A 60,948-nucleotide genomic window follows, 5' to 3' on the forward strand; every position below is an offset into this window, starting at 1 on the left:
AATGATTCTAAACGAACCAAATGGTCAATTGTACTTCGGTTTTTACGGAAACCGCATTGGATGTTACTAATCAGATTATTGGTTTCTAAAAACCAAACTAATCGATTATTTACCATGCGCTCCATGGTTTTACAAACACAGCTAGTTAATGAAATTGGTCGATAATTTGATGGGTCTGTATGGTCCCTGCCAGGTTTTGGTATGGGTACAACTATAGCATTTCTCCATGAAGGAGGAAAATGTCCTGTTGTCCAAATATCATCAAAAATATTCAGTAGTGTTGTGAGACAAGATTCAGGCAAATGTTTTAAGAGCTGATAATGAATATCATCAGCACCAGATGCAGTATCATGAGCTTGTGCTAAAGCAGTGTGTAGTTCATGTAGTGAAAAAACTTCATTATAGTCTTCGCCATTTTCAGAGTTAAAATTAACGTTTTTCTTTTCTTGTTGTTGTTTATATTTCTGAAACTTTGGATTATAATTTGACGAAGAAGAATGTTTAGCTAAAGTTTCGCCCAATTTATTTGCAATATCTGATTTTTCAGTCAATAAATTATTGTCATCTTTTAGATGACGAATACTAGGTTTGGAACCTTTGCCTTTGATTTTTTGGATCATATTCCATACCTTTGACATAGGCGTGCGAGAATTGATTTTAGAAACATAGTTCTTCCAAGACTGACGTTTATTGTGTTTAAATGTTCGTCGAGCCTTGGCAGAATTGATTTTCAAATTGTTTAAATTTTGTACAGTAGGATGGCGTCGAAAATATTTCTCTGCCTTCTTCCTACGCTTCCTAGCTTGTTTGCAGTCGTCAGTAAACCATGGTTTCCGAATATGTGGGTTCACAGAGGACTTAGGAATAGTTTCATCAGCTATGCTCTTCAGTTTGTCAGAGAACGATTGAATTAGATCAGGTACATCCATGAAAAGGTTTGGCTTCAATTTGTCAGTACATATGGTCTGAAATAATGGCCAATTGGCCTTGGAAAAATTCCATCGTGTGGACGATGGAACCTCAGTGGGATGTACAGTTGTAATTACAGTGGGAAAATGATCACTTCCACAAAGGTCATCATGGACTGACCATTCAAATTCATTATATATGTTAGAATCTGTGATTGACAGATCTAATGCAGAATAGGTACCAGTTGCAGGATGTAAATATGTGTTAGAGCCGTCATTGAATATGCATAGATTATTATTAGAAATAAAATCTTCAAGGATTTTCCCTTTATTGTTAGTATTGGAACTTCCCCATAGAGGGTTATGTCCATTAAGATCACCCATGATGATACAAGGCTGAGGGAGCTGGTCAAATACGATTCGATTCGAGTCAAGATTCGAGGATGGAGAAATATACAATGAACAAAGTGTGAAGGTTATGTGTAAGGTAAGACGGACAGCAACAGCCTGAAGATTACAGTTAATAGAAACAGGGCTGTGGATAATGCCCTGCCTCACCAAAATTGAAGCACCCCCAGTGGCTTTATCACCTGGTGGGGAAAAAGAATGATATGAATTGTACTGACGCATTTCAAATTTATCAGTATTCTTAAGATATGTTTCCTGCAAACTAAATGCTGATGGTTTATAATCTTGTGCTAATAATTGAACTTCATTAAAATTATTCCTAAGTCCTCTGCAATTCCACTGAATTAATTTAGGTGAATTAGTCATGGAGGTTCTATGGGGGATCTCTCACGTCCACGTGAGGAGGATGGACTCCTATTTCTGAGTTCTGAAGATGGAGTCACTTCCATCTCCAGAGGGTCAAAGGAGTTATGAACCTCTACAGTAGAGGGGATTTGAGCTATTTGTCGTCGATTTAGACGCTTTTTTTGTTTGTTTGACAATTCAACATATTTATCTTCATCAACAGCTGGTTGGATAACTTCTGGTTGTGACAGACTCACTGTCTGAGATGAAGATGTTGTGACATTGGACTGACTGTTAGAAGTATGAGGTGGTACAACAGTTTGAACGGGTTTGTCTGACTTAGTCCAAGTCAGATCAGTTTGACAGGATACAAAAACAGTGTTTGATTTTTTTGAGACAGTAGCTGAGTAGGTGATAGTAGGAGAGTGTTTAGACGGAGTCTGGTTGAGAACACGCTTTTTTGCTTCAAAGAATGAAATATTGTTTTCGTATTTCAACCTGAGAATTTTTGATTGTAATTGCCACTCAGGGCATGACTTCGAAGATGATAGATGTGCACCATCGCAATTTGCGCATTTAGGATCGTTACTGCAGTCGGAGCTTTGGTGATCCTCACTACAACGATGACAACGTGGAGCATGATTGCAAGATTTGGAACCGTGTCCAAATTTTGACAGGCATAACACCGGAGTGGATTGGGGACATACACCTCCACTCCGATATTAAAATAACCAGCTTTTATTGATTTGGGCACAGTACAGGAAGCAAAAGTAAACAAGTACGTATTGCTTGGTTCTATTCTACCATCGTTTTTCTTGAAAGTGAAGCGCTTGACAGAAGTTACATTTTGATCTGTAAGTTCACCAACTATCCCCTCCTCAGACATGTCAGTTAGACATCTGGCTCTATCTCTAACAATGCCTCTACTGGAGTTGAGTGTTTTGTGTGCCAAGACAGCAACACTAACGTTTGCAAACTGTTTTTGTTGTAATAAATTGAGTGATTGCTGTCTCCGCTCACACTCCACAAGGAGCGAGCCGCCTCGGAGACGTGAAACGTTCTTAACTTCTCCACAAATAGATTGTATTGTTTTTGACACTAGGAACGGATTGAGCTTGAGAGGACCTCCATCGGATGATTCAATGACGATAAACCTTGCCCAAGTTTCTTGTTGCCTTAAAACTGAAACTTCTTCATTAGATGTAAGAAGATCAGCCTCTAGCCGCCTCTTTTTGTCATTTCTACTGGAACCAGAGTGTGTTTGAGCCATGATGTAAGTAATAGGATTCAGCACCCCCGCTCCCCACCCACCATGGAGTGTCTACAAGGACGGTGCTACAGTGGAAGCCATGCTGCAACACCAGGGCTACAGGGGTGGTATACTCCAGCAATTACAACACGAATAGCTACATTTGTCTACCAAAAGAAATGTCCAGCTGGTTCGGCCCATGACAGAACATTGGAGACATGTAGAATTCGGAGGTTGACATCACCAGATTGGCCCATGAGCCACCGCCTTCTGGCATAGGACTCTAGGCAATATTAAGATTTGCATTGATAGATGTTCAAATTTCAACATCAAAAATGGTTTGATAGGATATATCAAAAGTGACACGTATCCATGCGCAGGGCATGGCGTGACCAGCCGATTGATAGAATCGGGCCAATTCTACCACCCGTCTAGGTGAAGTAAGGGTCGAAGTGGTGTGTTGGGCAAAAGGAACACCGGTTCCTGGCTCCATTGCCCTCAACCACCAGAATCCCGTCCTCCGCCGACACAGGGGCGCAACCCACGGCAAACAGTTTGCCCAATTCGGTCGCCTCTTACGACCAGCAATGGGGTGCTGTGGAAATATTCTACCCCGTTTCCACATGGGGGAAGAGCTATTAGCGCTACCCAGCACTCACCACGAGGAGGTTGCTCTTCACGAGTGCCAGTTCAAAGAAGAATTATTATGAATCATAGTACATTCGGCACAATTGATATCGCCTTATGTTGTCAAAGTCCTGTCTCGACAGATGATAGTTTGCACTTTAATATTTGTTAATGTAATATGTGTGAAGAAAATATGTCCATAATAGCAGTAAGGTAGCTCAGTGTCTCAATCAAGTTTTAGCACGTCGCGCCGCAGTGATTTAGCCGTAACATTGGTTGAAGCGTATAACACCATACCCATGCATTAAGTGCACACAGAGAACTCAAACTATGGGGTACATAATAACAAAGTCATTTATTCATAACAGAATAAAAAATACATATAATATATCCATTGTAATCAAAAAGGTGTGTTGGGTATACTTGCTTCAAGTAGCCACGACACGAACAAATATTAACACACTCGGGGTACTGTGACACTCAATCAACCGAGTCACCGAGTCCGACCACCCAGTTCAAGTAAGTCGTCTCTTACGACAAGCATATGCTACTTGAGGCAACGTCTACTTCGGACTCCACATAGCGTGATAGCAACATTTAAGGCCACTAATACATTTTTATTTGTTAATTAACGCCACACTCAGCAATATTCCGGTTATTGACCAGGGGTCTGTAAATAGTCGAGTCTTCACCAGACAATCCAGTAATTGACATCGTTAGCGTCGATCACGCAAATGGGATACGATGACATGCATCCCGTTAGTCGCCTTACCTACATGCATGGGGTTGCTGAAGACCAGTAGAAATCCTCACGTTCTTAGGGTCGTGAGTACATAATTAAGAAAGTGTTAGCTATAAACATAGGGAAATGCAAAAATGCCACAATTATTCAAGTAAATAGTTTACCCATTCACGTTGACCTATCGAGTGGGACTTGTGTCCATTACGCATACGTATATATGGAAGTTCTTGCAGACGACACTAAACTGAACTTTATATACATCCAGATCGCTGATGGTGGTATTAGACTAGATGTACAAACATATATCTACAACATTGGAAATATGTGTTATCGTGTACACATTTGTCCCAATTCGTTGAAAATTCCTTATCTTATTTTTAATACAAATTATCAAAACTACAGCTTATATTATAATAAAAATATTCCCAACTTAATCTTATATACCTGTATATCCAAATTCTTGTACATTTAAAATTAGCTACCTTTATTATTCTACTTCTATTTCATTTTAATTATTTTACTTTCCATATGTTTTATATAATCTTAATATTACTTGATACACGTTATCCAGGCTTTTTCATTTTACATCCTACTTACACAAACAATAAGCCGTCCAAATTCATACCAATAGGCACAAAATCAACATGCCCATTGTCCAAACGTAATCCCCTGCTATTTTAATTCTATACCCGTCAACGTCTGCTAGTGAGCGAAGCTCAATCACTGTCAGTGTCTACCTACCCGTCACCTCTAATTATCCCCCTTAGGCAAAGGATTACCGCAAGGGGGGAATTCTGTCAAACAACTGTCAAACCATTTATTGCCATGTACGTAGAAAGTCAGCGCTCTCTGAGGCGCTGTCTGACGGGAGATCAGACCAACCGTGAACCAGGGGCATGCGACGTAACTACACCTAAAGGTGGTAGAACCAGGGTATTGTCTCAGGGATCGGAGGACACCTTCTCCCAGTCCGTCCGGAAGAGAGAGAGTCGGCCGCCCACGGGAACTTCAGGCAACAGGCAATGAACGCAAACAGTCGGCAGCCCTAGGACTGTCAACTGTGGGGTCACCTGGGCAGGAGCTATTGGGAACCCGATGGGTTCCCGGCCCCGCCAAAAGGCTGCTGGCCCCGGCCCTTGCCCCGGCCCTTGCCCTTCTTGCCCCTCCCACGGACATCCACAGTCGGCGCATGCCCTTGACTGCGCTCATCAACTGGGAGGCGCAGCTACGGATAGCATCCCTCGCCAGATGACTGTGGACCTCGGTGAGTTGGCCAGCCAACTCCGAAGAGTCGGACTGCCCCTCCCCCACCAGCTCCCGCTGCACAGCAGACAGGTAAGCCGAGCGGACGGCGATACGGAGCTGTTGGCAAGCATTACGGTATTGCTCCTCAAAGCAAACGTAAGCCGCCTTCAGCTCCACCCCGCACATAGGGAAGGGTGGCAAACGTGGCTAAGTTGGGGGTCGAAGACCCCCCCCCCCCGGTGTCACGGAAGTCCAGACGCACTCGTCCACGACCGGCACCTCGAAGTCACGGTCCTACGCTAACGCAAAAGCGTCCCCCGGAAGGCGGAACTCAGACGGATCCGAGACGGGCATAGGGGCAGCCACCTGAGGCAGTACTTGGACAACTTTATCCCTGACATGCCTCAGCGAGGATGCGAGGGAAAAACTCGCCGGAGCCTCCGAGTCATCCCATCCCTCCTCCATCCATTCCTCATCCCTCGACTCTGAGCAGAAGGTAGCCTCCGACTCCTCGGCGAGAGAGGAAGTAGATGGAACAGGAAGGGGGCGCCCGAAGGCCTGGGCCCTCGCATCCCCCGACTGTCCCCGGTCCGACACTGGGCCCCGGTCCCGAGGTGCTTGGGGTTCAAGAGAACCCACCTAGCTCACGGGCACGGGTCCACTGGACGAAACCTCGAGCTCGATAAAAGCCTCCGCGAACGGGCCATCGCCCGCCAACCCTCCGCCGGGAGCGACCGCGAACCGGAGCCGAAGCCCGGACGCGAGTCGTCCCTGAGGCCAAGTGGCCTGCCACGGTCGACGCCGGACATTCCACGCCGACCGCAGCTTCTCTCGGAGATGGGACTTGACATCCTCGAACATCGATGCCATCTGCGACCGCAGAAGCGCCGAAACATCAGCGACGCCATCTGCGACCGCAGAAGCGCTGAAACATCAGCAAGGTAAATAGGTGCAGGGGAGGGGGGAACCTCAGGGACCCGAGAGCCCTCACCCCCGGACTGCGATACTGGCGCAGCCGAGGTGTCAGGGACCGGGGCGGAAGACCTTACCTTTTGACAGTGGGGGAGGGTGGGGTGTCAGATTTTGCCGAACGTATGTCTGCCCCCGCCTCCAATAATCCCGTAAAATGTATTAAGTCAGCCTGCCTACGCTTTCTGGCCCTGGGTAGTGAAGGCGCCACACATGGCACACGACTGGTCATTGTGGCCCTCCCCCGCTAAGCAGCGAATACACTTAGGGTGGGAGTCCTGCGGAGGTATCGCCGCGTCGCACCCCAAACAACCTTTGAAAGTCTGCAACAGACCGACAACACTAAACGGATAGGGGATGGGGGGGGGGGGGGGGGGGGGGGGGGGAATATGTATCAATGCGAATTGCGAAAATGCAGAAAGATACATGCATAATTACAACACAACATATGCGTAACGAAAATGCGACACGCGATATTGATAGCCAAGGCCGTGTATACATTTGTAACATATAAAGGGAGCGTAGTAACGCCCCCCCCCCCCCCGAGCGGGAAAAAAACACACGTAACTTGCAACCTGGCCACTTTATTAAAGTTACAGCTGGGTTGAAAAGGAAACGTTGTAGTGAAATAATGTTAAGATAAAAAATAAAGCTATGTCGGTTGTACCCGAACATGGAACTTCACCAAAACAGAATAAGCTACGAGTTTTTATATGTTGTACCTCGGCCGCCATACGTGAAACGAGCACGTGGCGGCCGAGGTACAACATATAAAACCATAAAATGCGAGGAATTACGCCTTTGCAAGAAAGAAAGAGAAAAATACCATACATACAATTTGAGCCATGTCTTCAATATTCCACGATAATTAGGACGAAGTTAAATTCTCAGCAGTGTTAGAAGTACGTCTGTACACAGTACAGTCTGATGACATAAGGAAAAGTGATTTGGGTGAGAGTCACTCCCCTTGGCGTGTGTCGCCTGTAGAGGGTGAGGATACGTTGGGGTGGTCATATATCATACAAAAACGCTGTTTTTTTGTGTGGTAACATTTTTTATTAAGGAAAATGGTTACAACTATGTCACGTAGATTTTCTTGAGCAAGGAAAATGCCCCAAGGTGGATTTAATCTGAAAGAGAATCTAAAATTGTTCTTCAAATTAAGTAAGCAACCCTAAAGAGCCCCACCTAGGTTGCCTCACCTTTTCGGACATACCCTTTTCGACCAAACACCAAATGGCCTGGCGGGCCCGTGCGCGAAATACGCATATGTCGGAAAGTCCACGTTAAATTCCTAAGTAAGCAAGCAAGCAAGCAAGCATGTTCTGATGAGGATGTGAATGATGATGATTCTATCTGTCAATATCTATCTTCTAAACTACTCCATGGTAGGTCAGTGCTGAGCTGACCCAGCTGTCCGCTTTCAGCAACCCAGCAGGAGATGGTGCAAATGACGAGACACCTGTCACTCGTCTCGTCCCTGGTACGATGGACGCTGCTGTCTTGGCTGTTTTACAAAATGTCTCGTCGTCTACTTTTTAGCGGCCCTCATTTCGTGACTCTCCCACTCCCTCCTTCTCACATTGAAGACCCGGTTGCCATCCTCGTCGACCGAACACTCTTCTGAAGACATGAGCTGCGCTTTTTTCGTAACTCGAACGTACTTGGTCTTTGTGTGAGGAGGCAGTTCCGATTTTTCAATTCCGGTTACACTGTTTCTGCTTTTCTGAAAGCAAAACCGTTCACTTTATAACACCCACCTTTCTTAAACACGAAATAAAACGAAGACAAAATAAAATGCGCCTATTACTTCAGTAGAATATTTTGTCTTGGGCATGTTTTGTTTTGAGTCACTAAAAATCGAAATTATGTCATTTGGGAAGAAATATATATATATATCTAAATGAATATTAGGAAATTGCATGGGTGGCGTCTGGAGTGGGCCACAATCCCAATATAGTACGAGAATCTGTACTTTACTAAGAAAGTGTTGTCCCAAATATGACACTTGTTACATTTGACCACTTTCTGAAGTGGTATTTGTGTGTACATGTGTTGTTTATTTTCGGTTGTTTTGCTTGTACATTCCAGGAAGTGGGCGGTGTTCCAATATTTATAATGTATTTTTTACAAAATAGTGATACAATCTGGTAGTAAATAGGGATTATAATGTTTTCGAAAACTCTGAACGGAGAGACTGAGTATTCATGATGTTTATTTTACAGAATTTCTAATATAGAGAACTCACAGTTGTCCAATTCCCTGAAATCCGTAAAATATCTTGACGGAATGAGGATAAACAAAGGCCTTTCTCACCGGAAAGCATGGTACTCACTCCATACCCCAAGGGAGCTAAAATTACTCACCACTAATGAGAAGAAACAATAAAGCGCTATTAAAATATCTTATTACCATTTCTAACTGATTACCGTTACAGGGTTCATACTCGACTTTTATATTTAATTTAGTACCTGATTTGCACACTGTTCTTTATTTGCTGCAATTTCGTGGTTTGGCAAATTTTCGTTCAGGTATGTGTCAGCTGTGTAAAAACGAAATATTTTGGCATAATTAAAAGAGACTTCTTGAAAGCATATCGCACGAGGTTCTCTACTTTCCGTGTACATCTTATGACTTAAATGACGTCTGATATTGACAAGTTACAATTATTGGTTCATTGCAATATTTAGCTCTTTTTCACTTACCCAGCCTTGTAACAAGTGGATAATGTATCAATTGTTTTACGCTAAGTTCTATTTAAGAAGTTTTCTGTGGGCTCCCTGAAGCACAAACATCAAATTTTGCTACCGTTTCAGTGTGACGTAAAACAACATTTCTTGCTTGCTTTCTTATCTCACTCACTCACTATAATATCAACCCTTCACTAGTCTAGTATCATCCCCATCCTCTTTTTTTGTAATAGCTATACTCTTATGTACTCAAAGCGCTGTTTCTTAGATAAGGGCATATCCAATCTGTCATGAATCTGAAACAAAATAACGTATTCTAAAAGTTACATACATTACAATTGGACAAAATAGTAACTACATACTTGTATGAACAATTGGTTCAAATTCCATTTGCAGCGGTGTTAGATGTGTGAGGAAATATACCACATATAGACCTATACATGCACATATGTAGGAGAATTGTTCACAACTATGCGAGATGTTTATGTGCGCTTCTCAAAACTGTTAAAGTGGCAAGCATTAATTATTATGAGTAAAATTTCGATATAGCGATATGTAATATCAACTCATATCCTGATAAATTTATATGTATTTGTACAGGCAGTCGCGAAAACAGACAAGGTTGGACATATCGGTACATTCGAGAAAACAGGGTTCGACTATACAGGTTGAAAACGCAAAAGTAGTATGTGTACACAAAATGCTTTCACCGAGGTGACGGTTTTTAAAGGATTACATGACTTCGATCTGCATGACCTAGGCATTTTCTCTCCCCTTCAGGCACTCGTGAAGAGCAACCTCCTCGTGGTGAGTGCTGGGTAACGCTAATCGCTCTTCCCCCGTGTGGAACCGGGGCAGAATAATTCCACAGCCTCCCATTGCTGGTCGTATGAGGCGACTAAAATGGGCAACCTGTTTGCCGTGGGTTGCGTCCCTGTGTCGGCGGAGGACGGGAGTCTGGTAGTTGAGGGCACTGGTTCCTGGAACTGTGTTCCTTTGCCCAACACAGTACTTCGACCCTTACTTCGCCTAGACGGGTGGTAAGATGGGCCCGGTCTTATCAATCGGCTGGTCATGCCAGGCCCTGTGCATAATATTGTGTTTGCACTAATGTGATTTCTATTAATGTATTATTTGGTCTTGGTCATGTCTTACATGTTTGACTTCCCAAATTATTATGTAAACGTTTGCCTAGAGTCTTATGCCAGAAGGCGGTGGCTCATGGGCCAATCTGGTGATACGGACCGCTGAATTCTGTGATTTTTTAGGAAAATGCCATGGGCCGAACCAGCCTGACATTCTTCCTTTCATTAACGACAGCTATTTATGTCTTTATTTCTGGAGTATAACACCCCTGTAGCCCTGGTGTTGCAGCATGGCTTCCACTGTGGCACCGTCCTTGTTGACACTCCATGGTGGGTGGGGAGCAGGGTTGTCGAAACTTCTCTCTCTCATTATGGATACCCCACAACACACTGGTTCTCGTAGCAAAAACAAGAGAAGACATGTTGACGTGGATACTATTTCATCTTCTGATGATGAATCTTCTCCAGCCAATATTGACTCGTGGCCAAGATTTCTAGTTGTAGAAGGCATTGATGGTGTGCCTCTCAAGATCAATCCTTTTGTAGTTTCAAAGGCAGTTCAAGGAATTTGTGGTGACGTTAAAAACGTCACTCGTCTCCGGTCTGGTTCTGTCTTGATAGAATGTTCCAAGAGACAACAATCCATTAATTTGTTAAATGCTCATCATTTTGCCAATACTGCTATTGCAGTATCTATTTATAAATCTTTAAATTCCTGCAGGGGCATTGTCCGCGACCGAGCGAAATGCCTGTCTGACATGTCAGAAGAGGAGATTGCTCAGGAACTCCAATCTCAAGGTGTAACAGCTGTTAAACACTTTACAAGAAAAGATCATGACAGTGTTGTAAACACTAACACCTATTTATTTACCTTTGCTCTTTCTAAACTCCCAACCTCAATCAAAGCTGGTTATTTTAACATCGGTGTGGATGTGTATATACCACATCCTCTGCGATGTTTCAAGTGCCAACAGTTTGGCCATGGCGCCAAGTCCTGTCGTGGCTCTGCAGTGTGCTCCCGTTGCAGTAAGAATCATGAAAGCTCTGATTGCACAGGTGCCATCAGATGTGCGAACTGCAACGGTGAGCACATGTCTTCCTCCAAACAATGTCCAGTCTTTGAAAGAGAAACCAAAATTATAAAAATCAAATACACAAACAATATTTCCTTTTCTGATGCCAAAAAATTGGTAAAGGAACAACCTCTAAACAGTTCACAGTCAAAATCTTACTCTGCCATAGTCTCTTCTCCTATGCAAACTGTTGATCATGCTTGTCAGACAGCTATTTCCTGGGTCTCAGATAAACAGACAATGTTATATTCCACAACCAAGGAATTAACTTCGTCGTCTGAAACACAGACTGATATCCAATTGACCTCTCCCTCTCTGGAGCCTGAGCCTAAACCACAGCCAAAGCCTGAGACTGAACCACAGCCTGAGTCTGAGACTGAGATTGAACCTCATCTGTTAACCAGGAAAGAGAGAAAACAAATGCGTAAAAAGGAATTAAGGACCCTAAACATCTGAAGGCGCCTTCAACAATCCCTGTCGAGGTTCATAACACCTTTGAACCTCTCGATATGGAAGTGTCTCCATCGTTGTCTTTACAGCGTAAGGGACCTTCACCCCATTCACGTTCTCCGATTGAGCCGCCATGAGTTGCTCTCAAAATTTACTACAATGGAATTGCAGAGGACTTTGTAAGAATTTTAATGAGATACAAGAACTAGTTCAAGATTTTAAGCCGTCAGCTATATGTCTCCAAGAGACATATCTTAAACATACGGATACATTTGATCTGAGGCAGTATAATTGTCATCATTCTTTTTCTCCTCCGGGTGACAAAGCCACTGGAGGCTCTACTATTTTAGTCAGGCGGGACATCATCCATAGTGCCGTTCCATTAAATATTACTCTTCAAGCTGTTGCTATCCGCCTTACCTTGCACATTGCATTCACTTTGTATATTCCACCTTCGTCTGCACTTCGACTGTCTGATCTTCAGCATTTGTATGATCAACTCCCTAAGCCGTGTATCATCATGGGCGATTTAAATGGGCACAACCCTCTATGGGGGAGTACAACTACAAACAATAAGGGGAAAGTTATTGATAATAACTTATGTTTATTTAATGACGATTCCAGCACCTATTTACATCCTGCCACAGGAACTTACTCTGCACTCGATCTGTCCCTCACTGATTCAAATATTTACAATGAGTTCGATTGGTCTGTGCATGATGACCTTTGTGGAAGTGATCACTTTCCTACTGTCCTAAAAACAATGAAACCGAATGATGACCCACCTTCGTCAAGGTGGAATTTTACAAAGGCCAATTGGTCCTTGTATGCAACATTATGTGTTGAAAAATTGAAACCGGACCACTTCACAAATGTACCAGATCCCATCCAGTTGTTTTCGAGTCAACTCCATGATATTGCTGACCAAACAATTCCTAAGTCCTCTGCAAATCCTCACATTCGTAAACCATGGTTTACTAATGAATGCAAACAAGCAAGAAAGTGTAGGAAGAAAGCGGAAAAATATTTCCGTAAACATCCTACAGTACATAACTTGAATACTGTTAAAATAACTAGTGCCAAGGCACGACGTGCTTATAAACATAATAAGCGTCAATCTTGGAGGAATTATGTCTCCAGAATTAATTCACGCACACCCATGTCCAAGGTGTGGAACATGGTTCAAAAAATAAAAGGTAAAGGTTCTAAATCGTCTGTACACCATCTTAAAGACGGTGACAAATTAATAACTGATAAATCTGCCATTGTAAATAAACTTGGCGAGACTCTTGCCAAAAATTCTTCATCATCAAATTATGTTCCCGAGTTTCAGAGATATCAAAAACAACAGGAAAAGAAAAAGGTTAATTTCGATTCAAATAATGGTGAAGACTACAATGAAGTATTTTCATTGCATGAGCTACATACTGCTCTTGAGCAAGCTCATGATACTGCTGCAGGGGATGATAATATCCATTTTCAGTTACTCAAGCATTTGCCCGAATCATGTCTTGAGACGCTTTTAGATATATTTGGCCACATATGGACATCAGGGAATTTTCCTCCTTCATGGCATAATGCTATTGTGGTACCGATACCAAAACCTGGCCGGGATCATACTGATCCCTCAAATTACCGCCCTATATCGTTAACCAGTTGTGTTTGCAAAACCATGGAACGAATAGTAAATAATAGATTAGTATGGTATTTGGAAACCAACAATCTTCTGAGCAATATTCAATGTGGTTTCCGAAAAAAACGAAGTACTATCGACCATTTGGTACGATTAGAATCCTTTGTTAAAAATGCTATTGTAAATAAGCAACACGTAGTATCAGTTTTCTTTGATCTTGAGAAAGCCTACGATACTACTTGGAAGCATGGCATTCTAAAGGATTTACATGATTTTGGTTTGAGAGGCAGGTTGCCTCTTTTTATATCACAATTTTTAACAGACAGACAATTTCAAGTCCGAGTGGGTTCCACCCTGTCTGACCATTATAATCAGGATCAGGGTGTCCCACAAGGCAGTATTTTGTCTGTCACCTTGTTTAGTATTAAAATTAATAGTCTGTCCAAGGTTTTAAGTAATTCAGTGGATGGTTCACTGTTCGTGGATGATTTTAATGCATCTTGTTGTGGTAAAAATATACATACCATAGAGAGGCAGTTACAAATTTGTCTCAATAAAATTCATAAGTGGTCTCTCGAAAACGGGTTCACATTTTCTATGTCTAAAACTAACTGTATACACTTCTGCAGAAAATATAAACCGCATAAAGACCCTGAATTATTTTTGAATGGCACCCCTATCACAGTTGTAAAGGAGGCCAAATTCTTGGGACTCATCTTTGATAGCCATTTAACTTTCTTACCACACATTAAATCACTTAAAGCTAAATGCCTGAAGGCGCTGGATTTATTGAAAGTTGTATCAAATTCCAAGTGGGGAGGGGATCAGACTACCCTCCTACACTTATACAGGTCACTGATCCGTTCAAAACTTGATTACGGCTCCATCGTCTATAGTGGAGCCTGTAAAAGTAATTTAAAAAAACTTGATACTATCCATCACCAAGGACTGAGGCTTTGCCTTGGAGCCTTTCGCACTTCTCCTATTCCAAGTCTGTCTGTTGAAGCGGATGAGCCTTCTCTTAAACAACGCCGTCTGAAACTATCTTTACAGTACATCACTAAATTATATTCTAATCAGTCAAATCCAGCTTTCAATTGCGTATTTAATCCTCTTTACGAAGATATCTACATTAAGAAAACATCTCTTGTTCCACCACTTGGAATAAGAATTAAATCAGTCGTTTCTGCTGCGAACATTAACTTTCAGGATATAGCTCCCACAAAACTTTTTTCATCGCCTCCTTGGCAGATGGTAAGACCAACTGTAGACCTCACATTAACTAGACTTAAGAAATCTGATACAAATCCCCTTATTTATAAACAAGAATACAATCAATTACGAAACACTTATGACACATATAAATCTATATTTACGGATGGATCCAAGGATGGTGGCGCAGTTGCTAGTGCCACCATCATTGGATCCAGAACAGTATCTTCACGATTAACCGATAATAGTTCCATATTCACAGCAGAAGCACACGCCATTTTAACGGCACTAAAATATATCAAGAACAAATCCAAATATAAAGAATTCATAATTTTTTCAGACTCACTTTCGTGCCTTCAGGCTATTAAAAATCTGTCATGTAAACATCCATTTTTAATTGAAATTCTTGAATTATTTAATGATCTTGCGACTGGCCAATATGACATCGTCTTGTGTTGGTTACCAAGCCATGTTGGGATTGTTGGTAACACATTGGCTGATGCTGCTGCAAAAGCAGCACTCGACAAATCTGTGACACCACTTCTTTTACCATACAGTGATTTTAAACCTATAATTAGATCTTACATCTGTGATCTGATGCAAAAGAAGTGGGACACCCAAGTAGGTATCAATAAATTACACGAAATTAAACCCCATGTTGGTTACACCTACTTGGGCTGTCAGTCCAGATTTGAAGAGGTCATTATGCGGCGATGTCGTATTGGCCACTCGAGATATACACATGAGTATTTATTAAAGGGTGAGGATCCTCCGTTTTGTATCCCTTGTGATGAAAGAATCACGGTCAAGCATGTCCTGCTTGACTGTATTGATTTTTCCATCACAAGGGATGAATATTTCAGTGTAAAAACAGTGAAGGACCTTTTTAGTCAAGTTAACTCTCATTTAATACTATGTTTTTTAAAAGAAATAGAACTTATACATAAATTTTGATGTAATTGTTGTATTGTTTTAAAAATTGGTAGTGCAAAATTCATAACTATGATTGTTAGTGGCTGTACCCTCGAGGGGGGTTGAAGTAGCGTAAAATTATTGTCCCCGTAAGAGGGTATGTAAGTCCCACTTCATTCGAAGTATTTTTCTGCATGCCAGGTTTTTAATCGCAGAATATTCGTCATTTTAGTTTGGCTTAACTGGTACACTGTCGCCAGTGACTGAAGGGATGATATAAATCCTGCCGGGGTCCATGCAGGAAGCAAAGGTACTGTAAGTCCCCATGGACCCTAGCATGGTGATCTACCTTTAGTTGCTGGCGATCTCTAGCCCATTTTTATATTGTGTTCTCTGACACTTATGTCTTTTATATATTCTCAACTAGTTTTAAATATATTCTGTGATATTCTAGTTATTGTACTGTCCTTCGTTGACAGCTTTTTATAGTGTATACATTTCTGTATTATTAATGTACTTCTCGTCACGATATGGCTGAAATATTGCCGATGTGACGTTAAATATTAACTCACTCACTCACTCTCCCCTTCAATATGGTGACAAATCCTTCAACTTATTACTGGCAGACTGATATCCACGTACATCACACTCACTCAGTCACGAAATGCTTTCTGGCATGGTAGAAAATGAATCTTCCACCACTTTGAGGAAATGGTCGTTCCTGAAAAATATATGAATTGAGTGACAGCAATTTTTGTGATGTTTCGGTCACCCGTACAACCATTAGAGCAGAACTATGTATTACAACTTTGGTTTAGCCAAATGTCACTGTAGTAGGAAGATACCATTTATCTGTAAGCAAATTTAACATGTAACTGAGTATTTGAGTGTTGAGATGGTATTTCCAAACAATGGCAAATTAATGGGCGTTGACAACATTCGTGAAGTCACAATAGAGATATATTTACAACAAGTCGTTGGAAATACGGCACAGGTCTCTTGAACTCTTCAGCTACATCCTCTGCACCAGTCGTTGGAAATACATCACAGGTCTCTTGAACTCTTCAGGTACATCCTCTGCACCAGTCGTTGGAAATACATCACATGTCTCTTGAACTCTTCAGGTACATCCTCTGCACCAGTCGTTGGAAATACAGCACATGTCTCTTGAACTCTTCAGGTACATCCTCTGCACCTTCGTTGGAAATACATCACAGGTCTCTTGAAATCTTCAGGTACATCCACTGCATCAGTCGTTGGGAATACGGCACAGGTCTCTTGATCTCTTCAGGTACATCCTCTGCATCAGTCGTTGCAAATACAGCACAGGTCTCTTGAACTCTTCAGGTACATCCTCTGCATCAGTCGTTGGAAATACAGCACAGGTCTCTTGAACTCTTCAGGTACATCCGCTGCATCAGTCGTTGGATGTCGGTACAGCCAGGGGTCATCTTCTTCAATTATCTTTTTCCAACAAAAAGAACAAAACTTTACTAGGTATACCGTTTATCAAGTGTACACAGACACATATTTAGTTACAAATGCAATGGAATAAAAACGTCATCAAAATTATGTTTTTATATTGTTATTGGTGACACATTTACGCCAGTGTTGAGATTGGACCCTTAACGCATAAACCTGATCAGTCCATTCATGTAAGAGAAGACTAACGGGATCGGGTGGTCAGGCTCTCTGACTTGGTTGATGCATGTCATCGATCCCAATTGCGTGAATTGATGCTCATGATGTCAATCACTGGATTGTCTGGTCCAGACTCGATTATCTACAGACCTCCGACATATACCTGGAATATTGCTGAGTGCGGCGTTAAAAAACAAACAAACATATACATCCAACAATTAATCACTACATATATATATATGAATTGAAACTCGCTAGTTTATTTGTTATGCCAGTATATATTTACTGTAACTATAGATTAATAATATATACGAATGTTCTTACCACATTTTGGAATTCTGATTGTTCCACAGTCCTCAGCTCCTCGAGATCATCAGCAAGTATGTTCACATGTTGGTCACCCTACTCCTTCATGTCTACTGTCTTAGTTCTTATATGAGGTTGGTCTTCAAACAAATACTCACGCATGGCTCTTTCTGTCACTTTCGCCTTATCGACAGATTTTGTGCTGCAATAATATGTAGTAAATTAATAATATAATAACTCTAGCATTCCCTCTTTCACAACAGTAAATGCAATTATATAGAAATTTATTATTCACAAATTTCTTATGATTATTAAAATGTTTATGGGGTTTTTCATTTATTATTGTCAAAAGTACCATACCTTTTAAGCTGCATCTCAGGGTTCGGTTTCTAGATGAAAAACAAAGAATTCTATGGTCATTCACAAACCAATGTATAACAAAAGTATACTATTTATCAAACCAAGATACGAACTTATGACACTTTCGTAATTTGCATTTGTTTGCATAAACTGTAGTAAAGTATATACGGTCACCATACATACCCGTATACACATGACCTTTATCGTATATCTTCCCCTTTCTGGTAACCAGATACTGGTCAAGTTCTCCTCCATTTGCACACATTACACAATGTGTTTCGATTGGTGACAAGATCTCTACATGTCCTAATTGGGCATTTTCCGGAACTTTAAAATCTGGTGGTATTTTCTTCCTGGATGTTAGATAATTTGCCATTTAACGTGCACCTTGTCCAGATAGTTGATATGTCTTGCAGAAGCTGCCTCCGGAATCTTGTAAGGTTCGGGTTTCAAAGGTGACCGATGCTGTTGGTTCCTCGCTAGGATGATGTCCAACATACCCCTTTATTCTCACTACAAATATAATCGTTTCCCATGGAGCTAATGTGCAGTAACTCTGGGTGTTCCTGTGCCAAATACTATTTGACAAGAGTCTTGTGTAGGCAAGCTGTGGTGGTTTTGCAGCAAACAATGCAGCTGTCCTTTGTCCTTATTGAATGTCACTACAGCCCGACCGAGTTTAGCCCGGTATTTCTTCGTTCCATCATACACAGAGAAATAAACGCTGTTAACAGAGTGCTTCTGCTCCCGTTAAACGACAACATGTATTTGCCTTTGTTCTCCAGTGTCTACAAGCTTCAGGGCAACCTGCATGTTAGCAGCATGTATTACCTTCGGTTGACAAAGATTTTCATGTTCTGACTGGAGGTGTACTTCTTTCGGGTATTCACTTGCAAACATAACTGATTGCAAATGGGGGCACTGATAAATACCTACATTACCCTTGCTGCAACACCCAAAGCTAAATTGCAATTTACATGTTCACATTGCATTTGCTGTGTGACAGCGTTCATTTGTACGTGAAGTGGGTAATCTAGACCGATGCTAGACTTGCTGATCAGGTAGAGACCAGGGTGTTTATCAGCGCATATTCCACGTTGGCCTGACTTGTTTTTCACTTCATCACGTGCACTGTGTGTCTCTGCATGTATTTTAATGTTTTTCTTAGAGATGATTACATTGCAGACAAAACATGTCTCTTTTGGAACTTGCTCTCTCTTCACTTTTTGGACGTTAGGGGACTCTGCATTTGTCCTTTTCTCAGAACAGAAGGGCAAACCGTGGTCGTGTATCGAACAAAAGTGAACTTTCTCAGGAAGAGTTTCCCACACGGACAGTGGAAATGGCACCTCTCTTGTCTGGGAGTACAATCCAAAGAGCAACTTAACACCCATGCATCTGCAAGGACACAAATTCGGACTATTATGTCAGATAGCTTGCGTTGTGCTTTTGAGGTTGTTTACTGGACACCGTTTTACACGTATACGTAATGTCACGTACCACTCATTATTGGTTTAAAAACAAACACCAATTTATACATACTCCCAACTTTGACGGCATTTTGTGTGTGCTTGTTTCTGTGTCCTTCCTTGATATTGTACCGTCGTGACGTTGATTCAGGACACAGTTTGCACTGGAATATTTTATCAACTTGAACCAATAAACTCTTACACGTGGCGAGCTCTTTTCTGTGCTATATGTCTTCATTCTGTAGACAAAGGTAGAAAGTGTGAAATCAACAAGTGGTCAAAAGAAGACCTATTATTTTATTGCTTAAGACTCCAGGACACGGAGTGATGTAAATCCACTTACATTTATGAGTACTAAAAGAAACATAACGCGTCAATCTCCATTAAGGTGAGTGAGTGAGTTAAGTTATAAGTCACATCGGCAATATTTCAGCCATATCGTGACTATCAAAGGTTAAAGAGTATAAATACTTTGAAACGTATAAAAACCTGCCAACGAATGGCAGTAAAATAACTAGACTAATGACAAGAGAAATATTTAAAACTAGTATGTAATCATTAAAAGAATAGCACTATACACAACATTACATTATATAAACGGGCTATAGATCGCCAGCAACTGACGGTAGATTACCATACTGGGGTCCATGGGGACTTACAGTACTTTAGCTTTCTGCATGGGTCCCAGCCGGATTTACATCTCCCCTTCAGGTGTTGGAGATAGGCATTTAGACTGACTTAATTTGTCAATCAAAGAAGAACACATATTATACGATTAAAACTATAGTAGGAAGAATATACCTTGAATGATTTGGACGTACGATACCCTATCAGGGGAACAATATTTTTACACTACTTTAACCCCCTTCGAGGATCAGGCCAAGAACAATCAGTTTATTAATTTTTTTACTAATGTTAAAAAGTCATTTATTTTATACAAACAAATTAACAACGTTTACTGCACAGCTCTATTTCCTTTAAAAAGTGGATCTTACACTAAAAGGCACTCGTGAAGAGCAACCTCCTCGTGGTGAGTGCTGGGTAGCGCTAATAGCTCTTCCCCCGTGTGGAACCGGGGTAGAATATTTCCACAGCACCCCATTGCTGGTCGTAGAAGGCGACCAAATTGGGCAACCTGTTTGCCGTGGGTTGCGCCCCTGTGTCGGCGGAGGACGGGATTCTGGTGGTTGAGGGCACTGGAGCCAGGAACCGGTGTTCCTTTTGCCCAACACACCACTTCGACCCTTACTTCGCCTAGACGGGTGGTAGAATGGGCCCGGTTCTATCAATCGGCTGGTCATGCCAAGCCCTGTGCATAGAATTATTTCTGCACATCCTGGATTTTCAAGAATGTTATATTTTGGACTTGGAATAAACTACGTATTGATATCCTAACTTGCCTAGAGTCCTATGGCGGAAGGCGGTGGCTCATGGGCCAATCTGGTGATAGAGACCTCTGAATTCTGTGTTTCTTGGGAACAGTGTTATGGGCAGAACCAGCCTGACACTTCTTCTTTTGGATCTCATAGCTATTCAAGTCGATATTTACTAGAGTATAACACCGCTGTATCCCTGGTGTTGCAGGCTGGCTTCCACTGCGACACCGTCTTCATTGACACTCGGTGGCGGGTGGGGAGCTGTGGTGCTGAACCATATTATCTCACCATGTCTCGCACAAACACTTCTGGTTCTAGCAAAACAAACAAACGTCGACATGTAGAGTCAACTTCGTCAGATGATGAAGTTTCGCCTGAAGTTAAGGATGCTTGGCCTCGGTTTATAGTCATATCTTCTTCTGATGGACTTCCATTGAAATTAAATCCGTTCGCTATCTCTAAGAGCATTCAAAGTGCCTGCGGAGAAGTGAAAAATGTAACACGCCTTCGGACTGGTTCCATCTTGGTGGAATGTGCAAGGAAACAGCAATCTGTCAATCTGCTGGGCTTACAGCAGTTTGTTAATACTCAGGTTGTCGTTTCTGAGCACAAGACACTGAACTCTAGCTGAGGCATTGTCAGGGACCTAGCTCACTGTCTTTCCGACATGAGCGAGGAAGAGATTGCTGCTGAACTGAAAAGCCAAGGAGTCACGAATGTTAAACGCTTCACAAGGAAAACACAAGAAGGCAACATTGTAAGTACTCAAACTTACCTTTTCAGCTTCTCCCTACCAAGAATCCCTAACTCTATAAAAGCTGGATACTTTCACATTGGAGTGGAGGTTTATGTACCTCATCCACTTCGATGTTTCAAATGTCAAAAGTTTGGTCATGGTGCCAAATTCTGTCGAGGCAAGGCAGTCGTGTGCTGCCGTTGTAGTGGAGCTCATGACACATCAGACTGCTCTAGTGACATGAAGTGCTCCAACTGTGGCGGTGAGCATATGGCTTCCTCCAAATCCTGTCCAACTTTTGAATTTGAGTCCAAAATTTTGAAAATAAAACATACAAACAATGTCACCTACCTTGAAGCAAAGAAATTAGTACAATCTGCAGCTCCAGCTCCTGTAAAAACATACTCAGCAGCAATTTCCTCCCCAACTCCAGTTGCTAAACCTTCGACAAAATCTATTTCTTGTCAAACTGACATCTCGTGGATCAAGGATGACCAGGTTATCCTTGATACTTTAAATCACAGGTCCAATAGTGATCCACTGATTGCCACAGCTTCATCTCAGACGGAACCAGAATTAGTACCCGACAGCCAACCAGTGGGCAAAGCCCACTTAACTAACAGCGAAAAAAAGAAACTTCGAAAAACCAGGGCCCTCCAACACATGGAGATGCCTTCTATTACAACATCTGTTGAGGTTCATAACCCCTATGCACCTCTGGAGATGGATGTCACTCCCACACAGCCAGTCCATGGGAGTGGACACTCCTCCCGCTCACGATCCCCGGTTGAGCCGCCATGAGCTGCTCAAGTCGTATCCTTCAATGGAATTGCAGAGGACTACGGCATAACTATAATGATATCCAATTACTACAACAAGATTTTCAACCATCAGCTTTATGTCTTCAGGAAACATACTTGAAAACTACAGATCAAATTGACATAAGAGGCTATACTTCTTACCATTTCTTTTCTCCCCCAGGGGCTAAGGCCACTGGAGGTTCTTCATCATTAGTAAAGCAGGGTGTTCTTCACAGCCCAGTTCTCCTTAATACCGCTCTTCAGGCTGTTGCAGTTCGTGTGACTCTGCACATCGTACTCACTTTGTGCTCGCTCTATATTCCTCCGTCATATTCTCTTCAGCAAACTGATCTCCAAGCCCTTTATGACCAACTACCAAAGCCCTGCATCATAATGGGTGATTTAAATGGGCATAATCCCTTATGGGGCAGTGCACATACCAACACGAGAGGAAAGTTGCTGGAAGATTTTATGTTCAATAATGATTTATGTATTTTCAACGATAATTCAAAAAAAAATTTCATCCTGGTACTGGGACATACTCGTCCATTGATTTGTCAATTTCAGATTCAGATTTGCTTGATGAGTTTGAGTGGTCAGTCCACAACGACCTCTGTGGAAGTGACCATTTCCCTACCATTCTTAAGTCTGTGACCCCATCTGACGTTCCTCCATCATCAAGATGGAATTTCAATAAGGCTAACTGGCCTTTGTATGAAAATCTTTGTGCAAACCGACTTACACCTGAACTGTTTCTTGATGTTCCTGATCCAGTCAAATGTTTCTCTGATGCACTCCATAATATAGCTGATGAATGTATTCCAAAGTCCTCTGCAAATCCACACATCCGTAAACCATGGTTCAATGATACTTGCAAACAAGCTAGGAAGGCACAGAAAAAGGCTGAGAATTATTTCCGTCGTCATCCTGTGGTTCATAATTTAAATAAATTCAAAATCATTAATGCCAAGGCACGACGTACATTTAAACAAAATAAACGCATGTCTTGGCAAGCTTACGTTTCGAAACTAAATTCACGTACGCCGCTATCGAAGGTATGGAACATGATAAAAAAAATTAAAGGTAAGGGATCCAAATCTGGTATCTTCCATCTTCAAAATGGGAATGAATTGTTAACTGATAAGTCCGATATTGCTAATAAACTTGGTGAAACTTTAGCTAAACATTCTTCCTCGTCTAACTATGTTCCTCAATTCCAGAAGTACAAAAAACAGCAGTAAAAGAAAACTATTAATTTTAATTCAGATAATGGGGAAGATTATAATGAAGTATTTTCTCTTCATGAGCTCCATACTGCCCTTGGGCAGGCTCACGATACTGCTTCAGGAGCTGATAATATACATTATCAACTCCTGAAACATTTACCAGAACCTTGTTTAGTAACCTTGTTAAATATATTTGATGACATTTGGACCTCTGGTACATTTCCTTCATCATGGCGTGATGCCATCGTTGTTCCCATACCAAAACCTGGACGTGATCATACCGATCCCTCAAACTACCGACCCATTTCACTGACCAGCTGCGTTTGCAAAACCATGGAACGCATGGTCAACAATAGATTGACATGGTACTTGGAATCCAATAATTTAATCACAAATATTCAATGTGGTTTTCGTAAAAACCGGAGTACTGTTGACCATTTAGTTAGATTAGAGTCATTTGTTAAAAATGCAATTATAAACAATCAACATGCAGTGTCTATCTTTTTCGATCTAGAAAAAGCTTACGACACTACATGGAAACATGGTATTTTAAAGGACTTGCACGATTTTGGATTGAGAGGCCGTTTGCCTCAATTTATATCCAAATTTTTAACTGACAGACAATTTCAAGTCCGCGTGGGCTCAACCCTGTCTGATCATTATAATCAGGATCAGGGTGTCCCACAAGGCAGTATCTTGTCTGTTACACAAGGCAGTATCTTGTCTGTTACACTTTTTAGTATTAAGATAAATAGCCTGTCTAAGGTCTTAAATGATTCCATAGATGGGTCGCTTTTTGTGGATGATTTTAACATGTCTTGTCGTGGTAAAAATATGCATTCAATTGAAAGACAATTACAGTTATGTCTTAATAAAATTCAAACATGGTCACTTGAAAATGGCTTTAAATTTTCTAAAGCCAAGACAAATTGTATACATTTTTGTCGCAAATATAAATCACATCAAGACCCTGTACTGTATTTGGATGGCACGCCTATCAAAATTGTAAAGGAAGCCAAATTCCTAGGACTTATTTTTGATAGCCATTTGACATTTAAACCCCATATCAAATACCTTAAAGCTAAATGCCTGAAGGCACTCGATTTGTTAAAAGTCGTTTCCAATTCAAAGTGGGGAGGTGATCAGAAGACCCTCCTCCAACTATATAGATCTCTCATTCGTTCAAAACTGGATTATGGCTCCATCGTTTATGGGGGTGCATGCAAAAGCAATCTTCAAATTCTGGATTCTATACATCACCAAGGACTACGGCTCTGCCTTGGATCCTTCAGAACTTCTCCCATTAACAGTTTATATGTAGAGGCTGATGAACCATCACTAAAACTCAGACGTCTAAAATTATCTTTACAGTACATTACCAAATTATCTTCAAATCTGTCAAACCCTGCATATGATTGCGTTTTTCATCCCCTATATGAGGACCTCTACCAAAATAAATCTTCTCTTATTCCCCCTCTTGGAATAAGATTGAAAACTGCAATTTCTGATGCGAATTTACACCTTGAAAATATTTCTCCTTACCACCTTTTGTCTTCACCTCCCTGGCAACTGATAAAGCCAGTGGTAGACATAACACTAACAAAACTAAAGAAATCAGAAACTAATCCACTAATTTATCAACAAGAATACCATCAACTGAGAACTAACTATGATACATACAAATCTATATTTACAGATGGATCCAAGGATGGTGACGCGGTTGCTAGCGCTACTATCATTGGATCCAGAACACTCTCGTTCAGGTTGCCACATGACAGTTCAATTTTCACGGCAGAATCACACGCCATCTTAACAGCTCTTAAATACATTCAAAATCAATCTAAGCATAAGAAGTTCATAATATTTTCAAACTCTCTTTCATGTCTTCAGGCTATTCACAATATGTCCAGTACACATCCACTTTTACTCAAAATTGTCGAATTATACAATGATCTAGCTACTGGCCAATACGACATCGCTTTCTGTTGGTTACCAAGCCATGTCGGAATCGTTGGTAACACAATGGCTGATGCTGCTGCAAAAGCAGCACTCAACAAATCTGTGACACCACTTCTTCTACCATACAGTGATTATAAATCTGTTATAAGATGTTATATCAGAGATCTAATGCAGAAGCAGTGGGACACCCAAGTGGGTATAAATAAATTACATGAACTTAAACCAAATATCGGTTACACCTACTTGGGCTGTCAGTCCAGATTTGAAGAGGTCATTATGCGACGATGTCATATTGGCCATTCAAGATATACAAATGAATATATTTTAAAAGGTGAGGATCCTCCATTTTGTATCCCTTGTGATGAGAGAATCACCGTCAAGCATGTCCTGCTTGATTGTGTTGATTTTTCCATCACAAGGGATAAATATTTCAAAGTTTCATCCTTAAAGGATCTTTTTAGTATCAATGCTCGTTTAATTATTGCCTTTTTAAAAGAAATTGAATTGTTACATAAATTTTGATTGATATGTTTTGTATATAATATAGTTTTTATACTTGGTAAAATAAATTTGATGACTGAGATTGTTAGTGGCTGTATCCTTGAAGGGGGTTGAAGTAACGTAAAATTATTGTCCCCCTGAGAGGATATGTCAGACCACATCATTCAAAGTACATTTATTCTTGCCACAGTTTTAGACGTAGAATATTTGTTTATTTTAAGTGTTGGCTAAATTGCATATAATCACCAGCGGCTGAAGGGATGGTGTAAATCCTGCTGGGGAGTCGTGCAGGTAGCAAAAGTATTGTAAGTCCCCACGGTCCCCAGTAAGGTGACCTAACTTTGGTTGCTGGTGATCTATAGCCCATTTTTATATTGTATTGTTGATTGAAAATGTATTCTTTTTAATGTTCTCAACTAGTTTTAAAATCAAAACTGTGATACTCTAGTTATTTTTACTGTCCTTTGATGACAGATATTTAAATATTTGTATTTTATATCAGTTCTCGTCACGATATGACTGAAATACTGCCGATGTGACGTTAAATATTAACTCACTCACTCACTCACTCTTACACTAAACTCAAGAAATCCGACACCAATCAACTCATGTATCAACAACAATGCAATGAATTACGAAGCACATATAATACATACAAATCTGTGAGTCTCGCATTTTTCGCGTGCAAATAGCAATTACGGCTTCCTGACTGGTTGGAGAATATTTGAAAAGAGTTCAATTTAACCTTAAACCCCCTCAGACTTTCCTGAGCTCCTCTTACGGTATGAAACAAAAATATTATACTGAACCGCAAAAGAAACGTCACCATAGATAGATATATGTGAACCCTTATTTGTCCAAACACGGTAAACATACTTTGAGACATATTAAAACGATGAATCTTGGCACAACTGATCATCAAGGTTGAAATTAAAGTGTCAAATGTTCTTAAAGTGAAACACAACACTTAGTCTAGTCTCTGAGAAAATGGCATTACAAGTCAGTATCTCGTGTGTCCGCCGTGTGCATTGATGACAGCCGTTCCACGTCGATAGATGGAATGGATGAGGCGGTTGATGAAGGCCAGAGGCACTTGAACCCAAACTCTGAGGAAAGCCTGACGCATTTCAGCTGCACTTGTCGGCCTTGATCGGGCGTCCCACAGGTGCTCAATGGGATTTAAATCGGGACTGAGGTCAGGCCACTGCATAGTTCTGATGACATTCTGCTGGAGAAAGTCTCTTGTTGCTCTCGCAGTGTTGGCACGGGCGTTATTATGCTGAAACTCGTGGTTGCGGCGACGTGCCAAATGAGGTATGGCGTGTGGTCTCAAGGCTTGATCAATGTACAGAGCTGCTGTGACACCATTGCCTCTCCCTGGACCGATGTTCTGGAAGACCACAGGGCCGACCCTCTGTGCAAGACCAATTCCACCCCACACCATGATGCTCGGACCACCACACGAGTCTCAACAACACAAGCATCCGAATAACGTTCCCTATGGCGTCGCCAGACTCTCTCTCTCTCTCTCTGCCATCTGCAGTTGAGATACATTAACTACTTCTCGTCTGAGAAGGGGACTCTTCACTTCTGGTGCTGTGTTGCCCACTGAAGACAGTCCCGGCGATGACGTGGTGTCAGAATGGGTCCTCGGTGTGGCCTGTGACAGTGGAGGTGTCTTCTCGTCAATCGTCCCCATGGTCTGTCGAGCAGTTTCTGCAGCAGTAACAAAGCGATCTTGAAGATGCTGTCGCACAATCGGACGATCTGTTGACCCTTGGGGTCTTCCACTACTTGGTCGGTCATCTGTAGTGTTGGTGGTGTGGTGCCATTTTCGCGGGTGCCTGTGTATGGTCCTTAGGTGGACCTGAAATGCATTGGCTACTTGCCAGCTTGCAATCGTGCATGGGCTTGGTGTCGCTGATTTCTTGTCAATCTTGGCATGTGGTAGCAATTCAATAACGAATGAATGTTATCCGATATGGGTGGATTTTTACAGGGCAAGAAATGGGGGAACGCATGTGCATTTCAATTTGCACGGAACACACGTGCATCGGGTTACCATGGCCGGTGCCGTGATGCGTTTGGGCGATCGGTTATATTGTCTCCGCTTTGTTTTTTATTATCAAATTTCATTTTCCGGACAAGGTCATGTTAAATTTTAGAAACTTTGACAAAAATTACCCAGATATTTAAATGACAACTTGTCATGCAATGTTACTTCGGGTGACGTTTCTTTTGCAGTTCAGTATATATGAATGACCAGCAGTGTGATATATACTTGCTAGTATGTACTAGACACATAATGTAACATGTGAATAAGTATACTATATGTGAATAAGTACAATAATAAGACACAGAAATTCTGTCAATGCTTTGGGGAAAGCCTGTGTAAGTCTATGTCTCGTGAACCACGGTACTATCAGATAAAGGACAGTCGCTAAAGGACAACACAGCTGTTGCTGAAAGGGGATATAAACAATAACATAGTGATGTGGGTCAGCTAACTGACAGGGCGGTCGGGAAGCCTTGTGGTTAAAGCGTTCGCTCGTCACGCCGAAGACCCGGGTTCGGCGTAAAACCATACTCACTCAGCTCACTGACATTTTTAATGGCACATGTGCCGATCAGTGGCATGAGCCTTCCCCATATGACGAAAGGATTACGGCACGTTCCCCTTCCTCATGTGTCAGTCTCGACATTGCGTCCTCAGTGCTATTCCTTTTAGGCAGCAACAGCGATTATGCGGATTGCCTTTGAATGCCATAACGTTGCAGTTTTCGTACTTTGCACGTGTAATAACGTGTTTTTAAATACTGTTCTCTTTTGCGTTTTGGTGACAACGGCTATCAAACCTGACATCAGTGTCGGAGCTTCCTTAAGTCCTAACCATGGGGTATTTTCGTTGTTCTTTTCCAACTATCACGCCGTGAATAGCTAGAAAAATGCTGAAGCGGCGTAAAACAATATTCATTCATTCACTCGGTCCGGTAGCCTAGTGGTTAAAGCGTTCGCTCGTCACTCCGAAGACCCGGGTTTGATTCCCGACATGGGTACAATGTATGAAGCCCATTTCTGGTGTCCACCGCCATGATATTGCTGGAATATTGCTAAAAGCGGCGTAAAACCATAGTCACTCACTCACTCCTGTATCTTGTATGTTCGAAACGCATTGGTTGAATGTAGCTTGATGAACCGTTACATTGAACTATAACAGATGCGTTTAGTATCTCATAGAGACGGACGGCCAAATTTATATTTTTGGTAAGGTTACTTATGTTTATTCTTAAAGATAAAATGATTGAGTATGTATTTTAGTATTTATGACACGAACGTATTTCAGTGCCAAGCACTTATGTACAGCTGGACGTCGATAACAGTAGACTCGACCAGAGACCAGAGTACCGAGGGACGGGCCTTAGGGCAAGCTGGAGACCGATCACTAGCGCGAGACCGAGCGGCAGTTTCACGCGAGACTGTGCGAGATTCTCAGATTTACGAGATTTTCTTGAATTGACTAATCAGCCTTCCAAACCTTCACATATTAACGTTGAATTATGTCAGTTTTCCTGATTTGCAAAGTACATTTGTTAAATATAAGTAAGTATATGTATACGTTGACATTTTGCGAATTAACGAACGAAAACATCGTGCAACATCCCATCATTCTATCGTACAAAAAGAAAATGGCGCATGCGAGGAATTCACAATATATCCATTTTCCAGTACAAATTACTCCATTAAGTATATAACAAAGTCCTTAGATACTGGCGTCAATCGGAAGATTTATTCTGTTTCTTTGTAGTTGCATAATTTATTTCGTTATTTATGTCAGTGTTTTGAACAGGACGTCCACCAGAACGTAGCCCTAAAATTATTACTTCATTACCTTTCTAACCACACTTCATTACCCTACATCTTACGGAACATGTATCTCGGTTAAACATCGTTATAAAACGCTAAAAATAGATTTCAATATTTAACTTTATTTTGTGCATGCAGCCATGCAGACACAAATTTTATCAAATAATTTACTCATGTTCAGAGGGAACGGGTGGCCCAGTCGTCTAAGGCGCCGCGATTCGCTGTGCAGAGTTGCGTCCCTTCGGCACGCCAGAAACCTATGATTGTGGGTTCGAATCCCGGTTCGCCCTGATTATGTTTCTAGGTTTGTCAGCACCATACCCGTTCTCGTGGGTTTCACCGAAGTGGTAAACGTCTGAGACCTGCATCACTTCGGGCTTTCCTCCCACATTAAGCTGACACGCCGCGATATAACTGGAATACTGTTAAAAGCGGCGTTAAACCCAACTCACTCACTCACTAACTCACTACTCGTGTTCAAAATATACAGATAAATAATCAGAACTAATTAGGATATCAGTGAACAAATTTGTTTTTGTTATAAATGCAGAAATAATGTCTTATAAACTTTACATAATATATTTGTCGTACATTTGTGATGATTTCTTCCCCGTTTCTATTAAGTTTGGTTGTCGTACATGATGAATTGATTACTAGATTCCCATCCAACTTTTTAAAACAAGTTTGGCGGGAGGGATTTGACAAAGTACGCATGGTAATTCCGCTATTAAACTATCTTGTTATAAAGAATGTTCATTGTATATCTGGACATTCGTCACCACTCGCCCTTTTCCGTAACCTGCAAGAAGACTCGTCCCCCTATCGATGAATGTCATGCGCGAAAATACGACAAACCAATCAGAATGCGCGTATGATTTCAAGTTCTTCGTCAAAGAATCCCTCAGAAATAATTTTTAAATTTACATGTCTTGCATCTAAAAATATACCCACGACACAGTTAAATGTGTTCAATCATACTGTATAATCCCGCACGTCCGATGTGCTTTAAATTGCATCTGAAATAATGTGGGAAATCTGGGTAAAATGTGTGAACCATTACGCAACGAGTTGACAATTGTTTTAGGTGTGCCCGTTTGCGCTAAGAAGGAAACCGGTGCAAGACAAAAATGGCAACGAGAGGGGCACGAGTCGGTATTCGGCTTGTCCCGGAAGAACACGAGTTGGTCATGAATGGACTTAAGTTTGTTGTCTATGTTATTAATTTTATTCAAAACTTCATTCATTACTGTTTACAATTATTTCGGCGAAGTCATATGATATATTGGGACACATTGCTGCTTTTCTCTCTCTCTCTCATACCGCCCGCACTAGTAATCAATGTGATCTGCATGTACGACCGGGCATTTGTTTGTCAACTCGTTTCAAACCTGATAAACGCTGTTCGTGTAGCGATAGCAAGCAAACATGTCCTACATTTTTTTGTCTGCACTGATAACAACATGACTCAGACAAGGGAGTTGTAATTGAACGCCTATGCCACCAAAACATGTACACACACATTCATACTAAGGGACATATTTTTGTTTGCTTACAGTTGTGTGCGTTGAATTCTTCTCCGACAGGTAAGCATCAACCGTCCTAAATTCTATAACAGGTGGATTATGTAATAACTATGGGATATACGATTGTCGCTTACATACCCTGATATATAACTTTTCTTCATTATTTGTTAAGTTACCTGAAAATACCATGTTGTGAATGAATGTCTTCCGAAACGTTAAGGGGGCACGGGTAGCCCAGTCGTCTAAGGCGCCTCAATTCGCTGTGCGGAGTTGCGTTCCTGGGGCACGCCAGAAACCTATGATTTTGGGTTCACCCCGATTATGTTTCTAGGTTTGTCAGCACCATACCCGTGCTCGTGGGTTTCACCGAAGTGGTAAACGTCTGAGACCTGCTTCACTTCGGGATTTCCTCCCACATTAAGCTGACACCCGTGATATAACTGGAATACTGTTAAAAGCGGCGTTAAACCCAACTCACTCACTCACTCACTCCAAACGTTAAAATATTGCTACAGCACAGATTGGACATGATTTACGCACATACGTAGTACTAGACCACCATTCGTAAGTTGGATATCCTTTTCTTGCACAAACAGGACAAGATGAATCAGCGCCAACGTTTAAGTTATACATATACAATGCATGTGTAGTTAGACGTAAATCACAACGCATAAGTTTGATATCGTGTTCTGCAGAACAATTTGCGAATACTCCGCGATTAATTAAGGATTGTCTATAATTCGAAAATAATTCGCGAATTTCCGCGAAAACAATTTTCTTTTTCTAGGTCCCAATTTAGGAGTTTTGAGGGACTATCACGCGAGCCACGTCAATATTCTCCAATTAAATCAGGCCAAATTCTGAAAGTATGCATCTGTCTACTTGGCTGATGCATGTCATCGTATCCAAATCGCGTACATCAATGCTTATGTCAGTCACCAGATTGTCTGATCCCGAGATTATAACCAGTGACAATAAAATGTACTTGGCATGTACGTGGTGGTATATGAACCATGCTGTATATTGTAAACTGATGCATCCAAGTTGGTAGGTTAAATCATATATTGTACTTGGTTGTTCATATACAACCATTTCAGACATTGTTTATTGAGCTTTTATCAGTTAACACAATTAGTCTATGTATCTGTCCTGATAGGTATTTTTTGCCACCCTGACAACAGCGAAATCCTGTCCATATCAGGAGTCCACAGCCAGATAACCCATATCTTGCCACTGCCTCCAGACAAGATAACCCATGTCTAGCCGCGTAATGTCGTTGATAACGTCATTGAACATTTGTAACGTTACAACAACATAATGACGCCATGTATGCAATGACATCTTTGAAGGGACGTCACGTTAGTGGCTTTGATACCATTGACCCAAAATGTCATCGCTAGCGTCCCTTTCAAATAGAATAATGGAATTAGACCAATTACTTGAAAGCAGAAAGAAAAAAAATCTTTCGAAGTTTGAAACAAGCAGAGATATTGAGAGTATCAAAAACTTAGACTGGCTTATTGAAGTTAAATTTACTTCAGATGAAAGGAGTGCAAATGATTTATATATTCATATATATTGGCAAACCGAAATATATCTAAATAACGAAACTAAACAGACGCTCCTTCCTGTCCTTCATCACACTCAGACTCTCCTTCCTGTCCTTCATCACACTCAGACTCTCCTTCCTGTCCTTCATCACAGTCAGACTCTCCTCCCGGTCCTTCATCACAGTCAGACTCTCCTTCCTGTCCTTCATCACAGTCAGACTCTCCTTCCTGTCCTTCATCACACTCAGACTCTCCTTCCTGTCCTTCATCACAGTCAGACTCTCCTTCCTGTCCTTCATCACAGTCAGACTCTCCTCCCGGTCCTTCATCACAGTCAGACTCTCCTTCCTGTCCTTCATCCAGTCAGACTCTCCTTCCTGTCCTTCATCACACCCAGACTCTCCTTCCTGTCCTTCATCACAGTCAGACTCTCCTTCCTGTCCTTCATCACAGTCAGACTCTCCTCCCGGTCCTTCATCACAGTCAGACTCTCCTCCCGGTCCTTCATCACAGTCAGACTCTCCTTCCTGTCCTTCATCACACTTAGACTCTCCTTCCTGTCCTTCATCACAGTCAGACTCTCCTTCCTGTCCTTCATCACGATCAGACTCTCCTTCCTGTCCTTCATCACAGCCAGACTCTCCTTCCTGTCCTTCATCACAGTCAGACTCTCCTTCCTGTCCTTCATCACAGTCAGACTCTCCTCCCGGTCCTTCATCACAGTCAATCTCTCCTTCCTGTCCTTCATCACACTCAGACTCTCCTTCCTGTCCTTCATCACAGTCAGACTCTCCTTCCTGTCCTTCATCACAGTCAGACTCTCCTCCCGGTCCTTCATCACACTCAGACTCTCCTTCCTGTCCTTCATCACAGTCAGACTCTCCTTCCTGTCCTTCATCACAGTCAGACTCTCCTCCCGGTCTTTCATCACAGTCAGACTCTCCTCCCGGTCCTTCATCACAGTCAGAATCTCCTTCCTGTCCTTCATCACAGTCAGACTCTCCTTCCTGTCCTTCATCACACTCAGACTCTCCTTCCTGTCCTTGATCACAGTCAGACTCTCCTCCCTGTCCTTCATCACAGTCAGACTCTCCTTCCTGTCCTTCATCACAGTCAGATTCTCCTCCCGGTCCTTTATCCCTGTGTTCAATCTTACTCCACTTATTTAATTATTACTATTTCTCCCATAACAGGGCTTGATCTCCAATCGCCAGCAGTGGTTTATTCGTAGTGGTTTATTTTTATTTACGCAATCTGATTGGCTGGCTGAGAGTGGAGAGCTGTGTCATCGTGTTTTGATTGGCTGTCTAAAAATAAATTCCGGCACTGTTTTCGAATCGGGGTTCCCCAGGTCGTCTGGTGCAGGAAATACTCAGCTGTCAAAACATTAGGCCCCACAGTAGTGACGAGGTTTCAATCACCGAAAGTTGGTGATCAAGTGAAAATTTGTGGAGGAGGAAGGGTTGTGATATGCGGAGATATCTGAGAATTTCGGCTTCCCGATGTACGAGATTAAGTCGCAGAATGGGAAGACGGTGACCGAAGCAAAATACCGCTTCGATATTACGGGACCAGGTGAGCCATTCCGGTAGATTCTTCACTGGGCGTTTTCAATGCTAATAAAACAGCTAATGAAATACTTAATTAATTTATGTAAAAATACTAATAAACTACCATATTGCTTTAAAAAATTAACTATCAAACACATAAGCAATGTCACTTTATAAACGAAGTGTTGATATGGAGCCGATCGATCGTTTGTGTAACCCAGCGTCCAAAGCATATTTCATAGTTATTTGACAATAATAGAGACATAAACTTCATATTTCAAGAAAATAAAGACTCAAATAATTTGTATCTAACGCAATACTTCATTTTAATGAAGGAAACGATCATACTTTGCCGGACCGTACAGCGCACGACCAGGGTGTACTGCAACCACAGCAGTTGTCTCCCCTTACAACAGGTAGAGTTTATCCAGATCAATATAATTCATCTATTTGGGCCTATATTTATTTGGGTTTTTTTTTAACCTTGAAGACTTCAATAATCGAAACATACAATTTCAGGAAAATTATGAAGCTCATTTTTTTACTAAAAAAACAACAACATTACCACATTTAAACTCGAATGTATTAAGTTATAAGTACCTTGATCTCTGAAAACTCAAGAAAGTAATATATGTATTTATATTTTTTCTTAACTATTTTGATTTCTTATAGGGAACAGTGAAAAATTAATTTCATATTATTATTTTAGGTAGAAACTCACGAGCGAAAGAAAGGAATGGGTCAAAGAAAAGATCAAGAGAGAGTTCTCCATTCAGAGGTAAAATTATTATATAATTTGTTTTTGGAAATTCTGAAAAATTTGTTATTTTGGTTGGGTTCGAGGCTTGCCGAGAACTTAGCCATAGGAACGAGGCTTGCCGAGTCCCTAACCATGACTTACCACAAGTATAAATATATACAATAAAATATACACACATAAATCGATGAATAACTGTTATTAAATCTCATGTTGTTTATTTGTAGATGGTTCAGATGATGAGTTTGATGAAGAGTTCAACAACTGGATGTCATGTAGCCAGGAGGAAATACAGCAATTCATCAAGGCACAAGCAAATAAGAACACCGCCAAGAAAGCTAATTCCAACATGACAACACTTGCCAAGTAGTTAGAGAAAAATAGAGGTGAAACAAGACCCCTTCAATCCATCTCTCCACACAGACTTAACAGTCACCTATGCAAGATTTTTATGGATGCCAGGAAAAGTAACGGTGAAAACTATGAACCATCATCCCTTAAAGGTAAAATTACGCACTTTAGAAACATTATTAAAGTAATATCCAATATTATAAAAAAACATGGGCCTCAGATTGGCAAGTTTTCACTTTTACATTCACAGATGTTAACAAACATGATAAAGAAATTGAAGTTCAATATTTTGGTAAACATCCACATCATTCACTAACTGTCGTTATGATAGCAATGTATAGTATATATTCCAAAATTAGGAACAATCTGATTACAGTTAGTTTAATAGATGACACATAATATTTGAACGTCTTAAATTTCAAAGTAATTATACAAATCTAAATTTAAATATATTGTTATGATGATTTTAATTTTGGTTTATTCTACATTAGGATAATACACTTAATATCAAATTATTATTTAGAACAGTCTGCTTATTACTAAAAGTATGAAGCATGCTTATCTTCAAGTTCTTATAGACATTTTACTTACAGGAATGTTATCATCATTCAACCGACATCTGAGGGAACACAATTACGCCTACTGTCTCATTAGGAGCGAGGGGTTCGCCCAGCTTAATATGGTCATTGCCTCCAAACAAATGGAACTGAAAAGAAGTGGGAGAGAAAACAGACCTCGTAAAGCGGATTGCCTCACAGAGGATGAAGTTGACAGGTTTTATCAGGTAAATCCATGTTATGATAAATTTATTCAGCTCTTAACATCCAAATATCCTGTGACAATTAGTTCTTTAGCTATGAAAAAACATATGAAAACCGTAAACTTTTGTAACGAGCGAAGTGGTGCTCTTCACATGTATGTTATAAAAGGTCTGTAGGTAATGTATAATTGGCAGGTGTTCTCTTTACTGATATAAAGTCTCCCTCTCTCTTCAGGTCAACTGTGATCACACACACCGGAGGCGCTCCTGCACACCGTATGGTTTAACAATACCATATACTTTGGTATGAGAGGAGTGCAGGAGCACCATGATATGAAGTGGGGCGATTTGAAACTGAAGCAGGACAGTAATGGCGACGATTATGTCGCCTTCTGTGTGCGATCTACAAAAAACAAGAGGTGGAGCAGATCCAAATAATATCAGGTAAGGAAAATAAATTGGTGATGATTTGTGAGTATGAATATTATATAAATACAACTTAATGTGCAACAAAACCAAAATATTCAATTGTTTAAAATATACTTCAATAAAATTGATTTTAATGTTATTTGAAATCATCTTCTGGTATGTTTTATGGATGATAGAAATTTAACTCTTATGAATTATAATGAGCGACCTTACACAAATAATTTTTTAATTAATCAGTAAAATAGATCATCAATGATGTGAAAGATACTTTCACTATTTCTATCTATCATGTGTTTGTCTTACAGACAAGTTGAGCCAAAAATGTGGGCTACCATGGAGAACCCAGAACGTTGTCCTGTAAGGATGTTCAAAAAGTATTCAGAATTGAGGCCAACACACTACATGAAGGAAACTCATCCCTTTTATATATCAACTTGTACAGACATGAATAAGTCCAAGAAGTGGTTCAGGGGACAGCCAGTAGGGATCAACAAGTTGGGTTCCTTCATGAAATCTATGGCGAAAGCAGCAGGTAATTTATGTTTAACTATATGATCTAAATATCAATATCATAAGAGAACATGTAAATTGTTCATATCAATACATGATAATGTTTACACTACAGTGATGATAACTTGACTTAATTACTAAATGCAGATTTAATATAACAAATGTAATATAGTTTTCCAATAAACCATTATGATTCAGGTTTGACAGATGGAGGACCACAAGCCAAAAGGTTGACCAACCATAGTGCGAGAAAATATGTTGTCCAAAAGTTGTGTGATGCTAATGTTCCTAGCAACCAAGTGATGCAGGTTAGGAGCTTCACTAAATGCTAAATCAGTGAATATTCAAAGTTAAATAATCAAATTTCATGTTTGAAAACTTGTAAAGATCTGTGCAACTTCTTTTTGTCAACGTGATACAAAGAAAATACTTATAACTAAATTTTAGGAATGAAATTGACATACCCCATATCTCATAAAAATGTATTATCTATTAAGCTTATTGATTGCAGATATCTGGCCACAAGAATGTGCAAAGCCTAAATGACTACAGTTCAGTGAACAGCAACCAACACAGAACCATATCTAAGATTATTGGTGGACAAGCAAAAAGACCCAAATGCACACAAGGTCCTGTGAGCCCCATACAAGATCCTGTGAGCACCATGGTGTCCAGACAGATGTCCAGGACAAGTTCTGAGCAGAGGAAAGAGCCACACAGTCAATGTCTCCAGGGGTATAGATCCCGTGCAGGGAATGTTCAACAATATATATGGGGGCACATACAACATCACAGTTAATTATTTTCAGAATCAACAGTATTAAAGACAATGTATTAAATGTTGTAAATATTTGATAACTGTTGAAATGATATTTTATTGTTTACATATATCCTATGTCTTTATGTTTCACACACGATAAACTATTGTGCTTGTCAAATTCATTGTTTCTTGTCATTCTCAAATGTGGGAAAATTAGACAATTCATTTAGTAACATTTTTGGTGTTATAATGGTAAATAGTATGTTCAAAAGTCAAATATTGAATTATTCACTGTAAAATTAGTCTAAAGAGCAAAATTCGTTTACAAATATTTCAATTCTTTCATGGAGTTGAGAAGATTCACCTAGCAGTAATCAGCTGATCAGTTGCCTGAGTTGGTATTTATAGAATCTAGCCTGATCAATCCTGCTGACAGTTCCTTGAGCCCTTGTTTTTCGTTATCAATATTTTACAACAACAAAAATTATTTAATTTCCTCTTATTTGGGTTTATAACATTAGTTTTCAGCGGACAAATAAACGTATGACGTGTTTACATACACTCAAAGGTGGACCTATTTAGTGTTGCGCATTGGGACTGATAGTCGCGACGAGATGAATACAAATAGTTATTGGCCGGGTAGACTCTAATCCAAAACCATTTATAGATATCAAGTCACATTAATAATTCTCAAAACGTTACTCCCATCATCTTTTGATAATTAACAAAGCCCGTAACATGAATGCGAACAAGTGCCTTGCCTGTCACGGGAAGACTCCTGTGGGTTGTCGTCGCTAGAGCCTATTTACTTGTTTTCGGTGCAGTTGTATTACTGGGCATATTTGAAAACGAGGCTCGGGGGAATCCCGAGTGGTTACTGAACACAGGAAATCTTCAACTACGAGCTCGACATTTTATGGCGTATTGTTATGGGAGAAAAAGGATTAACCACTGTGTTCGGTTGTTACCGAACACAGTGGTTAATCCCCTATATATTACACTATATGTATACACTTGAGAACATATTTAACGTGGGGGCTCGGATGGCCCAGTCGTCTAAGGAGCCGCGATTCGCTGTGCAGAGTTGCGTCCCTTGGGCACGCCAGAAACCTATGATTGTGGGTTCGAATCCCGGTTCGCCCCGTTTATGTTTCTAGGTTTGTCAGCACAATACCCGTGCTCGTGGGTTTCACCGAAGTAGTAAACGTCTGAGACCTGCATCACTTCGGGCTTTCCTCTCACATTAAGCTGACACGCCGTGATATAACTAGAATAATGTTAAAAGCGGCGTTAAACCCAACACACTCACTCACTCACTCACATATTTAACGCGGGTAATAAACATTGTACAACACTCGTTCTCGTTAGATACCACTTTTACGAAGCTCGTGACTTTGTATGCTATATAACAAGAATGAGCGTAATTCCGTCTATGTATGCAATAACGTTCATACAACATGCATGTTTGTAGATGTATAAATGCTAAAGCTTAACTATCCCGCAGAATATTAGTTGAACGTGGTTTTGCATCGTAAATATTTTATGAATATAAACAAAACACACAGGTGGCCTATTGTGATCATACTGCATATACACTGCATATACAATATTTACGATACGGAAACACATGAGGGTATAAATCGTTTTATCAGGTATATCTTTCTCAAAGTAAGCAAAGTTTAAACTTTCATCGTCAGGAGTAACACAAGAAAACTTCACTCATGACCTGGTACGTACAGGTATTCTTGACGTGTAAGTGCTTCTTTCAGATTTGTAAACTCTTGGACAGACCTGGCATTATGAACACCCCTGTGTCGAGTGCTCACATCTCCCGGTAAGTCTCGCGTCCAAACAAATATAACGTCTGTAAATCGTACACATTAAATTATCGTCCTACATTTAGTTCTCATAAATGTTAGCAAATGTTGAATAGTAACAAAGTATAAGCTCTATATAATCTGTTAGTATCTAACCTCTCATGTCCACACCTAATTGCATAATATGTCACATGGATACTCGCTTGAGCCAAATGTGAACATCATTAACCTTCATTTCCAGGAGCACATTGGTGTCAATGTACTGTGTAAATACAGTTTCTGTTTAGATGTGAGGAGATCTTGCATTTACTTGGAAACGCAACATCTGAGGAAAACAGAGAAGGAGACTGTACAATTGTACAGAAGGCAAGGTATTGCTCAGTCCTCAAAAATACCTTGTTTTTAGACAGTGAGTGAGTGAGTGTGTCACAACAAGAAACCTTCACTGAATTATACTCATTTGTGTTTTAGTATGGGAGTATAAAGCTATACCATTAGGAACAAGTGATGTTATTGTATAAACATATACGACGTCAAAATGGCCGACGGTATTAACGTTACGGTATGGCTATATCTCATTGTTTTCATTGAATAAGTGATGAGTTGTTGTTAGTAATGATTGTTATATTACGTGATCTTTTAGAGTTGCTGATAAAGATAAGTCATATGGTAAATCCACACATTACTGGAGTGTTCTGATTAAGCCATTTTCCAGTTTTCAGGCTTAGAGTTATCTGCCCCTTAAGACACGTGATCGCGGGCTTGACAACATATGAAAAGAGCTGTCAGATTACCGATCTGACATCGTTTGTCGACAGACGATATTGTTTTTTCATGTTCTACGTTTGTGATTTCAAGAAAATTTCAACTATGTTCTCATCTAAGACCGTACCACAGTTGAAGGTGTATTTAGAGGATCGTTGCGTGACTTTTACAGGGGACACTCGTCACGAATTTGTCACTATGTGCGAGTGTGTTGCCAGCATGGATTTGCCTGTCAACCCTGATTTATCGGATGTTTCTAATGTAAGGTACACGCATCAAACACTCTCAGAGCTTAAAAAAAACTGTGACCCTTACCTTTTACAAGGACATTGGAATAATGTGTCACCCAGTTAAGCCTCGATTTTCACAGAAGAAAGCTTCGCGTCTACATGTCTAGATCTCTCTCAAGACTGTTGCTTGTTCGCTGATGTAGATATTGATTGCTTGCATGTTATCGGCAAGATCGTAAATGGCCCAACAGGTCTTTGTTAAGTTTGTTGCTCACAACACCAAAAACCAGGTCTACACGGCAAAAAAAGAAACTAAAGGGTCACTCAAGAATATTTGATTTGTAATGGGCACCTCAGAAAATATCGCCATGACTTGGTGAAACTACTTCCAAATCTAAACAAGGACACTTTATTGTATTCATTTTGGACCCCTGATGGTAGAATATTTGCTTGCAACGAAAAAGGTGGAAAGCGATTGATGATTACAAACACAACTGATATCGAACAACTGTAAAATAGTTAGAACTCAAATCAAGAACAAAACAAAGATATCACATCCATATACAATTAATGTTACTTGTGAGATCCAAAAGTTGCAATAATATGTATAACTGGATATCAAGAGATCGAGATCGATACAATCCCATTAAAATCAGATGTTAGTTCTCGCTACTGCTCAACAAAGATCTAAGGACATCCCATTACGGGTCATGTCAGAACGACCTTGCGCGAACTTCGACCGACCAATGGAATGACCAATCAGTAGGCAGCTTTCTCGTACTTTACGGCACTAATGGCAAACTGGCGACTACGCTTCAAAACATATTTTGATAAATTCTCAATTACAAATTTGAAACCTGAACAAAAGAACCTTCTGGTATGGCTAATAGATGGTATAGATTGTATTGATTCAGTCGTTGGACCCGTAACTATCGTTCGGAATACACCGTGTTAAAGTTTTCGAGGTTGCATGATTAGAAATCACATTCCGACTGTCACTTTTATAATCTCGTAAGAAACGCTCTGATTGGTCGGATGAAAGGTCGTTCTGACGTGACCCCTAATGGGATGTCTTCAGATCTTTGTTTAGCGGTAGCGAGTACTAAAGTCTGATTTTAATGAGCTTGAGATCGATAAAAAACCTGTATCATTCGTTTGTATTACTAGTGTCATTATTCCATCACAGTTATATGTGTTGACTACAACACAAACACCCAGTGTCCATACATTGGACTCTCGTATATCATTGCGTTTATTGACACATTTAGTCATAATGCAGACTACAAGCATATGTGTACCACAACACTTCATTTCATTTAGATTGTCTGCTACTATATATTTCATCACACTCACTCATGTACTGTATACACACACACAAGTAATTCATTTTATCATATAATGGGTAGGTTTCTCGGCAGGATAAAGCCAACGGATAAAAAACTATATCCGTTGGGGTCATATGCGGATAGAGATGCAAATATCAAAGGTCAAGTAGGGACTACTTTCAGTGTTTATAAACAAACATGGCGTCGCACTTGTCATACGGCGATCGAGTCAGAATTAACCATCGTGAATCCGGATAAACTACAGGTATAATTGATACAATTATTAAAAAAAACAGTCTTATATACTGAAAGTCAGTGTCGAACTGCGACGTAACTAAGGCATTTTATAAGTTTAGGCAACTTTGGAGATATAAATTTCGAAATTTTTTTGCGAGGGCACTAGGCCTAGCCAAGCGGGATCAGTAGCCATATCTGTGCTTGTAGACCTCTGCGGCTTGAAACCTTTTCCACAAATAAAAATAGTTGGGTTTAAGCGAAATATGTATGAATTGTTACCTTGTTTCGTTTTGGCGCTGTGTATACATCTGACTACACTTCTTAACGTTATGACAGACCAGGCCGACTGTGAACAATCACTGGCCGTGATGTCTCATAGACTAGGGTTAGAGTAGCTTCCCTTTGACAAAGGGCAGTTACTCTAGCGGACAGACCGATGGATTGTCGCGAAAGGCAAGTAAAAACAATTGTTGTTTTGCGTATATGTTGCTTCGCCACTGTATAAGAAACAGATTTCAGTTTGAACTATATTGGCTACTGTCACTGTCCGACTGACACATCACCTACCCTGTGACGTAATAAATATCAATGCGCGCATTCCAGGAAAACTCGCAATGTTTAGGTAATGTTTGTGAGTGAGGGGAAGCGATTTTGAAGCACAGAATTGAAGAACATTATATGATAAAGAGGTTATCACGCTTGTGTGTTTTGGGATGGTAAATATCCTGTATTAGGAATAAACACTATGTATTTAGCTCGCCAAGGCTCGCTAAATACAATCTTTATTCCTAATGCAGGATATTTACCATCCCCAAACACACTCGCGTGATAACCTCTATGCATGTAAATACCTTTCATTTACGCATGTATTTAGTGGTACAATGGTGTTCTACTGCTACATGTTTTAATTATAACACTTTGAGATACTGTATCTGGTATATGATTCATACATTGAAAAGACAAAATAACTCAAATTTACATAAAGCAATCTATAGCAAACCTGTCGATGCCCTTGCCTGGATAATGCTATTTCCTATTTTAGCAAATGACCGATTTGAGTGCGAACAGAGCATCGATATGTTTGCATAACAACAAATGTTATTCAACTGAACTAAGAAAGGGAAAATTCCACATTATCAATCAATAATCTACTGCCTACTTTAGTTGGTTATTCATCAATGTTGTGAACATATTTATCAACTGTAGTCTTGTTCAAATATATCTCTGTTCGGCACACTCTTTCACTTACTCCAACATTACACCAATCTGAGTAAGGATACGATTTATGGATGAACAACTTCTTTATTACTCATATTTATACATGCGTGTGAACTCTTAATTGTAATAAAGAAGTTGTTCATCCATAAATTGTATCCTTACTTAGTACTCTAACTTCTAAATGCCCATCAAAGAAGTTATTATACCAAACCTCATCTTACTTCTCATTTTGTTGGAGATGTTGAGCAACAGCCTGGTCCTGTTTCAGTAAGTTCGCACAATAAGGAAACACTTAAATGTAAGACGTCTACGATATACATTGCTTCGTATTTCTGATCAAATCTCTCAATATGACTTGATATGTTTTACAGAGACACATCTGGATGATTCTGTAAACACAAATGATCTGAAAATAGACCTTTAGCATTCCCCCCATGAGGGACAGGAATTGTTTAGTGGTGGTATAATTATATATTTCTCGGCACTGTTAGACTTTTAGAATCATACAATTTCGAAAATATGTGTTTCGAGGCTTTTTTGCCTCGGAAGAGAGTATTAGTATGTGCGTGGTACAGACCACCTAACACCCCTGTGTAGTATTGGGAGCGACTAGAGCACTCATTTGTAACTATTTTGTAACAGTGGTTTTAACGAAGGTTTACTTAACAGCAACCTTCATTATTTGCACGATATTTTAGTGAAGAACAGTTTACTTTATGCAATCGGAGAGCCGATACGCGTCACGCAGCATTCACAAACTCTGCTTGAACCTATTGTTTGTTATCAGTGACGATTGTAATTATTTTGAGTCGAGTGTTGTCGACTTCAGCACGGTTTCAGTGACAACATGGGGTTGTTGTGTTGCGCAAACTGCATTGATCTAAAAACAAGATTTATAAAAAAATGGTGATTGTGTTAAATTACCTGAATTGATTGAATCAAATGATTGGATGCGCTTGTTTAATGCGAGCCTATTGATGTAATATGTTGTATTTTTCTGTCCACATTTAAAAACCTTATAGGCGTATGCATACCAAGCTGTGATGTTACAATAAGGCCAAAAGATGGTTTGACAGTAAAATACGTAGAGAAATAAGCATAAATTCTATATATTACTTAAATTTAAAATGTCCATCATTTTCAACTACTCTCGTACTATATAAATATATTAAATATTTTTAACAAACGTGACATTGTATTAAAAAAATATATATGTATCTCATGTATGTATGTTCACGCTTGTATATATATGCGTACGTGTATGTATGTATGTGTGTTTGTGTATAATACCGTATATATGTGTGTGTGTGTGTTTTTCTCATAACTTGTGTAATTTCTGTGCACTGAACATTTATTCTGCTCTATCATTATTCACATATTACTATGTAATGAAATTTACGTAGAAGTCCTCGGAAGTGTGTCACAAGTGCCTAATCAATTTGAGTTTTCGCAATAAAATAAATCAAAACCACAGGCCTTCACCTCAAATATTTATCACGTTGACATTTTACATCTCTTGGCGATCTTTGTACCTGTTATCTGGTGAGGTGAAATGGGGTTTAATTCACGTCCAATAATATTGCACTTATATAGCGACGCACGCGCGTGTGTGTGTGGCTGCGGGTACTAGTCCGGACTGATGGCGATTTATAGTGCTTGCCCACTGAGATACCATGCCACAGCTTAACATGAATACCCCACTCAGACGCAGTATACTGACACCGTGCCGACCAGTCCTTGTTTTAGCCCCTTAATGCCGAGCGCCAGACAAGGTAACAACAAATACCATCTTTTAACATCTTTTGGTATGACGCGTCCGCGGATCGAAACCCGGACCTTCCGCTCTCCGGACGGACGCTCTGCCACTAGACCACGGAGGCGGTCTACCTGTTATCTGACTTACACAAGCCATAGCAACCGTGGTGTCGAGGCATCTTCGTCTCCTCTTTTCGTAAACATTCGAATAGCGGTCGATAAACTGTCATGCACGTCAGAAGTTTGACAGCGGTTTGTATTGACGGATTGCCCGCCGTCACGTTGTTATGTAAAGTGATGTCACTATAAACGGACTTATTTCGCGAAATTGGAAAATGGCTTATTACCTTACATGCATTATAATATTACATTTTTCTCCTCACTGTTTTAATTTTCTCTGTAAACATTTGTTAAGAAAAGACCTTGAGAAGATAAGGCAACATGGTGATCCTCCAGAAATTACAGTAGCTGTATATGGAGACACTGGGTCAGGCAAGTCCTCCCTGTTGAACGCCCTGTTGGATCAGCCGTCCCTGTTGCCTACGGCTGGAATGGGAAGAGCATGTACATCGGTGGTCATTAAAATAGAAGAAAACAAAACAAGCTCTAATTTTGAAGCGGACATTGCGTTTCTCACTGCAGAGGTATCAGACACTTAACCGTGTAGCTCACCTTACTAAAATGAACCTCATCTGTCCGTCTGTCGACAATAATGGACAAAGAATGCCTATGAAAGTTATCCGTTTTATCTATTGTCCGGCAATTCATGCATGGGTCATTTTGAATTTTGATATGCAGTACGTATGTAGCATGTGGAATAACATCACTTCTAACCAACAGGTTAGAAATAACAGAGTTAATAAATATCATACATGAATGTTCCCTAGGGCAAATATCAAGCGCACCAGTATATTGTTTACATCATCCGTACGACATTGTTGTCGTCACTCGAATGTTATTGTGAAGTATGGAATTACACCACGTAAGAAACGGCAACATAGCTGAAGACTGTTGACGTCATTCGACAATTATTATTCATTGTGGTTTGCTAAATCGGTGGTCGTGATCAGTGCATTCTTTCAAAAGGGGAGCTCATAAGGATTAAGAAATAATAGGTAACTCGTGTACTACCCTCGCTCTGGCTCTAGAAATGCAAGAAACCTACACTCGTTTCTGAAAGCAGTATGACACACACGGGAGTAGAATGATTCTTTTGACTTTATTTGTGTAAAGCGTTTGTTTTAGATGTAGTGAATAGATGTGGATATTTAGTGCAATTACGTAGTGTACTTGGCCTGTCGTTAATTGTGGGTTGTCCGCATGTGCGGGTTTAATTATCGGATTTAATGCTTATCTTTTCTTTATGGCGATTCGTGAACATTGTGTCAGATTAAATGTAGTTTCTAAAACAACAGGAAGGAATTCAAATAATGTTAGCATGTATCATTAAACTACAACATAATATACAAACAACCAAGTTTCATCAGTATTTTAATCAACGATTGATTTAATTCTTGATTGATTTAGGACTGGAAGACAGAACTCAATGTCTTAAAGCGTGACCAGGAACAGAGCGATAGTGAAAACGATGAGGATACTGGTGTGTGCGATGCAGCTCATGCAAAGGTTGCTGCAGTGTATGGTGACTTTGAATCTAAGGACCTTGGTATCCACCTAGAACGTAATAGAGACATACTTGAACAGCTTGGTACTGTGATGAAAATGCGTGCCTCAAATGTGAGTATCCTTTTAGGTCCTGAAAATGAGTATAGAAAAAGGGCAATTTATGACAACAACGGGAGCACACGAGGAACAGTTCATGTCGTTTTCACATGTCGCTTTCAAATGCATATCTGTGTTATGAAGGGGAATGAGGGACATATGTTGTTTTCTGTTAATGTTACAGTAGTCAAAAAGGGCAGAAAGTAGGCATGACAAGGTCGAGGAGAGGTACAAATGTACGACGGGTTGCTAAAAATCTGAAAAAAATCAATAAGTGGTCTAAGGTTATCTAATTTTGCATAGGTGAACAGGAGATGCCATTGCATGTTACAGGCCGTCAGACAAAACGTTATAGGATTAATTGAAATGATCATTCAGAGTATACAAAGAATTAATCCCACCGAAATGTTACGAATCAAGATTATTTCTCGAATGGCCAAAGCGCTACAAGCAGTATGTAGTGGAACAATAACTTGTAGTTTCAGTGATAGTGATGAGATATATGACTTGTTAAGACCTAATTGCAACCCCACTGGACATCTATGAGACGAACGTGAACGACGTGTTTACCAACGCAATGTAGTCTTCAATCTGGATCAACAATTTCCAGCATTGCTAAAGTTGTGTTCGGGCAGTTGTCCGGGTCCATAAGGATAAACTCGTTATAGATATGCACACAAAACACTCGAATACTTACAGTACTTGTATGATATGTTTAGGCAAGAGACCTACAGGACAAGATCAGCACATTCACTGAGACACATCCAGTTGATAAACGTCACTTCTGGCCAATAGTGAAAAAAGTGGTTCTGAAAGTACCAGGTTCAGGCCTATGTTGGAGCGGCGTTAACTTGGTTGACCTCCCTGGAGTCGGAGATTCAAACCCAGCAAGAGAAAATGTTGCCAGAAAGGTAGGGAACGCAGATGTGTGTGTAATGTGACTACCACGTCTTCAGACAAATTTGTATATTGTATATTTTATACATATTATGACATTGCCTTCTTGCAGTACATGCAAACCTGTGATGTGCTGCTGGTCGTTACGAAAATTCAGAGAGCTGTTGACAGCAAAACAGTCAAGCATACTTTAGGGGACAAACTATTTCGTCAGCTGTTGATGGACCACACTAAGACAGTTGTAGCCTGTACACAAGCCGATGATGTCAAACCGTCAGAGGTCATCAGTTAAGTAGAACATCATTCATTTTGAAATTAGTCTTATGTTTTGGTGTCTCTTGTATATTATTTAGGGATAAAACATACTGATTTTTCTAATGTCATCCAGTAAATAGACTGTAGTTTAAAATATATTAAATACATTTTATAAATGTTTGGATGTTGCATCCCTTATGAGGTACAACGTTATTCTTGTTAGAACTTAAGACAGACCACGATCCGATTTCCGATGGGAGATTATTATACCCTCATCAGTTTGGGCTTACCCATAAATGATATTACTGACATAATATTTAAAGCAGCGTCAAATCAAACTCACTCACTCATTCAGTGATTTACGTATTTGTAGACTTCGTGTCATATTGGGGATATTCTTTCGCAGAACACTGAAGTTACCACAGGCAGCAGAGTGGACAGCCAAAGGTCAGCGATACAAGAAGGAGGAACAAGTCTTGCAACAAAAGTTAGCAGATTTAAAGAGGGACAAACAGGTAAAAACTTTAAAAGTCTTTACAGGTACATGTACTTAATCACCGCCATTTCTAGAATTCCCCACAAACGCATTAACTACCACCAACCAGTTTGACACAACTTTCAAAATGTGTAACCTTAAAGTATTCCCACGCAATATATATAAGTACATATAATGTCCAACATGCAAGCGTTCTTTGTCGTCATTATGTCCATAGCTGAAGTCCAAGGAAGTTTAGTTTGTGCAGTAGGCAGTCGTCAAACTACATGACAAAATGGCGCCAAATCTCAAGCTCAGTTTATCTTACTGAATTGTTCAATACTAAGTCAAGGTTCCGCGGTTTTGTGTCCTAGATATATTGAAAATATTTCTCTCAAGAAGCCATTCTTCCAATATTTGAGTGTGAGTAAGTCTTCGAAGCACGGAAGCAAGCACACACGCAAGCACTCAACTATTTTGTTGTGTACTTGAATTCTCGCTTACTCAATGTGCAAACATGGCTATTTAATGGTTACTTTTTTAAACACTTGGTGAAACCCTGGTCCGATGTAACTAGACTATTCGCACGCCCGTCAGGCCTAAGAAATGGGTTCGATTTCCCACATTGGTACATCGTGTTAATACATGATATAAGACCCGTGAAGATCCGCGGTAGAATAGGTCTTCAGCAACCCATGCTTGCTGTAAAAGGTGACTATGCTTGTCGTAAAAGGCAACTAACGAGATCGGGTGGTCAGGCTCGCTGACTAGGTTGATGCATGTCATCGATCCCAATTGCTTGGATCGATGCTCGTGATATTAATCACTGGATTGTCTGGTCCAAACTCGATTATTTACAGACCGCCGTCATATAGCTTGAATATTGCTGAGTGCAGCGTTAAACAAACAAACAAACACACAAACAAACAAACAAAACATGATATTATACGATATATCTCGTAAAGCTCATGTATATTTCAAACTACAATGAGTTAATTTCAGGTGGGATGCAGTAGTGAAACTGGAGAAAACTCTCTTATCCAGCAGGTTTGTCTTTTTGCATTCATTTGTATAAAAATTATACTCTTAAATTAAAATAACAAAGCATCCATAATCGTTCCATTATACGATGCCGACCATATCATAAGCATGTGTTTATGAATCGCTATACTGATGACACCAGGTGTTCGCGAAAAGGTGAGCGTATCCTGCATCACCGATGCAGGCAACACATGCATAGGCAAGTGAATTATTCACCTGCAAGGATCCTAATCCCTGTTTGTGTTTCTTAATAATCTTTTGCATTCCAGTTTGTGTAAAATTCATTATTAGTTTTCATCTCATAAACCTGACAATGATTATATAATTGCGTTCTTGTTGAAAGTAATCTCATGTAATCCAGAGAAAGAAACGATACTTGAATTGCTATGTTGAAATAGTTCATACATACAGAAGTTGGTGATATTACATCATTTTAGCAACAACGTCTTCATGCGGCAAAAGACCAGTTGAAGAGAGAGAAAACATCAACGTGTGCTGTTAAAAGGAACGAGTTTGTCAGGAATAATATTCTGCCTAAAAAATCAAGCTCGGTGAGAATTAATATTATTAAAGGAAGATCAATTGTGACACAAAAGTGCCATTAATTACAAAATTTAAGAAAGAATTCCTGTCCTAGGTCAACGTATAAAATGACTTATCTACTGTGTTCATCTCGAAAAGAGCAGATTAGAAATAAACTATTAGACATATATTCTTATATGCAGATATTCCAGGAGAGGTTCTACCATCCTCTTACATGGGGACTTATGCTCTTTTAGTTCACGTGTATAAGAAAACTAATGACAAGACAGCTGAGCTTTCCATTGTGCCCAAACGTAGACAGCTTCACAATTGTAATTCTGTTCAAAGTCGCATAAAACCTTACCCACTCATTCTATTTAATTCCAGTCTTCTCCTCATGATCAAGACTACCCCCATGACCTGAAGGTGTTTTGTGTCAGTTCCAGTGACTATATCAATCTAAGCAACCTTCTCACTTGTGACGACGACGATGACGACAAGCCCCCAGTGAGTAACTTCTTTAAGGGGCATTTAGAAGTTGAAGTACGTAGTCAGGATAAGATTTAAGGATGAACAACTTCGTTATTACAATTAGGAGCGACCTACGCCAACGTCACTCAACGTCAAAAACGTCACTCCTAATTGTAATATAGAAGTTCTTTATCTATCTATCTTATCCTTACTCACCAGTAAATAAACAAGATGGACAGTGTTCGATTCCCGACATGGGTAAAATGCGTTAAGTCCATTAGTGGTGTTCCCCCTGCCCCCAAATCCTCTCTTTCATTCGTAGATGCTAAATTCTTTTGTTCGAGCGTCAAACAATGTGACATTAAGGCCAACTCATTTACTCAAACCATCATGACAATAGAGATTATAATTCTGTATTACAGGCGTTTCGTTAAAATGCTTTATACTTCCCTACTATTGCAGGTGTTTCTGTCAACAGAAGATACCGAAATCCCTGGTTTAAGAACCTATCTGCGGGAGCTAGTTTGGAAAAAGCAGAAAAAACACAGGATGTCTCTGCAAAATGATTTCCAGGCAATCATAGATGGCATACTGATGTATCTGATCAATTCAAAAAGAGGAAGGAAGGTTAGTTATACTATTCTGTGATACTATAATTCTACTACTTATAAGTGATTAAAAATATTACATGGCAGCAGTTATGGTCGAAAAAGGTCGCCTAAATTCAGAAGCACGCAACAGAAACGGCCAAAACTTTGTTCTCAACAACAAGTAAATGGAGACACATTTTTGTCATGTGTGTGAAGGACAAAGACGTCCCTTGCCGTCTATGGCTCTGCAGTTCGTCACACAGTTCAATTCCTTAGATGTGCCAGGCTCAACATATCTCGAGTTCGAGTTCCAGATATCTTGATTTGTCAGCACCGTATCCATCCTCCTGGTTTTCACTAAAGAAGTGAAACGTCAGTTTCAACATTTACTCCCACACGAAGGTGACATATATGTAGTGATATAGCAAAAAAGCCTTAATGTGAGCGATGGATTCAGCTGGCTCTTGAACTAGATTCGACCCGTGAAGATCCGGGGTAGAATAGATCTTCAGCAACCCACGCTTGCCGTAATAGGCGACTATGCCTGTCGTAAAAGGCGACTAACGGGATCGGGTGGTCAGGCTCGCTGACTTGGTTGATGGATGTCATTGATCCCAATGGCGTGGATAGATGCTCATGATGTCAATCACTGGATAGTCTGGTCCAGACTCGATTATTTACAGACCGCCGTCATATAGATGGAATATTGCTGAGTGCGGCGTAAATCAACAAACCAAACCAACTTGAACTAGATTCAGGTCCACGAATATTCACTTGTGCCAAAGATGAAGCGAGTATGTTATCAATAGGTTTTGGAAACAATAGATGTCAAACGGACGGCGAGCAGACAAGGTAAATATAAGTACAAAAACATCTTATCTCTTAATTCAGGCCCTGAAGGAAGAGCTGAAACGTCATCTTGACACATTACGAGATGAAGGACAATTAATACTAAATGAGTTAGACTCCCACCTGCAGTCGTCATGGTTTGCCGTCCTGGATGCAACTCTTGATGAAGCAACACAGGAAGCGATAAGACGGGCAAAACCCACAGTTGAATTGTGGGCAAGACCGGTAGGTCTGCTTACCATTCTTGTATCTGAGCTATCGACATCAAACAAAATACACCTAAATGAAATATATAAACCATTCACAATACATGTCGTGATGAAAGGGAAATGTATGAAGCAAACGTTTTCACATTGGTCATATTTATTTAATCTACAGAAGACACATCTTACATGGTTAAAGTAATAAATGTTGATATGTGAAAGTTTTCGGAATGCAAGTCATATCATGAATGTAGTTGCACAGAAGAACACTGTATTGTATTTGCTTTATGCAGTTACTGTATTTCATCCTAAAGTTTAAAACCCGTGAAGATTCCGGGTAGAATAGGTCTTCAGCAACCCATGCTTGCCGTAAAAGGTGACTATGCTTGTCGTAAAAGGCGACTAACGAGATCGGGTGGTCAGGCTCGCTGACTAGATTGATGCATGTCATCGATCCCAATTGCCTGGATCGATGCTCGTGATATTAATCACTGGATTGTCTGGTCCAGACTCGGATTATTTACAGACCGCCGTCATATAGCTGGAATATTGCTGAGTGCTGCGTTAAACAACAAACCAAACTAAAACCTAAAGTTTAAAGGCAACATAAAGCAGGTATGGTATTAGTAGAAGGTGGCTGCTTTACGAATAAGTTAAAATACAATGAAAGCATGTAATATTTGTTTCAAACCTTTGACATAACTTTAATATTGTGACATGCCTTAATAAGGTAAACAAGAGACAGAGAGGACACGGAGGGTTGCATAGCAACACCTACAAGGCAACTGTGCGCCGATTTGGAATCTTTAGAGCAACTGGGATTGGCTACATCATTAATATGAATCAAGAACTTGCAGGTCCGTTTGTAAAGATTCTCTCGAAGGAATGGACGCCTCGTTTCAGGTAAGTGTGGACAACATGTGCCGTAGACAGATGATTCGATCGGTTATTAAATCTTGCACTAAAAGAAACTATCATCCTCATTTCATAAACACATGTTGTTTCAGTGAACAGGCATGGATTGAAACTGTGAAAAGCAAAATAAAAGAACCTGCCTCCATCGCCGTAACTCGCTTCACAGAAGCCATCATGAAATCCCTTGGTGACAGTGACGCAACACTTCTAAAGGATCTGACTCAGTTGAAGACAGATACACTTGGAAAAGTAAGATATATAAGTATTATAATATATATTTCTTTAGTTCGATGATTTGTAGTTTGTTTGTTGTATAACGCTGCACTCAACAATATACCAGCTATATGACGGCGGTGTGTAAAAATTCGATTCTGGAACAGACAATCCAGTGATTGATATCATGAGTATTGATGCACGCAATTGGGATACGATGACATGCATCAAATATGTCAGCGAGCCTGACTACCCGAGCCCGTTAGTCGCCAATTACGGCAAGCACAGTCACCTCTTACGGCAAGAATGGGTTGCTGAAGACCTATTCTCTACCCAGATCTTCCCGACTCTTTAGGTCGATTTAATGAAATAGCAACATTTATGTTTCTTAACAGTCTTTATCATGACCTTGTTTCATTTATTTATTGTTGATGTTGACAATAATAATTATAACATAGTTGTTATGTATAGCCTATTTCATATGTAGCCAAATGTCTTCATAAATATATACTCATCTGTTCACAGTTAACAAGACTGGATTCACTCTGGGAGAAAACAATAGACAGGCAACAGAGAAAAGTAACGCACACGATTACAGACTTCGTACAGGTATTATAACCTTCGCGGTTACCATTTAGCAAATACGTTTTTTATGAACGAAGAAGTATAAGTAAGTAACCATGGGGATATCAGGTTAGACCAGGTTACCTGCAATCTATAACAGGCGACCAAATCGATAGTGTTGTCAGGCTCAGTGGCTTGGCTGATTGGATGTCATCGTACTCCGATGACATGGGTACTTTTCCTCATATCAATCACTAGATTGTCTGGTCCATACTTGATTATTTTCAGGTCGCCATCAATATTGCTGAGTTAAACGACAAACACACACTCAAATATAAAGAAATAGTGTAAAATATACTAAAGCTTAACGTCAGGACCCTCTGTTTTTTATGTAAATGGGGTGTCCTTAAATGTCTCAACGTATCTAATCAATTACATATATTATATTGTATGTCAATATATATAATCTATGATTAAATCTATTTCTGTCAAAGGAACAAATGCAGAGCGCATACGAGACATGTATGAAGCAAGAAGGTCCCGGGGCTTTCAACAGAATCAAAGACATCATGGCAAGCACCACTGACCAGTTGAAGAGTAACATGTTCCAGCAGCTCAAGGAAAAGATCACAATGTCTCTGGGTCAACTGAAGGTGACATATTAGCTCGTTTTGCATGTGACAAACATTTTGGTTGGTTTGGTTTGTTGTTTAACGCCCCACTCAGCAATATTCCAGCTATATGACGGCGGTCTGTAAATAATCAAGTCTGACCACACGATCCCGTTAGTCGCCTTTTACGACAAGCGTAGTCGCCTTTTACGGCAAGCATGGGTTGCTGAAGAACTATTCTAGCCCGGATCTTCACGGCCCGTGATTGGTTGGTTGGTTTGTTGTTTAACGCCGCACTCAGCAATGTTCAAGCTATATGACGGCGGTCTGTAAATAATCGAGTCTGGGCCAGACAATCCAGTGATTAATGTCATGCGCATCGGTCCACGCAATTGGGATAGATGACATGCATCAACCAAGTCAGAGAACCTGACCACCCGATCCCGTTACAAACATTAAGTACATACGACGTCGTAGCTAAATACCTCTGTCATAAACAGCAGTCAACAGTCACCTAAAGTGTCACTTACATCCAAACTGTGTGTTTGTTTAACGACGCACTCAGCAATGGCCTAGCTTTATGACGTCGATCGGTAAATTATCGGGTCTGGACCAGTGATTGACATCTTGAGCATCGACCTTCGCAATTGGGATACGATGACATGCACCAACTGAGCCTGACCCCCGAACCCGATAGTCGCCTCTGACGACAAGCATAGTTGCCTCTAACGACAAGCATGGATTGCTATTCCAACCCGGATATTCACTTGTAAAGTGTCAAGTCGTTTTCGTTTACGTGCCAAACCTTTAAATGGTGAACGTGGATAGGAATGCTCTCAAGATGTGCAGTTAATTGTTTTCAAATTACAGAATGGTTTTATGAGTGGAGCGAAGGAAATTCTGGAGGACATTGTTGAAGACACTGAGAAGCAGATAATGCCTCTGTGGCTGACACAGGATGAAGCCATCTGTTTGGAAAGTAAGTGTTGTACACGCAGAAGCCATTATGAAGATAATGGCGATGATCGAATTCTTCTGCTGCTTACCCGTGAAGATTCCGGGGTAGAATAGGTCTTCAGCAACCCATGCTTGCCGTAAAAGGCGACAATGCTTGTCGTAAAAGGCAACTAACGGGATCGGATGGTCAGGCTCGCTGACTTGGTTGATGCATGTCATCGATCCCAATTGCGTGGATCGTTGCTCATGATATCAATCACTGGATTGTCTGGTCCAGACTCGATTATTTACAGACCGCCGTCATATAGCAGGAATATTGCTGAGTGCGGCGTTAAACAACAAACCAACCAACCAACCAATCTTCTGCTGCTTCATGAGTCAGCATCATGTGTTGTTTTCTGTTTCAGCTCTGGAAAAGTCTGAGGGCTTGAGCCAAACTCTCAATGAAGATTTTGCAAAGTACAAAAACGGTCTGCATGAACCAGGTTTGTAACAATGGATAAATAATGCGAGACATGAAAATCGTGTCGAATGAGCTTATCTCATGGCCATCTTGTCCGATGTCATCGGCGTTTGGGCGGTCGGGTAGCCTAGTGGTTAAAGCGTTCGCTAATCACGCCGAAGACCCGGGTTCAATTCCCATGGGTACAATGGTTGAAGCCCATTTCTGGTGTCCCCCCGCCGTGATATTGCTGGAATATTGCTAAAAACGGCGTAAAACCATACTCACTCACTCATCGGCGTCTGCATCTCTGAGCATCATTGCTCAGCATCATTCCTCTGCAACCAATGGAAAACCAATGAATGTGTTCAAGAGGTTGGAATGCGATTATCAGTATGGCTGTTATTACAGGCTACTTAAAGTGTTGTCCCCAACAATATGTTGATACACTGTGACTTCAATAAGGTATCGTTCAAAAACAAAACGAGTGTGATAATAGTACATTAAGTGTATAATGCCATGTCAGCGTAACCTAGGGTTAAAGTTCAAAGTTTTTTTTTGTTTATTTATTTGTTGTTTAACGCCCCACTCAGCAATATTCCAACAATATGACGCCGGTCTGTAAATAATTGAGTCTGGACAAGACAATCCTGTGATTGACCTCATGAGTATCGATCCGCGCATTTAGGATAAGATGACATGCATCAACCAAGTCAGTGAGCCTGACCACCCGATCACGTTAGTCGTCTCTTACAACAAGCTTAGTCGCCTTTTGCAGCAAAAATACATGTGGGTTGCTGAAGACCTATTCTACCCCGGATCATACCAGGTATAAAGTCCAAAGAGATGTAGATCGTAGACGACAATATTTGAAGAACGTGAGCCGAAATATGTAAAAAATTCTTGCTAAATTTAACTGGACGATCTAAATCCTAATGTTTGCAGTAACAGTTACAGGTCACATTCATTGAACTATATGTACCGTTATAAACCTATATCATTAGAAAACATTGATGAACAATATAGTCCTGGTGAAATTATATTACTCTCTAAGGATGCTTATATTTATCAGACTGTCATCAGAGCAGCAGTTCGTTGAAGAGACAAGCTGGTGATATTCCAACTTTCCCTGTGCCAGGGTCGAAACTCGTAAAACTGGTACGTATGCGTTACCAAATTGACGCACCTTTTAAGAGGACATGTATTTTATTCCACTCCTAGCACCTCAATGTCCACCATCACAATGCAGAGTATACACACACATATATATATATAGATAAAATACAAAAGTCCAAAGATGAGCTGTATAATTTACTCAACCGGTTTCACGCATGTTATTTTCAAGAGTACAGTTATACCGTTACACTGTTTTGACGTCACAGTGCACTCTAACATAGTATGACGTCATATTGCAATTTAACTTTGTGACGTCACAACAAGACAGGCGGAAGACGATAGGGCAGGCGTACGACACATACAGAAATAAGTATTGTAGTGGCAGTAAAATGTACAATACATGTGATTGTATAAAATAATTCAATTATTTCAAGCCATTTTATTTTGGTTTGAAAGTATTAATAAAATAACTTTCTTTTATCTTTCTCAGTGCATCATTGTCACATTTGTAAAACGAGAATATCACAAAATTTGGTGTTTTTTATTCCCGACACACTGATCAATGTGTTGACTGTGTGGGATACACTCAACACACACACACACACACACACACACATACACACATGTGTGACTATGTGTGTGTGACTGTGTGTGTGTGTGTGTGTATTCACCAGTTTTGCATTGATGTCACAGATTCAGTGTCTGTTTGACCGATTAGCCTCAGTGCTAATAAATATATGCAATACGGGGATGCCCCTTTCTGAGTGAATGTACACAACTACCTGAACGAGTTTTTAATACCTGGTGAATATCTTCATTCAGCAGTGTCAGTTGTTTTCCACAATTTATTAACGAAGCAATTTAATTATGAAGGACCCATTGCAGACTATAACTAGACAACATTATCTGTGAAAAAAACCTTTCAAGCTCCAATATACATTTAGTTTGGCCCTCAATGTATAAAGGTTCATTCTCCAATGAACTAATCAGAAGTGAAAGTCAATTTATAATTATGTTTCAGAGCGAAGAACCTGATAAATCTGGTCCGGAATAAATGCAATTGCCATTAGCCTACATGGACATGGCTGCATCAGATACGTTGAAAGCAGAAGGATTTACAGATGTATGGATCTCCTCGATTAATGTATATCAGGTGCTCCATTGTCAATGAGATAATAGAAGTTACTGCGCTATTAATCCTTGGTTTCTTTTGAAATATTCATATTCCTCTTCAACTATGTAACACTATTTCAACACGTGTGCATTTCTTTCTTACATGTGCATTATTTTGTGTGTTTGTTGTTTAACGCTGCACTCTACTCCAGCTATATACGGCGGTCTGTAAAATAATTGAATGGGGACCAGACAATCCAGTGATTGACATCATGAGCATCGATCCACGCAATTAGGATCGATGGCATGTATCAATCAAGTCAGCAAGTCTGACCACCCGATCCCGTTAGTCGCCTTTCAGGACAAGCATAGTCGCCTTTTGCGGCAAGTATGGGTTGCTGAAGACCTATTCTACCCCGGAATCGTCACGGGTCTGTGCATTATTACCTTCTGAATATGTTCATTATGACAATCCAAAACAAATTAGAGCGTAAAGTATTGATTTTCCAACATGTTTGTCACCATGCTCACATCTTGATGTATCAAACAGCTCATAATTTCCTGAAGGTGGACAGCGTTTGTTTGGTAAGGTCGTGACCCATGCGCAACGATAATAAACTAATGCGTGAGGGCACATGCAATCTTGAAAAACCTCAATAGTGGGCATACCGTACACTGTGCGGTCACAACATCAAACTTTCAACTGCTCACTTTTAATCCACATTCCACTAAATTTGAATCGATGTACTTCAAGACTGAGTTCATGATTTTGTGTAAATGATATACAATTATTTGCGCGGAAGACATGGCTAAAAATGATGGTGGTGACACATCACTCGTCACAAATCAGGTGGAGGTAAGCAACGTCGGCCTCGGAGTGGAGTTGGATAGGTGACCGCGTTCAGCTGCTTGCCTCCTGAGAGTTGCCAGGGCTTCGGTCCTGCCCCACACTGAAGCACATGTACCACATGTGGTGTCTCCTTAGGCAAGTTGCATTGTTTGAAATGTGCCTTTGTTCACACAGCAGTGGAATGGGTACTATCCACCAAGATTCATTGACCGGTTTAATATTTGTAGTGTTTTCAGCACGCTTTTAGGCATGGATTTGGCGCATAATAGATATGGGCATAGTTATTGTTATTTGTTACATGGGGCACGGGTGGCCCAGTCGTCTAAGGCGCCGCGATACGCTGTACAGAGTTACCTCCCTTGATTGTGGGTTCGAATCCCGTTTCTCCCCGATAATGTTTCTAGGTTTGTCAGCACCATACCCTTACTCATGGGTTTTACCGAAGTGGTAAACGTCTGAGACCTGCATCACTTCGGGCTCTCCTCCAAAATTAAGCTGACACGCCGTGATATTGAATACTGTTAAAAGCGGCGATAAACCCAACTCACTCACTCACTATTTGTTACAGATCAAAAGAAAAGCCTAGTGGTTAAAGCGTTCGCTCGTCACACCGAAGACCCGGGTTCTATTCCCGACATGGGTACAATGTGTGAACCCATTTCTGGTGTCCTCCGCCGTGATATATTGCTGGAATATTGCTAAAAGTGGCGTAAAACACGTATGTCAACACGTGTGTATAATTGTCTTCAATTTTCTTTATTAAATTTTCAATGTTAAATTATGACAGTCCCCCCAAAATGCATATCACAAATGTTTAAATTTTGAATACATTTAGATCCACATAAAACAGTTTTTTTGAAAGATATCACATTTTCATTTCTGCTTTCAAGATGCGGGGCTGTCTGGTAGCCTAGTGGTTAAAGCTTTCGCTCGTCACGCCGAAGACCCAGGTTTGATTCCCGACATGGGTACAATGTGTGAAGCCCATTTCTGGTGTCCCCCGCCGTGACATGGCTGTTCAAAGCGGCTTAAAACAATACTCACTCACGTTTTCAAGATGTTATAACACCAACATCAGCGTCAGTTCAGTATTGTTTGCATATGGTGAGGTTCCAAAATGTGCTTCAGTTGGAGTTGATGCAGATGTAAAACATGCTGGATCAGATATTTGAATGCCATATTCTCACTGGTGCTGTGACGGTAATAGCATTTTTGCCGTTGCTCAACTACATCAAAATGACATTTTACATTTAGTAAGAGTGTTCTGAACATATTTTATGTTTTCTTCAATATTCATGCTCTATCCCTATTGTGTATCTTCATTCCTTTATTATTTATTGTTATTTTTAAGCAGGTTTTATAGATCATGTACATAGGCTTCAGCATGTCGGAAGAGACGACCAACGGGATCGGGTGGTCAGACTCACAAGCTTGGTTGATGCATGTCATTTTATCCCAACTGCTGACGTGGTTGATACATATTGTTCCAATTGCGTGGATCAATGCTCATCATGTCCATCATGAATGAAACATATGCAACTATTTTGAGTATTTTGTTTTGTTAAAATGTGATATTATTGATTGGAGAAGATTCAGTATTTTGTACACACTTTGTCAAGACATTAAATATTCTGTTATGTTTCAAAGAAATCCGTCTTTGTATTATTCGTTGGATGAAAAAAACGTTCAGCCTCTATTGTGGGCTATGTTACCTAGATGGTAGATCAAAGTACCAGACCTTATTGTAGGCTATTCTATCCAGATGGTAGGGATCAAAGTACCAGACCCTATTGTAGGCTATTCTATCCAGATGGTAGGG

At 40.3% G+C, this 60,948-nt stretch overlaps 3 protein-coding genes across 3 annotated transcripts; 2 read left to right on the plus strand and 1 right to left on the minus strand.

Annotated features, from left to right (window-relative positions):
• Nucleotides 1-33,214: 33,214 nt before the first annotated feature.
• Nucleotides 33,215-33,877, minus strand: LOC139448972 (ankyrin repeat domain-containing protein 36B-like). The gene is made up of 2 exons (XM_071230472.1): nucleotides 33,491-33,877; nucleotides 33,215-33,421 (listed from the first exon to the last, which is right to left on the minus strand). The coding sequence occupies exons 1-2, from the start codon at nucleotides 33,875-33,877 to the stop codon at nucleotides 33,215-33,217; spliced, it is 594 nt and encodes a 197-aa protein (XP_071086573.1).
• A 2,770-nt stretch (nucleotides 33,878-36,647) lies between these two features.
• On the plus strand, nucleotides 36,648-38,015 carry LOC139447753 (uncharacterized). Its single transcript, XM_071229239.1, has 4 exons — nucleotides 36,648-36,721; nucleotides 37,012-37,238; nucleotides 37,415-37,524; nucleotides 37,728-38,015. Exons 1-4 carry the CDS (start codon nucleotides 36,648-36,650, stop codon nucleotides 38,013-38,015), a joined length of 699 nt encoding a protein of 232 aa, XP_071085340.1.
• Nucleotides 38,016-39,748: 1,733 nt separating this feature from the next.
• Nucleotides 39,749-60,729, plus strand: LOC139447373 (nuclear GTPase SLIP-GC-like). The gene is made up of 20 exons (XM_071228689.1): nucleotides 39,749-39,810; nucleotides 40,081-40,164; nucleotides 45,739-45,967; nucleotides 46,851-47,060; nucleotides 47,765-47,956; nucleotides 48,055-48,227; nucleotides 48,601-48,712; nucleotides 49,675-49,719; nucleotides 50,151-50,264; nucleotides 50,623-50,742; nucleotides 51,169-51,333; nucleotides 52,188-52,370; nucleotides 53,079-53,251; nucleotides 53,356-53,512; nucleotides 54,002-54,085; nucleotides 54,535-54,693; nucleotides 55,522-55,630; nucleotides 56,016-56,093; nucleotides 57,123-57,208; nucleotides 58,188-60,729. The coding sequence occupies exons 1-20, from the start codon at nucleotides 39,776-39,778 to the stop codon at nucleotides 58,218-58,220; spliced, it is 2,541 nt and encodes an 846-aa protein (XP_071084790.1). The 5' UTR covers nucleotides 39,749-39,775; the 3' UTR covers nucleotides 58,221-60,729.
• Nucleotides 60,730-60,948: the final 219 nt, after the last annotated feature.

Source organism: Haliotis cracherodii, unplaced genomic scaffold (assembly GCF_022045235.1).
Source record: "Haliotis cracherodii isolate W230 unplaced genomic scaffold, xgHalCrac1.p SCAF_7, whole genome shotgun sequence".
Taxonomy (NCBI): Eukaryota; Metazoa; Mollusca; class Gastropoda; order Lepetellida; family Haliotidae; genus Haliotis; species Haliotis cracherodii.

Coding starts and splice junctions, on each gene's coding strand:
- LOC139448972 (XM_071230472.1), bottom strand. CDS start 33,877: ATGAAGGACAGGAAGGAGAGTCTGACTGTGATGAAGGACAGGAAGGAG. Junction 33,422..33,490: donor ACAGGAAGGAGAGTCTGGCT/GTGATGAAGGAC, acceptor ACTGTGATGAAG/GACAGGAAGGAGAGTCTAAG.
- LOC139447373 (XM_071228689.1), top strand. CDS start 39,776: ATGAACACCCCTGTGTCGAGTGCTCACATCTCCCG. Junction 53,513..54,001: donor AGACAGATACACTTGGAAAA/GTAAGATATATA, acceptor ATCTGTTCACAG/TTAACAAGACTGGATTCACT. Junction 54,086..54,534: donor CGATTACAGACTTCGTACAG/GTATTATAACCT, acceptor TTTCTGTCAAAG/GAACAAATGCAGAGCGCATA.
- LOC139447753 (XM_071229239.1), top strand. CDS start 36,648: ATGGCGACGATTATGTCGCCTTCTGTGTGCGATCTACAAAAAACAAGA. Junction 37,239..37,414: donor ATCTATGGCGAAAGCAGCAG/GTAATTTATGTT, acceptor ATTATGATTCAG/GTTTGACAGATGGAGGACCA. Junction 37,525..37,727: donor CTAGCAACCAAGTGATGCAG/GTTAGGAGCTTC, acceptor TATTGATTGCAG/ATATCTGGCCACAAGAATGT.